Raw genomic sequence first — 55,915 nt, 5'->3', positions numbered from 1 at the left:
GACCCTCGAGGTTCAGGGACACAGGAATACCCTCCCACCCTACCCTGCCCAGATACTGGCACAGGTTCTTTCTGGTCTGAGCTGCTGCACTGAGCAGACCTTGGTTGCTAGCTCTGCACCCAGTCCCACAACACCTAGAGAATGCTTGACTCTCAGGTGCTCTAACATGCACAGGGCCATAGAACCTCAGAAGCTTGATCACAACAGGATTTCAGGACCCCAGAGGCAGCTTGACTTCCAGGAGCTATGACAAACCCAGGATCACAGAATCAAAGGATCAGAGGCAGCTGGACTCTGAGGAGTTCTGACACAACCAGGATCACTGGAGAGACAGGCTTTAGTAAGAGACAGCAAGGGCATGTAGCACAAGAGATAACCAGATGGCTAGAGGTGCAAGAACATAAGCAACAGAAACCAAGTCTATATGGCATCACCAGAACCCAGTTCTCCCACCATAGCAAGTCCTGAATGCCCTACCACACAAGAAAAGCAAGATTCAGATTAAAATCACTTCTCATGATGATGATAGAGGACTTTAAGATGGACATAAATAGCCCCCTTAAATATAGGGAGCAAGCCAGTAAGTGGCACTCTTGTTCCTTCAGGCTCCTGCTCTCCTTAAGTTTGGGCCTTGACTGCCTTTGATAATGATCTGTGACATGGAAGTGTAAATGAAATAAACCCATTCCTCCTAAGTTGCAGCAATACCAACCCTAATGAAAACAAATTAGTACCAGGATCGTGAGATATTGTGGTGACAGATTTCACCATGTTTTGGGGAGGAGTATAGAAGAACTTTGGACAGTTGTATGAAGAACCTATGGTGTCTGGTTAGCTGGAGCTGAGGAATCAGGTATGGTCAGTAGGAAACCAGAACCACTAAAGTGAAAGCATTGCTTTGCTGGAACAATTGATGCTGAGTAGCTGGAGCTGCAAATTTAGCTGTGATTGAAATGTAAGAGGTCAACATCAAGGGGGTAAACACTTCTAGGAAGTAGTTTCTCAGCATCAGTACATGCAATTTGTATTCAGAGGTGGCCAAGGTTGTATCTCAAGCTGCCAGCCAAACATGGTACTGTAAGAGTCATCCATGTGGTTTTGAAGACATAAAGGGTTTGTGTAGAGCATCTAAGGCTGAACACTGAGAAGCCAGCAGAGGCCATTGGTGAAAGTGCATCAAGAGTACCAATGGATTGAAGGGGCCTTGGAGAAAATGTGAGAGTTTGCCACATGAAAAAAGCCTATGAGGATACTGGTGTGAGCACAAACCAGTTGTAGTAGAAGACCCCAAAATTTTGGAAATGTACCATAGAATGACTACCAAGTACAGCAGTAGCTGTAGAGTAGAGACCCCCAAATTGTAGGAGACAAGCTATGTGTGCTGTAGAAGGCAGAACTGGATAAGTGACCCAAGCCACTTGGAGGAAACAAAAAAATTCCTGTGGACCTGGGTAAATTCTTGTGAAACTTCCAGGGAGTAAAGCCTGCCTAGCAGAAATAGGCCCTTTGGAGTGTTCCTTTAAGGCAGAAACATAATAATTCAAACCAGCATTTTCACTCAAATATACTTTTACACCTTATCTTCAATAATGGACTCAGTTGGTGGCTTCAAATGTACCTCCTCCAACATTGGTACTTTGGATTTGTCAGGAACAATAGAATCAAACAGCCTTGGTGAAGACTCTAGATGAAAACAATGTTGAAAGGTGGGAAGAACATCTTCAGAGAAAAATAAAGTATCATGTAGGGGTGGAAGGACCACACTGAATAAGAGCAGATAGAGTAAGAACTCTTCTGATGTTCCATGTTTTGTATGAAATACTCTCAGGATCTTCCCCATTTAGCATTATGTAGTCTATATTGTTCTCAGATATGTTCCTTCTATAACTCATTACTTAAGTGATTTTATTATGATCATGTTGAACTTTGTCAAATGTCTTTTACATCTATTAAATGATCATATAATTTCTGTCCTTGAGTTTGCTTACTCTGAATATTATATTTTTAAATTGCATGTATTCAGCTATCCTTAGAAGAAAACCAACCTGGTTGTAATAGTTGTAAGTGTTCAGGAATTCAGTTTATAGAGGGTCCTTTTAGTTTTTAATACATGTGTTTATTAGGTATGTAAAAAGCCAAAAGTAAAAGAACAAATAGCAAGTTACTGGCAGATTCAGTTCCAGTACAAGGGCCATTTTCTGATCTGATTCGAACATGATACTTTATGTTCATATATATGGAGAAGAACATTATATATTGTGCTCTGAAACTTCTTCTATGAAGTTTCTTACTACATTCATGAAGGTTTTGCCCTATTAACAGTTATTTCCTAAGTTCTACCCTTCCAAAAACATCACATTAATAGCTATGTTTCAGCATCTCACATTTTCTTTCATTTTTGAGAGATTATAAAATTATTACATAATTTCTCCCTCCCTTTCTTTTTTCTTTTTCTTTTTCTTTTTTTTTTTTGTGAGACTGAGGCCACAGTGGCAGTTTCATTTTTTTCTATGACGTACAGTTGTGAGCAGCCATTGAGTGCTAGGAATCAAACCTGTGTCCTCTGGAAGAGGAACCAGTGCTCTTAACCGCTGAACCATCTCTCCAGCTCTCCCTTCCCTTTCTTATATCCAAATGCTCACATATAATCTTCCTTGCTTTCTGTTAAATTCATGATCTCTTTTTAATTGATGGTAAATGTTTATAAGCATATACATATCCATATAAACTTCTAACTATAACCTGCTTAGTCAGATTAATAATACTCATATATATTTTTTTAAAGGCTGCTCATTAATTATTGGATAATCAGGGAACATGGCCTATGGTTTTTAATTCTTTATTGTTTCATTTTCTGGTTTTAAAATTAAAGATGATGGTGATGATGGTGATGATGATGATGATAAATACAAGAGAACACCGGTAAACAGGTAGAAGCCCTTAAAGAGGAAACACAAAAATCCCTTAAAAGAATTACAGGTGCTGCTGAAACCTAAATCAGAAAAACATAGTAGGCAACAGGAAACTGCCATTTCAGAGACCTTTGAGTACAAAGACTGAAGTGGGGACAGGGAAAAGGCTGTAAGAGCTGGAGGAAGGAGAATTGTGGAAATCCATACTGTCATATACCATTGCAGTTGGAATTATGAGTACATGACAGCCTGACTACCCACCACAAACCTCAAATATACATGAAGTATAAAGGTTGATGAACAGGAAGAAAATGTAACAAGGGATACAACAGAGAATCAAGAGAGGGTCTTCCCCAGGGGCCCCATGTTGGCACTGTGGCAAGGTTTCATGTAACCATGAGACAAATGCCCATGTCCTTCTAGTTTGTTTAGAATCATGTGGCTGTCTAGGTCCCATATGCACTGGATGGAGTGTGATACTAAGCATGTCACTCAATGTGTTTCGTTTCAGTGCACATGTGGAAATTTGTTGGGTTTGGCTTACAACACAATTAACAGGAAGCACTTAATCAAAATTATTATACTAATGGAAATGCTAGGATTTTCCTATCTTATAAATTATGCTATAATCTCCTCCTACTGAGGCCAGACTAGGCATTCCTCTGCTATAGATGTGCTGGTGGGGCATTGGACCAGCCCATGCATGCTGCCTGGTTGGTATGCTATCTCTGGGAGCACCCTAGGGTCCAGGGTAGTTAGGGCTACTGGTCTTCCTACGGGTTCACCCTCTCCTCAGCTTCTTCAATCCTTCTCCTAGTTCAACCATATGGTTCCCAGACTTCAGACCAATGATTGGATGTAAGTATCTGTGTCTGTCTCAGTCAGCTGCTGGTAGGTCCTCTAATAGAACAGCCATGCTAGACTTCTGTCTGTAAATCACATCATAGCATCAGTGATAGTGTCAGGCCTTGGTCCCCCAATCCCTGCCCCACACCATGTGATGGATTCCAAGTAGGGCTGGTCATTGGATTGCCTTTCCATCAGTCTCCTCTCCATTTTTGTTCTTGTAGTTCATTTAGACAGGGAAAATTCTGGGTCAGAAGTTGGCTGTGGTTTAGTAAACCTATTCCTCCCACTTGAGGACCTGTCTATCTATTGGAGATCAACTCTCTGAGTTCCCTCTCCCTATTGTTGGACATTTTGGCTAAGGTCACCCCCATTGAGTCCTGAGAGTCTCTCACCTCCCGGGTTCCTGGTACTTTCTAGAGGGTCTCCCCCGACCCCTCCCCCTACCCAATGAAGCTGCATATTTCCATTCATTCTGCTGGAGCTCTGGGATTCTCTCCTGTCTCCTTCCCCCATACCTGATCCTTATCCCTTCCCCATCCCCTCTCCCAACCAGGCACCTCCCTCTCTCTGCCTCCCATTATTATTTTCTTCCCCCATCTAAGTGGGATTGAAGCATCCTCACTTGGGTCTTTCTTCTTGTTAAACTTCTTACAGTTTGTAGGTTGTATCCTAAGTATTCTGAACTTTTGGGCTAATATCCACTTATCAGTGAGTACATACCATGAATCTCCTTTTGTGTCTGGGTTACCTCACTCCAGATGATATTTTCTAGTTTCATCCATTTACCTGCATCCTTGTTTCTAATAGCTGACTGGTATTCCATTGTATAAATGAACTAAATTTTCTGTATCCACTCTTCACTTGAGAGACATCTGGGTTGTTTCCAACTTCTGGCTATTATGAATAAGGCTGGTATACCTCCAGATTGTTTGTAGTTTCTTTTTTAAATGAAGGCTATTTATTTGGAGGGTATCTTTGCCTGCAGGTAGGCCTGTGCACATCAAGCACACAGAGTCTACAACAAGCAAAAGAGGGCTCAAACCTGAGTTCTGGAAATCAAGTCCTCATGCAGGTACAAGGAATGGAATCTGGTAACTGGAAGAACAAGTGCCCTTAACTGCTGAGCCAAATATCCTAATTAACTACAATAGAGGCAAAAATTAAAGAACAGTGAGACAGACTTCATGGAGCACCAAGAACCTTTCTTAAAGTGCCAGATTGGGTGCCAGGTCAGGAAAGACATTCACATAGAAATGAAGTGAGAAAAGCAGATTGAAAAGGTTGGCAGCCTGATGCACTGACTAGGAAAGACAATTCATAATTCTGTGCCTTGGGGCTTACAAGCATTTTGAAAAACAGTCAATCTGAAGTAGTATGTAGAAAGACATTAGTAAGGTTATGAAGAAATTAATGAAATAGATACAAAGACATATAGTCATTCAACACAACACACTTGTCGCACTGCAGAGAATAAAGTACTGACAAAGCATTGTTCACCTACTTTAAACTAAAGGAGTGGCTTTCTATGTATTAGAAGTAGAGCTAAAAGGGGGACACTGCAATGTTTGACAATGACATCAGCCTTACAATATGCAGTGCTGTGGAGAGGATGTTACACATGAATAAATCAGAATTGAAAAAAAAAAAAAGATGAGTTCCTAATAAAAGTGGATCACAATCCACAATCACAATCACCCAGATAAGGCATACTCACTGGTTTCACAGTGGCAAGATGATTTGTGGGTAAGAGAAGGCTTTCTGGTTCAATCTGAGGCCAGCCCCTCTGGGGGAAAAACAAAAACAAACAGGTTATACATGGAACCTGGAAAAAAAGCCAATGATAAGGAAGGCATCCGCTACTGACATTTCCTATATGTTCAAATGGGTCAATTCATACTCATAGGAGCATGTTGCTGCCTCTATTCTGGATCAAAGAAACTTTTTTCAGTTGGCAAAAGTAACCAACCTCCTACATTATAAAACTAAAATGTTCATCAAGCAAGTGATGAGACTGAAGAAGGAAGTTTCCTCTAACAGTGTCTGAGGACTGGACTGAGGATGAAATTCTCCTTTTTTTTTTTTTTTAGAAAAACCTCATTCTAATGACAAAGGGAGAATATTGCATAAAACACAAAGAACGGGAACACTAGAAAGTCATCATACAAAGCTAGCTTTGCCTTAATGCCCAAAGCAGGGGAGCACAAACTATTACATGCAAAGAAGAATCACTGACCAGGATCTACAGAGACACAGAGATTGTTTTTCTTCCATGGAGATAGAAGGAAAGCTGAGTTAGCATCAGAATACAAGACTATTTCACTGCCTACAAATTAATTAATGTAAGACATCAAATATGTCAAAGTAGTGAGAGAGAAAAACTCATGAAAGCCCTGTTGTAAAATATCACATTTGCTGGGTATAGAAGCCCTTAAAAATGTTAGGACAGAAGTAACGTACCTCAAAATAATAAAGACAAACAGAAGCACAGTTAACACAAACATTTCCAAAAAAAAAAACAAAAAACAAAACAAACAAACAAAAAAACCACACAACTGGAACTCTTTTTCTCTAGTCAGGACTAACTCAACAGAGTGTATCAGTGAGCACACATGTCAAGAAGGGCAGAGAAAAGTTTAAAGGGGTTAGTATAGGAGAGTCAGAAAGCAGGTTCTATTTCTTGAGACAATAAAAACGCTCAGATCATACTAGTTACACTTTCTACAAATTTCTTAGACTCCCTGGGGGTAACATTCATAGTCTCAAAACTGCTATGAAGCCTGGGGCAAGAACCAGAGTTATCAGTGTCCGTAAACCAGTTTGGATCCTGATTCCTACAATCACAATCAGCCAGGCAAGGCATACTCACTGGTTTCATAGTGGCAAGATGATTTGTGGGTAACAGAAGGCTTTCTGGTTAAATTTGAGGCCAGCTCTACTGAAAAAAAACAAACAGGTTACACATGGAACCTGGTCAAAAGCCAATGATAAGGAAGGTAATCTGCTACTGACATTTCCTATATTTTCAAATGGGTCAATTCACAATCATCATGAGAATGTTGCTGCTTCTATTCTGGGTCAAAGAAACTTTGTTTCAATTGGCAAAAGTTAACTTAGAGACTCAAAATTAATCAAATACTGAGAACAACTCACTGCTTACTGTTGATGAGAGAACTGAGCCAGCAAGAGCCAGGCTGACTCCATGACAGGCTGGTAACTGGCTGTTTCGGACTCTAGGCCTCTGTTCCTGTTTCCCAGAACTGGAAAAGTCCAAAATAAGTCAATTCAAGGCAAAACCACCATTCACAGTCAGCCAATCAAGAAGCTACCCCACCACCTAACCTGAGCCTACTTCACTGGCAGCCAATCAGGAGCCCCAACACCTAGTTTGAACCCAGTATAGTTAAGCAGCAAAACTCCCCCAAATGCCACAGAGCATTAACCAATCCAAAAGGCATCCATATCAAAGGAAAAGAACCAACCAATCAAGGGAAAGAAAGTTAAAAGTCACCTATTCCTACCCTAACAGGCTTTTAAATTGACTCTGCAAAGTTTACACCTCTGTCTTCCATCCCAATGTACAATGAATCCCTGCATGCAGGTTCTCTGTAGAATAAATGCTCTTTGCTGTTGCATACTATTTGAGTCTGAGGTATCATTCTTTATGAATTACAAACCCTTATATTTGGAAGATCATCTGGGACATGCTGAAAACCCTTGACTCAAATAGTTGAGCTTTGTTTCTTCCTTTACCAATCAGAAACTCCAGGTGCCTAGTTGTCTCTCATCTTGTCTCTCTGTTTCTGTTTTGAGTTTAATCTGGAGGCTGAGATAGGAAAAACAGTATTTTGTCACCCTGCTAGGGGCTACAGAGACTGCTCCCAAATCCCCCATCTGGGAAGTCTTGCTAGTTCTCATCTGATTTCTGAATTAGCTGTGGATATGTGGGCCTTCCATGCACAGGATGGGAGACCATCTCAGAGTACTGTAGTCCTGAACCATTTTAAGGACTTCCACAAAATTGTGGAAGTTTCAGGTCTAGTTGTTTGTCCTGGCAAGCTAACCATCTTCTACAAGAATGAATGACCTACTTATAAATTAGGATGGTCTGATGTGGGAACATTTCATATCTCCACAATCTACAAGGTGAAGTCTATGAGATTAAGGACCATCCAGACCAAGTGTCATATAAATCACATGGCAGTACCAGGTCAAGAAGCACCCTGTTTGGTTGAAACCCTTTTTGTCAACAGCTGCTTCCAACTCTCCTTCCTCTGCGGGAGGGTCAGCTTTATGAGTCACACACACACACACACACACAAAATTCATGTTCCTTCTCTCTGCCCCCAAGGAGGATTTCAGTCCTCCTCCTTATATCTCTGCTCCTGCCACTGTTCCCCCTGTTCAACCAGTGCAGACAGAGGAAGGAGCAGCCCCTGACTCCCCTAACTCTCCTGACTCCACAAGGAGTCTAACTCATACACAGGCTTACACTGCCCAGAGGGCTGACTCTATGACCTTACTTCTTCAGCTTGTGGGACCCCCAGATGTACAGGGGAAACATTTCATGACATGTGTACCATTTGCTAGTAATAACCTTTACAATGTTGAAAAACTCCCCATTTCCAGAAAGACCTTCAGTTCTTATAGGTATTTTAGATTCATGCTAACTCACCAGCCCACCTGAGATTACTCTCAGCAATTGATCCATGTCCTCTTCATGATCAAGTAAAAATGAGAGAATCATGGAAGCTGCCCAGATATTGGTTTTGGGAGTAAATAGACTGCCCACCCAAGTCCAAGCTGATACTGATCCAGCCTTCCCTATGGCTTGATATAACTGGGATTATTACACTGATGGTGGTATGTTGTGTCCGGCCAGCAGATCACAGCCTGGGTTCTAGCCTGGAAAGGCATTTTGGAAACCTGGAAGAGAAGAGGGGCTAGGTGTCGAGAGAAAGAAATGGAGCTAAGACAGGCATTCTGATCAAAGCTCAATTTTACTTGTTCCGACACTCAGTTATGAAGGAAGGGGGAGGGGACCCGATTCCCGCCAAATAATCTTGGGGTCCAGTAGCAGGGTGAGCACGTGTGTGGCTCCAAACAGCAAAGCTGCATGGTCCAGCAGTGGGCGTGGCAGAACAAATGAGCAGGAAGCTCCACCCCTGAGCAAGCAGGTTTCAGGCTGGGGGAGGGGAGACTACAGTGGTAAGGAGAGGCTCTGGGTCTACAGTCAGATTTTGATGAGGGTGGGGCTCTCCAAGAAACCACTGCATGACCCAGAAATTTATCTAAGCTAAGCGAGGCAATGCAAGGAAAGAATAGGGTCCCAGAGAAAGTCTAGAAAGACTTTTGGAAGCCTATATGAGACCAAAAGGGGACAGGAAGACAAACTAGAATGAACTACCCACACACACCCTGAAATGGACATGACTTTTAGAAATTTAAGAAAACCCTTTCTGGCCCTTGTGGACATTCACAAACCATATCACCTGTATGTGGATGAGAGAAAGAAGACAGCAAAAGAAGTGCTCACTCAAACTTTGGACCTATGAAAGAGACCAGTGGCTTATTTATCTAAGAAGCTGGACCCAGTGGCTCAAAGACGGCCAGTCTGCCTCTGGATAAAAGCTACCACAGTCCTGCTGGTCAAGGATGGTAACACGACAACCACAGCACAGGAACTTGTCACCACCTGCCATGCTATTGAAGGGGTCTTCGGGAATCTACTTCTGAGTCCCCCTTGCATAAGCTATAAACCATAATCTTCCCTAAACTCAGCTACCCTGCTACCTGGCCCATCCTCAGATGTGCAGCATGATTAGTATAAAGTTTTGGGTGCATGTGCAGAACAACAGGGCAGATTTGACAGACATATCCTGGCCAGCGACAGAACAGTATCTACTCCACAGATGGGGGCAGCTTCATTGAGAATGCATCCAGTTATGCCGGGATAGTGGGCCTGGACTTTGTTTTTGGATGACTGGTTTGCTGTTACAAACACCAGCATGAAAGACTGATTGGATGACTGGTTTGCTGTTACAAACACTAGCATGAAAGGCTGAGCTGACAGCTTTAACTTAACCTTTGAAGTTGGCAGAAGGGACTATAGCGAACATTTATACTGTAAGCAGATATGCCTTTGTCGTGACTCATGTACATGGGTTCATATATCAAGAGAGAGGGTTATTGACTGCTGAAGAAAAGACCATCAAAAATGAGGAAAAAAATACTTGCTTTGCTGGAGGCATTATGGCACCCTATCAAAGTGGTCATAATCTATTGCCCTGGGAATTAAAAAAGAATATTAGGAAAGGCTCAGGGGAATGGAATAGCAGATAAAGCAGCAAGAAAGGCTGCTCAAGCATTCATCACCAACATCCTGGCATCCTTACCATCCCCAGTGCTCCCACTATCCCCAAATATACTGCAGAGAACAAACAGGCTCAGGCCAGATTTCAAGGGACTAATAGGAGAAATGTATAGCTATACACTAGAGATGGTTGTACCATGTTACATTAGAAGTTCATTAAACAACCCATCCATCAGATTCATGAAGCTTGACACCTGGGTCACTGGAAAATTAAGGAACCTGCTCTGAGAGGCAAACTACCACATATTTAACATGGGAAAACTATTAGACTAGGCAATCACAAATTGCTGTACCTGCCAGGCCATGAACCCCTCTGGCATCAATCAAGAAACTTCAGGAACCAGGATCTCAAGCCAATGGCAAAGAGCCCATTGGGAAATAGACTACATAGAGGTAAAACCAGGGGCATGTCAATATAAATATCTGCTAGTTTTTATAGACACCTTTTCAAGACGAGTAGTAAGTAGCCTACTCTACAAAGAAGGAAAATTCCAGTGTAGTAGCAAACAATCTTCTGGAAGACATACCCAGGTATGGTTTGCCTCCCCAGCTATATATAAATACTCTCTCTCTCTCTCTCTCTCTCTCTCTCTCTCTCTGTCTCTCTCTCTCTCTCTCTGTCTCTCTCTGTCTCTCCCTTTGTCCTCAGAGTTCAGGGCAGTTAAAGAGGATGAATTTGACCCTGAAAGAGGCTTTGACAAAATTAACCCTTGAAACTAGTGGTGGCTGGGTATCTCTCCTACTATATGCCTTATATTAGGCCAGGAATACTCTGTATAACTTAGGTCTTATCCCCTTTGAGAATTTATATGGGTAACCCCCTTCCATACTGCCCAACCTTCAGTCTGACATTCTAGGTGAATATGACCAACATAAGTCTTAAAATCCATGAAGGCTCTCCATAGAATTGGGGTTGTGAAAGGACAGGCTCCATCTACTGGGAGGCCCTATTAAAATTGATTTTATCAAGCTAGTTAGAAGTGGAACACCCTCATGTCTTCCTTATCCATATTCATCTTGTAACTCCCTGACACCAAGCTTCACAGAAAGAGAGAAACAGGCCACAGGATGGAATACAGACTGTTTGGGGATTGAGAGGATTGAAAAAAGTAGGAAGCTCTTACTGAGGAATTTTGTTCCTTGTCCAACTACTTGTTGTTAGACAGGTTCCAAGGGTACCTATTGGACACAATAAAAACCAGGCAAGGCCAGATTACTGGCCCTTGCCCACATCTATTTTCATTCCTACCCTTACACCAAGAGGCAACTTCACTAACATCCTGGTCCAACAAAACCCCACTTCACCACTTGGATCAGAACCCCTACAACTGTTAAAAGCTTCTTCCCAGATATTTAACTCCTTTCCTCCAGATTTTACAGAGGACTGTTGGTTACGCTTAAACACCCAGTCCCTACTAAGAAGGAATAGCAGTCCCTGGAAACTATTCATAGACCACAAATAGTACTCAGTGTAAAAAACAGTAATCAGAAAGAGGTAAGCTGACCTTACAGTCAGTAAAAGGGCAAGGTCTTTGTATTGGAAATAAGACACCCTCAGAACGTTCACACATCTGCAACTCCTTTCTAACTCCTGCCAATATAGAATATTTGTACCTACTTCCTTCAGAGGATGTTTGCTGGGGTTATACATCAGGATGTGATCATTCCTTGAATTCATACTATAATTCCAAGTATATCATCTGATTTTTAATATCCTGGTACAGCTAGTTCCCCGAATAACTTACTATACAGGAGAAGCCATTCCTAATCAATTAGACTTCCCCAGCTGAACAGGTGAAAGGGTTGCTGTAACTGCTGTTATGTTATCCACACCAAAATATCCCTGCTTGGTATAGGAGTAGCTGGAACAGCTGGTACAAAGGCTTCGGCACAAATACTGCCAGGTAAGAATTACAGAATCTTACACATTGCAATAGATAATGCTATAAGAGGGAATAGAAGGATTTATTAATGTTCTACAAGACTCCCTTTCCTCTTAGCCGAAGTAATTTTACATAATAGAAGAGGTTTAGATTTGTTATTTCTTCAGCAAGGTGGTTTATGTATAGCTCGAGGAGAAGAATGCTGTGTTTAGGCTGATCATTCAGTAGTCAGAGAAAATATGGTTCAGCTTAGAAAAATATTAAATGACAAGAAATTACAAAGAGACCAGTCTCAAGGATATTAGGAGTCCCTTTTTAACTGGTCCTCTTGGTTGACCACCCTTGTCTTAGCTTTGACTGGCCCACTTATCTGATACAGGCCCTGGTTTATGGAACCTGTATTATCAATGCTTTCATCAAGTTTGTCAAAGAACAGATTTCCACCATTCAAGCAATGATTCTTAAACAGCAATTCGAGATCCTAGAAGCATATAAGGGATTCAAGATGGCCTACTATTCAAAATGGGACCTTTTGTCTTTTTCATTTTCATTTCATTACATCAGGTATATTATGGTAATAACACCAAGAAGAGAAATTAAGGAAATTGTTAATTTAAATTTTTAGCAGTAACATTAAAAGGTTAAAAATCATGGGATTTTAAAGTCCATTTGCTTCCTAAGCTCTGGCAAGGTTCCTGCAGCCCAAAGAGAGATAAAAGTTCTCTCAGTCAAGCACTCTGCCATTTCAAACTTCTGTTTTCCTGACACTGGCTTCAGACTAAACTAAACCACATGTCATTTTCTGTTATGTAAGTCTCTATATGAAGTATGGTTTTGGGGGGGGGTCAAAGAATTTTATGCTATTACTAAATGAGTCTGTTATTACTTCTACTCAAAACTGTTTTTTTTTTATTGAAGTAGATTTTCTTATTAGATACTTTATTTACATTTCAAAGTTATCCCTTTTCCTGGTTTCCCCTCTGAAAACCCCCATCCATTTCCCCCTCCCCCTGCTCACTAACCCACCCATTCCTGGAATCAAAACTGATTTTTAAGGTTCAAACTTAACATGGATTGATAGTTCCACTAAAAACTGATGCAGTTAATTATAAGTTGAAGCTTTTAGTCTCCTGCTTTACATTTGCAAATTACAGTTTAGAATAGATGATGAAAATAAAGATTGTTTAAGTCAGAAAGACCAAGTAGATACTGGCCCTCAAACCAAACAGAGACTGTTGAATATGGCATTTAACATGTTTAAACTTATTATAACAGGAACTCCCAAATCTTAGCAATCACCCTACCTCCGAAAGTTCTCCAAGAAGAAAAGGGCACAAGAAAGGTCACCAAGAGGAGTGTGATACCATAACCACTGGGTATAACTGCCTCAGTGCCTAACCCACCGCCAGGGTCTAGTTTTAAGTAGAACCTGAAGTGAAAAGTTTTTGTTTGTTTGGAAAGTCAGTTATTTTAAATGATGTTTTGCTGGGGCACACAGGTGAAAGAATGTCTTGCTAAATCAGTCACAGATAAAAGGATGTCTTGCTATAGTGGATACATGAAAGGATGAATGATGATGGAGTATAAATATGACCCCACAGACAGTTTATTACAATTTATACTTCAAGTTCTCTGATCACACTGAAAGCTTCTTGTAGCTTAAGAGATGGACAATAGGCAACTACCTCCTTAAATCAAGGTAGTCCAGTACTGTGTTAGTTTAATGGTTAATTTATTAGATAAAACCACTAGGTCTCTTGTTTACAAAGCAGACAGGTTTGCTTTGGGAGCAGGCCCCAAATTAAAATATAAATAGGATTCAGATATAGCATTTTCTGTCCCTTTATTTACAATTCCTTTGCAATAACTGTTCTAACAACTGCTTGTATCTCCGAGAAATGTTTCTCTCCTGTATGAATTCTTTGATGACATCTAAGACAGGATTTCTAGGTAAAACATTTGTCCCATTCACCTCATCTGTCATGTTTCTCTCCTGTATGATTTTTCTGATGATTTCTAAGAAAGCATTTACTGGAAAAGCATTTGTCACAGTCACTACATTTGGAAGGTTTCTCTCCTGTCTGAATTCTTTCATGAATCATAAGATATTATTTCTGGCTAACAGATTTGTCACATTCACTACATTTGTAAGGTTTCTCTCCTGTATGGATTGTTTGATGACTTCTAAGTTTGCCTTTCTCAGTAAAGCATTTGGCACATTCATTTGTAAGGTTTCTCACCTGTATGAATTCTCTGATGTCTTATAAGAGCACCTTTGTAGGTAAAGCCTTTGTCACATTCACTACATTTATAAGGATTCTCTGCTGTATGAATTCTCTGATGAACTGTAAGATGGTATTTCCGGGTAAAGAATTTTTCACATTCACTACATTTGTAAGGTTTCTCTCCTGTATGACTTCTCTGATGAACTGTAAGATGGTATTTCCGGGTAAAGAATTTCTCACATTCACTACATTTGTAAGGTTTCTCTCCTGTATGAATTCTCTGATGAACTGTAAGATGGTATTTCCGGGTGAAACTTTTCTCACATTCACTACATTTGTAAGGTTTCTCTCCTATATGGATTATTTGATGACTTGTAAGTTTGCCTTTCTCAGAAAAGCATTTGGCACATTCATTACATTTGTAAGGTTTCTCACCTGTATGAATTCTCTGATGTCTTCTAAGAGCACCTTTGTAGGTAAAGCCTTTGTCACATTCACTACATTGGTAAGGTTTTTCTCCTGTATGAAATCTTGAATGACTTCTAAGATTGTATTTCTTGGTAAAAGACATGCCACATTCACTACATTTGAAAGGTTTCCTTACAGTATGAATTCTTTGATGAACTGTAAGATGGTATTTCCGGGTAAAGAATTTCTCACATTCACTACATTTGTAAGGTTTTTCTCCTGTATGAATTCTCTGATGAACCATAAGATGGTATTTCCGGGTAAAGCATTTCTCACATTCACTACATTTGTAAGGATTCTCTCCTGTATATGGTCTACAATAATATACAGGTTGAAAGAATGTACAGGATGATATAAGTCCTTGATTACATTCATAGGGTCTCTCTCCTCCAAGAATTTTCTGATGTTTTCTGAGACCTGAGTAGTAGATAAAGGATTTGTCACAATTACTGCCTTTGTAAGTGTTTGCTTCAGGGTAGATCCTGTAATGTCTTTCGAAACCTGATGTATGATAAAAGCACTTACCACATTCTGTACATTTGTAAGGATATTGTCTGTAATGAATTTTGTAATGTAGTTTGAGCTGTGACAAATGTAGAAAGGATGTAGTACATTTTGTACATTTACAGGATGTCTCTCTATTATGAGCTATCTGATGTCTACTGAGGCTTGAGTAGATCTTGAAACAATTCCCACATTTCCTAAAATTCTGTAGTTTCTTTCCAGTACTGTTAGTTTGTCTCAGCATGAGATTATGTTTAGAGTCATAGAGTTTTTCACACTGTGTAGTGTTCAGTTCTTTCTCTCCTATGTGGATTCTTTGATTCTGTCTAATGCTTGAACACACATTCAAACAGATTACACAGTCTTTAAATTTGCAAGATTCATCTCCAGTCTTCCCAATTTTTTGTCGGTTTAGGTTTGATGTTTTAACAGATGCATCTTTATGTTCAGTTTTAAAATGTGTACCATGAGATGGTTCATGAATCATTTTGACAAGCTCGTTACATTTATATGACTTTTCATAGATATCCACATGCTCGTGGACAATATGATTCATGCCTTGATCCAAGACTTTCTTACATTTATGGTGATTCTCTAAAAAAAAAAAAAAGAAAAGAAAGTCAGAGTGATTTAATGCATGTATTCTCTAGAAAAAAATTAATTAGGGAATGGGGATTAATGCATGTGTAAGAGATTCAATAACCTTTGTTTCTCAAATTTTATGAAGAAAGGTAAATTAGCCATTCTCAAGGAATGAGGTCTTTTCTGTCTCACAATCACTAAATGGATGCTCAGAAAAACCTCAATTTTGGTCTATATCAAATGAATGGAAATTAAGAGCCTTCTAAATCTAACTTAAACTCTGTCTCTTGCAAAAGGTAGGAAAAAGAGGTGATTAAGCAGTAAAGAACTTTAAGATCGGAACTATTTGAAGGATTATATAAACAAGGTCAGCTAGGAATTCATTATTTAACTCAAATTGACATGGAGCTCACCATATACTCTAGCTTCTACATCCAAAGTGCTAGGAAAAAATTATTCTGTAACAGTACTAACAATAGAGAGCATATGTCAAAGTGTAAATAAATAACTAAAAAAACTCTCATATAACCAGATCCTTCTCTATTTGAAACCTTCTACATTTTAAAATTCTGAAATGAGTGAACAGTTTAATGCAATGGTAAAGATTTAAAATTCAACTTATTATATTTACAAAAATATATTTCACTTCTATGAATATGCACTATCCTTTGAATTTTGATGTATTGATTGAAAAGGGTTAGAAAGAGACTACACAGAATACAATACTGGTTATTAGTCCTGAAAATACAAAGAAATGTAAAGGAAACACCCTGAAAATGTTACGTTGGTTACCAGAATTCTCTTTAGTCTGGGAGTCTATAGACATTTCTGAGAATTTCCTTCTACAAAGATATGTAAATTGAAAGGACTAATTTGGAGTTCTACAAGAAGAGTAATCTCACCCACAAAGGATAGATTATTGTAATTCTCCATCATGACATCTATATACAATGACTTCTGAGAACAGCTGAGGTATTCCCATTCCTCCACTGAGAACTCCACAGCCACATCCTTGAATGTTAACACTCCCTGTAATAGAAAATTACCAATTTACCATGTGATGTTGGACAAAAATGTTTTCCCAGTTAAGAAAGACCTAAAGAATAATTTGTGATATGGATGAGTCATGGCAAATATTCAAGTACAAAAGTTTTCTAGAAGGGCCATAGAGGTGTGTTAGAAGTTATGCATTTTCTATAGATAATATACAGAAGGACTTACTATGGTGTACATATTCATGTTTCTGCTCTTTAGGACTTTGCTGATGTTCTCTAAAACTGAGAAATAGACAAAGGATTTACCACCATCATTATATTTGAAAATTTTGTTTGCAGTTTGAATATTTTAATGTCTTTTAAAGTCCTCTAATATGTCATTGTTTGCCAGCACCATCATGGCAGTACACAATGGAATTTGAATCCCAATTCTGTGAGATCTAAAGCTCTCTTCTTATCTCAACATGCAGGAAGAATACAAAGCACATATGCATAGAGTCAGTAAAATGTACCAACATATATAAAACAAAACTGAAATTTACTTTTAATAAAAGATGCTGTTTATTTTCTATGTCTGTGAAACAGGATAACATAATAGTCTCTTCATCAGTAAACTTTTAAAACATATATTGCTCACATTTGAGGTCTAGGTGCAGGAATAGACCTTGATGAATTAAACAAAATCCAAGTATCATACCACAAATGGTCAAGTTATGACGAGTAAAACTATGCTTCAAAATTCTACAATGTCAACCTTGCTCAAATATGGACACTTGATCAATCTTTTGTGCAGTTTTCTCTGACTGCAGTTTTCTCTTTTCTTCTAACATTCTCAGTTGACATTCTGAGGCCTAGGAACAATCCTGCAAATGTTCTAGAAAATAAGAGGGAAAACATGAAATGCAGAATTCTAGCTCTACTCTTTCATAAATTCTAGTCTTCCATATATTACTCATTGATGTAGGTGTCCATGTATATGTAGATCCACATTCATAAACTTGTTTCTGAAAACCTGATCATTCCTGAAATGCTATTTATATGGCACATAAGACCTTTCTTCTTCACTAATATAAAAGGACACATTTCTATTCGATATTGAAATTAGACAAAATGTATCCTTTGGGTGTCATTTACAATAGATTCCCTTCTAGAATTGCATGTTAAGTCTAAGGAAATGTATGCCTTCATATTATAATAAAGAGGGAAAATATAATGGGACAAGGCTGTGCTATGGTAATTTTGATTATCAGAAATGAAACTGAAGATAAATCATAGAACATAAACCCTTGAGCTAACATTACCAGATGCAGATAATTAAAGTTTTTAATGGGTTCAATAAGAAATACAATTTTCAAAGAAATGTGGACATGGGACTGACCTCGGACACATTTACCAGGGAAGCAGTCATTCTTCTTGTTGCTCTTCTCTGAGTTTCTGTCTCAAGAATAAAGACTAGAATTTGTGACAAAATTTCACATAAAGGTGTCAAAAATTCAAAGCCAATATTAATAAAACTCTTTGTGGACAATGCCAAACTATATAAGAAGATGTCCCCCGCCCCCAAACCAAAATGATATCAGGGATCTTGTCAACATTCCTACAGATAAAAGAACATGTAATGATATATTTAGTGTGGCAAGGAAAATAACTACAATCTGAGGTATTTTTCTACCTTCAGCAGGTATGAGGCACAAATATAGAATACATGATTACCTCCTGCAAAATATTAACTACTCAGGGATATTAGTGTGAACTTATCTTCCAGGGACTGGAGTCACTGACAAATGGCTAATGGGTATCAAATTGAATGCCTAGCATAAAATGGAGTTTCATTAGTCATTACACTAGAATACAATATCTGACCCTTTACAGTAATTCATTCTACCTGATAGATAAGGATATCTATTTTCCATGTGTGTCCTGTTGAATTGGAGTACAGAATATACTGTATCTATCAAATGTGATTTTACTTAAAATGATAAATTTTCACCAGATCTAGTTACATCCACTTTTATCATCATCTAAGAACATTTTACATTATTCCTGAGGCAAGATGAATTTTATAGTTTACTGCTCTGTTCAACATAGACCTGGTTTCTAAGTTTCATACAAATGTTTGTGTGAGAATACTGATGACTTGAAATCGACACAAATGCATTCATAGGTAAAATATTACAATTTAGTTCACATATGTTGTTAATGGAATATCCCCATGATAAATGTTCTAAGCCAGGGGATCTACACATTTCTAATTGTGTGACCTTTTAATGCAGTTCCTGGTACTCTTAAGTGGATGGATCTATACATGGCAGACCCACCTGGAAAATGATACAGCAGTATCTTGAGAAGTATGGAGACCACTTGTTGATTCTAAAAACTGATTTGGAGGCACTAATGTAGCATTAAAACACTCAAAGAGCTTTGTAGGCTGCTGGGCAAGAAAAACAAGATGATGACCCCTTGTGTTGCAATACCATCCTCTCAGATAATGTATGCCCACTAGTGTAATATTGCCAAGACTATTTTGTACATAACAGAAGCCCTTCTGGTTTGAACTGAGGTCAGCCCACAAAGAAATACATAGACTGCAATGGACAGTAGCCAAATATCAATGACTATAGTATTAAAGGCCCGTGGATGGAATCTGTGCCTATTCCTAATGCAGAAATGTTGCAAATGTTCTATGTCTCTGTCTCACTCTCTCTCTCTCTCTCTTCCTCTCTCTCTCTCTCTCTAAATCTATCTATCTATCTATATCTATATCTATATCTATATCTATATCTATATCTATATCTATATCTGTGTGTGTGTGTGTGTGTGTGTTTGTGTTTGTGTTGGCCTCAAACTCAGAAATCTGCCTGCCTCTGCCTCCCTAGTGCTGGGATTAAAAGTGTGTGCCACCACTGCCCAGTGACAAATACACTCTTATTTGAACTCCTGCTGGGAGTGCAAACTTGCAAACAGAAAAAAAATCCCTTTGGTCCTTTGCAGAAACCACAAATGTACTAATCACACCAGCCTTTACAACTAAGGTATACAAGATTATTCCAATAATTATAGATATATCAATGTAAGACAGAAAATATCTAGAGACTGACACAAGAAACATACTCATATGCATCCATCCATAAAAGGCCTTTGGAAAAATTTAACATTTGCTCACTATCAATATTTCCAAAATCTCAGAATAGGAGGAACATACCTAATAAGAAGCTAGAATGCCAAATCTTAACATTTACAAAATAAGGACAACTGGAATGATACCAATCTTCTCAGTAAAGAGACATAGGTGTCCACTATATCCACAATAACTGAGGACAGTGGACCAATTCTTACCCAGGTTAAGAAGGAAAGAGAAAAGTCTCAGTTCAAAAGGGTAAGTAGATATTAGAGAACAACCTATTCCAAATTATAAGAAATATAATTCCCAACTTCAAAAATTATAAAAATTCCATGAGAAAGGTCAGATCTGATAATCCTTGAAATAAGCCATAAATCCCAAGCTCTTAATCACTTGATGTTTTATATAACACCAAAATGAGAGTGAATACACAGTAGACTACTAAGACTTACCATAGTCTTTTTGAATATCAAACATGCCTTGTTCATTCCATCTCTAGAGAAAAAAGATGCTGTGCAAGATAGAGAGGGAGAAGAGGGATCAATGCCTCTTAGCCAAATGTGGACCCCCCAGTACCACACAGTCAGGCTGCCTGGTATGGTATATCTGTAAACTGATGTAGCATTAGACCACGACAGGTACCAGGGAAGTACTGTAATAGGTTGGTCAGCACTCTTGTGGTTCCCCTCTTTGCCTTAACTGTAATTGATATACTGAATATGATAAATGACATCTGGCATATTTTGTTCATGAGAAAAAACTTTCTACATATGAGATTTTCCAGTAAACTGGATTACACATATTTAAGATAGAGTCTATATGACTTTGGATTTCTAGAATGTAAGGAAGGTTTAAAAGCAGGGGTGAAAGTATATAAAACACTCTGCTTTACTGAACAAACTGTACACATACATTGTCTGATCCTTTGTTTCAGCCTTGCACAAAAAAGTTTTTCTTGGATCAGAACTTGGTGGGTGCTTCCCTGGGTTCCAAAAACACTGAAGTAGTGTGAAAACAGTTTTCAATATAATGAAATGCTTTCTGATTAAATTTTTGGTCAACTCCAGAGAACAAGGTATGTAAAATTCACTGCAACCCTGGCCAAAGGTTAACAGATCATAGTAGGCCACTGACTCTTAACAGTTACATGGACAAACACTCACACTTCCTTTATCTAGTTATCTTCAAGGTATAACCTGGTACTGCTTTCAGCCTGTGTCAGAGAACATTCCAATGCAATGGGCAACATTTATTTCAAGAACCATTTCAAACAAAAAATATAAGTCCTTAATTAAGATAATTAGAACTGAATAAGGAACACTGTAATGAATGTTAAGTGGCATTAATGATATCTTATGAAATGCTGTGGGAAGTCATACACACATGCGTGTGCGTGCATACACACACACACACACACACACACACACACACACACACAGAGAGAGAGAGAGAGAGAGAGAGAGAGAGAATTGAAGAGAAAAGCAAGCTCTTAAAAACGAGTGAACAATTCAACCTTCTAAGTTACAAACCTAGAAAAGGCTTTAAGCAGAGCTGAGACTGAAGCAGGAAGCATTTGCTCTAGTAATGTCTGAGGAACAGGCAGATTTAGCACAGAACTTTCCTTTCTCTTAAACAAATCTTATACTAATAGCACAAGAAGAAGGGTGTATCAAACACCAAGAAAAGTCATCATACAAACCTAGCTTTACCGCAATACCCAAAACCGTTTGGCCCAAACAAATATACGCAAAGAAAACAAATCACAGACAAGTTGCCAGGATGGTCACAGACGAAGAGATTGTCTCTAAATCACATGGGAAGAGAATTTACGCTTACTTAATGCCAAGAATGTAAAACTCTTTCAGCACCAATGAATGACTCAATCTAAAACACCAAATGTAAGACACACTTCTGTAAGTCAGAAGAAACATGACCTTGTCAACAGATCCTTGAAAGGCTTGTGGCTGAGTATCACATTTGCTTGATGTACAAACTTTGAAGAATGGAGAGCAAGAGGCATATACCTCAGCACAATGAACGTAATGAGGCACAAACTGAACCTAAGAATACAAAAGGACAGCTGGAAGTGTTTCCCTCTAATCAGAACAGACTCAATACATTTCATCAGAAAGTCTACAGTTCAAGTACAGAGGAGATTTTTCAATGAGGCAATATGGGAAAATGTCAGAAAAGCAAGTGTGCTGCTTAATTAAGAATTAGAATTCTGCAAATTAAAGGTGTAAATATCCATGAGATGGCTCACATTTGACAGCCCTCTTAATAAGTTATACAACTGACTAAACAACTAAAGTTTACTCCCAGAGGTCTTTAGAACATACAACCATTCAAACTCTGCTTGCTACTTCAGCTCCACTGGCATTGGAGACCCACATCTCGCACCTGAACAGGAACTGGTGGAATGTGGGAAACTTGGAGCATCTCCCACCAAAGCAGCAGCATTTTCCTCTGACCCAAGGACCAATCATCTCCTTTTTTTTTTTTTTTTTTTTTTTAATTTGCTTTACCTTCGGTTTGTGCCTTTAAAGGGTCATCTACAGTTTGGGAAAAAAACTGACACCTCTCGATCCAAGTGACTCCCTGACATTGTCTAACTGTCCTCTACCTTCTTTCTGAACCAGTAGCCTGACTTGAGTGGAGGCAATAAACTTTTAGTCTCTCATAAAAATCGTGGTTACAAAACAATCATTCAAAACTCCCTAGAACTGTTGCCAGTCTTTTAAATCTGCCAGCAGGCTCATGCTTGATAGGTCTTCTCAATAACTATATATTATAATAATAATCCCAGTACTTGGGAGGCAGAGGCAAGTCAATTTCTGAGTTCGAGGCCAGCCTGGTCTACAGAGTGAGTTCCAAGTCTACACAGAGAAACCCTGTCTCAAAATAAAATAAAATAAAATAAAATAAAATAAAATAAAATAAAATAAGGGGGGCGGTATGGGGGACTTTTGGGATAGCATTGGAAATGTAATTGAGGAAAATATGTAATAATAAAAAAAAAAAAGAAAACAGAATCTCAGCATAACAATCTTGGGCTTCTCATTAGTATACAAAATATCAAGCTGCTAGCCATGTTCGCTTCAAATATGATGATAATCCTGAAAATGTAAAGAAACCATTTAATAAATATATCTTGAATTAATGCTAAAAAAATAAAATAAAAAATAAAATAAAATAAACTCTGTAGTTTCCTCATATAATTATTATATACAAAAGTATGTCTGTGGATTCCTCTTAACCAAGACCAAAGGCAATTTTGTTGAATAAGCAATTAGTAAAAGAAGGGAATTAGAAGACATGAATGAATTAACGTTCCAGGAGATTTGCATACAATAGCAAACAGCAGATAATGCAACTGCTCTACCAGATTTTTTTTTTTTTTTTTTACCAGTTATTTTATGACTGAATGTTCCGGAAGTGTAGGATAAATGGGGGGTGGGACGACAAAAAATAACAAAACAAAACCCACAAAACACGATAAACCCCAGTTTTTAGGATTCCAACTTCCCGACAATGGTAGGATATCCACAACAGAATTGTGAGAGCGCGTCCTTAAGAGCAGCTGGGGAAAACACCCGCCCTGTACCGATCCCGCCCGTTTCCCAGCCCCTCAACTCCTCTGACCTGGGAGGTTCCAGGGTCCCCGGGCTTATATTCCTGCAGCTGTGCTGCTGATGGCTGTCTCTCCCAGGGCCACAACCAGGGAACTGCATCTGAGGTGACTTTTCCGATCCAGAGAGAACTAGTACCTCTAGTTTAGGGTTTAGGGACCACTCACTGAGCAAGGGGAATGGTGGATTTTCCTGTCACTCTGGCCTGGACCTTTGGAGCCCCTCCTAGACCCGCCCACCACAGCCCGGGTCCGGCCACGTGGTTCCCCTTTCCAGGCGTTTTCTCTTTCTTAATTATTTTTGTACTATCCACTCACCCTTTTGTTTGTTTGTTTGTTTTTTGTTTTTGTTTTTTTCTGCTGCCACTCTCTTGATCTGGTCCCTTATCTTATCCTCAACCGGCTCCAGGGAATTGGGTCCTTCCCACTCAGTCTCAGGCTGCCTGCCATACACCACCACCTGCCGGGCTGCCCTGGACCTGCTCTGCACAGCCTCCCCTCCCCCCCACCTCCTTCCCAAGCTTTCTGCCAGCCAGGCCAGAACTGAATGTGGTAGGATGTTCTACCCTGATGTGTGATAGTGAGCTCTTAAACCCTCAAATAATCGATAGGCAGCCTCACTTCTTATATTTGGAATACAAGCCTCCTGGGCTAAAAACACAACCAACAGCCTGAGTTCCGACTTCTTTTGTTCCATTTCAAATACATAATGCTAAAAATAAGTAAAAAAGGTTAGCTCCCTCCCAAAACCTGTCTCAAAACATACATAAAACACAAGAAGGACTAATGTTAATGTAGATTTAAAAAAAAAATGGGGGAGGGGGAATGGAACTGAGAATGATGAGAGGGGAGCTGTGCAAGCTCTCTGGGGAGCTCCAGGGACAAAGGTCACTCTGTAGAAAGAGCAAGCAGTACAAGAGGGCAGGTGGAAAGCATGGATAAAGTTAAACTCCAGGAACCTTGTTGTGTCTACAATAGCAAAGAAAGTAGATAATGCAAATGCTTTCCAAGAATATTTCCCTGTAGTCTAAAAACTATAATATGATTGGAAAGATCAGCACAAGACCCAGTTTGTGTAAGTGAAAATATAGTGAAAGCACAACAGAATTTTGATAGCCAAGAAAAATAAAATGCTGTCATGAGTTTACAATAGGTAAAATTCCAGGCATGAGGAATTCATGTTCAGGATCAGGATGGTAAAGAAAATGGGCATAGAAATGCATGAGTTTTTAAGGAAATGGGTATTAGTGCCTGGCACATCACTTCATCACTCTTGTCTGTAATATATAAGCTGAAATTTGGCTAAGGAATGCATTGAATGTGTAGATTCCTTTTGGTGGGATAGCCAGTTTTACTATGTTAATCTTCCTGATCCATGAGCACGGGAGATCATTTTACATTCTAATATCTTCAATTTTTTTCTTCAAAGACTTGCTACTATTCAAGTCTTTGACTTGCTTCTGCAGTGTTGGGCAAAATATTTAATCCCAATCGTGATTCCTACCTGGCCTCTAATTCGTCAGTTCCCAGATAAAAGGCATATACAATTTTTATAATATAATATAATATAATAAGCATGTATCAACACTAGAGCTGGGAAAATATCTGTCCTATATGCTGTGATAATGCCTATTTCCCAGCTATTAATCCCATTTTATTTTGCCATGTTTCCTCTTGTATGCTTTTAACTCCAATTAGCCAGCCAATATACCCACTATTCTAAGACTTCTAATACCCATGATGTCTTCCTCAGCCTCCACCTTCTTTTTTTTACCATGCTTCTTCTCTGATTCCCCTCCCCTCCCCACCCACCAAGCCTATCTCTCTTCTGCCCAGCTATTGGCTTAGGCACCTTTATTCTCCAGTCAGGGATAACTTGGCAGCAAGGTTTCAGAGCTTCACTTGGGTAACTGCAGACTCTCTGATCCATAGAGGCAATGAGGTCTTGGGCCGACTATTTAGCATTATAATATAAACAAAACACTAAACCTCAACAGCATGAAGTTAATACCAACATACTTTATATTTTTAAGCTATTGTGATATGATTTTTCTGATTTATTCCCTTAGTCTGTTTTTCAAGTATAGTAAGTCTATTGGATTTTGTGCATTAATTTTGTACTCAGCTATTTTGGGGAAAGGGCTTATGGGTTATATAATTTCCCTGATAGAAAATTTTATGTCACATGTATATTATCATTTCATTTAGAAATAAGGGTATTTTGACTTCTTCCTTTCAAATGTGATTTGTAACTTCTTAATATCTTAATATCTTAATATCATCTTACTGCTCTAGAAAACACTTCAATTATTTTATTAAATAGATATGGAGTGAGTGGATGTCCTCAGTTTGTTCCTAATTTTAGTGGAATTGCTTTGAGTTTCTTTCCATTTAACTTGATCGTCGATCTAGGCTTGATGTAAGCTGCCTATATTGTGTTTAGGTATTTCCCTCATATCATTTATCTGTACAGGACTTTTACAGAGAAGGAATGCTCAATTTTGTCAAAGGCCATTTCTGCAGGTAATGAGATGACCATGTCTTTTTTTTTTTCCAGATTGTAGTATGGTGAGTTATATTTATTAATTTTTTATACTTTTAAATTTTTTATTAGATGTTTATTTACTTACATTGCAAATTTTATCCCTTTCCACATTTCCACTCTGAAAACCTCCCTAGCCCATTCCCCCCACTGCTCACTGACCCACCTAATCCCACTTCCCTGTCCTGGCATTCCCCTACATTGGGGCCTCAGGCTTTCACAAGAAGGGCCTCTCCTCTTGCTGATGGTCCTAAAAGGCCATCCTCTGCTACATATGCAGCTGGAGCCATGGGTCCCTCCATGTGTATCCTTTGGTTGGTGGTTTAGTCTCTGGGAGCTCTGGAGGAAAAGGTTGGTTCATATTGTTCCTCCTACAGAACTGCAGAACCCTTCAGTTCCTTGTGTCCTTTCTCTAGCTTCTCCACTGGGGACCCTGTGCTCAGTCCAATGGATGGCTGTGAACACCCACTTCTGTATTTGTCAGGCACTGGCAGAGCCTCTCAGGAGAGAGCTATATTAGGCTCCTGTCAGTAAGCTCTTGTTGACATCCACAATAGTGTCTGGGTTTGGTAACGATATATGGGATGGATCCCCAGGTGGGACAGTCACTGGATGGCCTTTCTTTCAGTCTTTGCTCCAAACTTTGTCTCTGTATTTCTGTCAACGAGTATTCTGTTCCCACTTCTAAGAAGGACTGAAGTATCCAAACTGTGGTCTTCTTTCTTCATGAACTTCATGTGGTCTGTTAATTGTATCTTGGGTATTCCGAACTTCTGGGCTAATATCCACTCATCAGTGAGTACATACCATGTGTGTTCTTTTATTATTGGTTTACCTCAGTCAGAATGATATTTTCTAGTTCCATCCATTTGCCTAATAACTCCATGAATCATTGTTTTTAATAGCTGAGTAGTACTCCGTTGTGTAAATGTACCACCTTTTCTGTATCCATTCCTCTGTTGAAGAACATCTGGGTTCTTTCTAACTTCTGGATATTATAAGTAAGGCTGCTATGAACAGAGTGGAGCATGTGTCCTTATTACATGTTGAAGCATCTTCTATGTATATGCCCAGGAGTGGTATAGCTGGGTCCTCAGGTAATACTATGTCCAATTTTCCGAGGAACGGCCAAACTGATTTCCAGAGTGGTTGTACCTGCTTGCAACCCCACATACTTGACAGCATCTGCTGTCACCTGAGTTTTTGATCTTAGCCATTCTTAATGGTGTGAGGTGGAATCTCAGGGTCGTTTTGATTTGCATTTATCTGATGACAAGGGTTGTTGAACATTTCCTTAGGAGCTTCTCAGCCATTTGATATTCCTTGGTTGAGAATTCTTTGTTTAACTCTGCACCCAATTTTTAATAGGATTATTTGATTCTATGAAGTGTAACTTCTTGAGGGGTTTTTTTTTTTTGTATATATTGGATATTAGCCCTCTATCGCATGTAAGGTTAGTAAAGATCTTTTCCCAATCTATTGGTTGCCATTTTGTCCTATTGACAGTGTCCTTTGCCTTACAGAAGCTTTGCAATTTTATGAAGTCCCATTTGTCAATTCTTGATCTTAGAGCATAAGCTATTTGTGCGCTGTTCAGTAAAATTTCCCCTGTGCCTATGTGCTGGAGATGCTTCCTTACTTTCTTTTCTATTAGTTTCAGAGTATCTGGTTTTATGTGGAGGCCCTTGATCCACTTGAACTTGAGCTTTATATAGGGAGATAAGAATGGATCAATTTGCATTCTTCTACAATTTTGGAAAAGGTACCATGAGGTGCTACAAAGAAGGTATATTCTTTTGTTTTAGGATAAAATATTCTATAAAAATCTGTGAAATCCATTTGGTTCATGACTTTTGTTAGTTTCACTGTGTCTCTGTTTAGTTTCTGTTTCCATGATCTGTCTATTGCTGAAAATGGTGTGTTGAAGTCTCACACTATTATTGTGTGAGGTGCAATTGTGTGCTTTGAACTTTAGTAAAGTTTCTTTTATGAATGTGGGTCACCTTTTATTTGGAGCATAGATGTTGAGAATTGGGAGTTCATCTTGGTAGATTTTACCTTTGATGAGTATGAAGTGTCCCTTCTTATCTTTTTTGATAATTTTAGGTTGAAAGTTGGCTTTATTAATATTAGAATGGCTACTCCAGCTTGTTTCTTGGAACACTTTGCTTGGAAAATTGTTTTCCAGCCTTTTACTCTGAGGTAGTGTCTATCTTTGCCACTGAGGTGGGTTTCCTGTATGCAGCAAAATGTTGGGTCCTGTAACCAATCTGTCTATGTCTTTTTATTGGGGAATTGAGTTCATTGATATTAAGAGATGTTAAGGAAAACTAATTGTTGCTTCCTGTTAATTTTGTTGTTAGAGTTAGAATTCTGTTCATATGACTATCTTCTTTTAGGTTTGTTGGCAGATTACTTTCTTGATTTTTCTAGGGTATAGTTTCTCTCCTTGTGTTGGAGTTTTCCATTTATTATGCTTTAAAGTACTAGATTTCTGGAAGGATATTGTGTAAATTTGTTTTTGTCATGGAATACTTTGGTTTCTCTATCTATGGTAATTGAGAGTTTTGTTGGGTATAGTAGCCCAGGCTGGCATTTGTGTTTTCTTAGGGAATGTTTGACATCTGCACAGGATCTTCAGGCTTTCATACTCTCAGGCGAGAAATCTGGTGTAATTCTGATAAGTCTGGCTTTATATGTTACTTGACCTTTTTCCCTTACTGCTTTTAATATTCTTTCTTTGTTTTTTGCATTTGGTGTTTTGATTACTATGTGAAGGAAGGAATTTCTTTTCTGGTCCAAACTATTTGGAGTTTTTAAGGCTTCTTGTATGTTTATGGACATCTTTTTATGTTAGGGAAATTTTCTTCTATATTTTTGTTGAAGATATTTATTGGCCCTTTCATTTGGGAATATTTGCTCTCTTCTATACCTATTATTCTTAGGTTTGGTTTTCTCATTGTGTCCTAGATTGCTTGGATGTTTGGGGTTAGGATCTTTTTGCATTTTGCATTTTCCTTGATTGTTGTGTCAATGTTTTCTATGGTATCTTCTGCACCTGAGAGTCTCTCTTCTATCTCTTGTTTTCTATTGGTGATGCTTGCAACTATGACTCCTGACTTATTTCCTAGTTTTCTATCTCCAGAGTTGTCTCCCTTTGTGATTTATTGTTCTTACTTCAATTTTTATATCTTGGATGGTTTCGTTCAATATGTTCACATGTTTTGTTGTGTTTTCCTGTAATTCTTTAAGGGAATTTTTGTGTTTCTTCTTTAAGGACTTCTACCTGTTTACCTGTGTTCTCCTATAATTCTTTAAGGTATTTTTGTGTTTTCCCTTTAAGGGCTTCTAACTGTTTACCTGTGTTTTCCTGTATTTCTGTAAGGGAGTTATTTATGTCCTTCTTAAAATCCTCTATCGGCATCATGAGATATAATTTTACATTCAAACCTTGCTTTTCCAGTGTGTTGGTATATCCAGGACTTGCTGTGGTGGGAGTACTGGGTTCTGCTGATGCCAAGTGGTCTTGGTTTCTGTTGGTAAAGTTCTTGTGTTTGCCTTTTGCCTTCTGGTAATCTTTGGTGTTAGATATGCTTGCTGTATCTGGCTGGAGCTTGTTCCTCCTGAGGGTCTGTAAGCCTGTGTCAGTATTCCTGGGAGGCCATCTCTCTCCTGGCAAGACCAGTGCACAGAGGGCTGCAGAACAGCCCCATCTCCTGGATGCAGATGGAGGCAGGAAGGACCCTGTCTCAGTTTCTCTGCAGCTTCTGCAGCCTGTGTGCTCCTGACTGGTCCCTAATTTTTATATTTTCAATGATCACTTCGTCTCTGAGAATAAGTCTACTTGTTCATATTTGGTAATCTTTTTCACTTGTTCTGGGATTCTCTTTGCAAAAAGTATTTTATGAGTATTTTTTCATGTATATTCACAAGGGAATTTGATCTGTGATTTTCTTTTTTAATTTGCATCTTTTTATGATTTGGTTGCTAGATTAACTGTAGCCTCATAAAATAAATTGGGTGATATTCCTTCTATTTCAGTTTTGTGGAATAATTTAAGGAGTATTAATTTTAACTCTTCTTTGAAAGTTGTTTAGTTCTGCTCTGAAACCATCTGACCAGGGCTTTTTGTGGCTGGGAGATGATTAATGACTGCTTTTATTTATTTCAGTAGTGGTTAAATAAGTCTACTTGTTTATCTGATGTTGATTTCACTTTGGAATATCTTGTGATTCTCTAGATTTTTCTGACTCTTAATATGTCCTCATTTTCATTACTAATTTAGTTAATTTAGATATTCTCTCCACCTTTTAGTTAGTTTGGATAAGGGTTTGTCGATCTTGTTGATTTTTGGCAGAGAACTAACTCTTTGTTTCATTGATTCCTTATATTTCAGCCCTGAGTAAGATTATTTCTTACTGTTTAATCTTCTTGCATGTGGTTACACTTTTTGTGTGTGAGAGAGTTTTCATTTATGCTGCTCAGTTGCTAGTATGACATCTCTCCAGTTTTAGTTTATTTTTCACTTCTGTCTTTACCTATTTGAATTCAGCATACATGTGTTCACTATGTTTGTGAGCATGATTTGTAACTGCATTCTTTAATTCTATGCCAGATACATTACTTATTTTCACACCTTAAAAAGCCACAAGCTTTATAAACCACTGAGTTATCAACAGGACTTTTATGTTCTTCATATTGCAAGATCCTTTGGCATACAATAACAAAGATAATAACCAGATAACAACCTTGTTTCTGACTCAGGAAAACTGACTTAGGAAAATCATAATATCAGCATCTGGCAGTGAAAGCAGGACAGGGTAGGATGAATTCAGCACTAGGTTGGCAGCAATAGACTGACACACCACTGACTTAATGAAACAGCTAAATCCGTTCAAAATTCTGAGTTTCTGAAATGTCTTCCCTCACATCAATATTGCTAATAGTGTAATTCTACATATTTGACTTATAATAGTGGAGGTCTGTGAAAGGATACATAATTTACTAGTGTCATTTAATTTTTTAGTGTAGAAAATGATTTTATTCAACTTTCCAATAAAGCTCTCCAAAATGACTGTTAAAATTTTATAGTATTTCATATAGAACATGTTGCTGGAATTGTACTTTTATAATTAAGTTTTATTTGCATGTAGTATGTTATTTTATTTCATTAATTCTCCTTATTTATTCACTTTAGATTACAGTCCCCTCCCTTCATTCAGTCTCTTCCCTACTACCTTCCCCAGCCAGTTTGCTCATTACATTTCTTTTCAATGATGATTTTTTTTTCCCCTTCAGATTGAGATTCAGGCATAGTTCCTTGAGCACTCCTTGTCTACTTAACTTCCTTGGGTCTAGGGATTGTAGCATGTATTTTATGGCTAATGGCCACTAATAAGTATCTACCATGTGTGTCTTTCTGGGTCTGGACAACCTGATTCAGTTTGGTATTTTCTAGTTCCATCCATTTGTCTCCAATTTTCATGATGTCCTTGGTTTTTAAAGCTGAGAAGTATTTCAACGTGTAAATGAACTACATTTTCCTTATCCATTCTTCTGTTGAAGGATATCTGGGTCATTTCCAGTTTCTGGCTATTATGAATAAAGATGCTAAGGATATAGTTCAGCAACTGTCCTTACAGTATGGCAGAGAATATTTTGAGTATTTATCCAGGAGTGATATTGCTGGATTTTGATGTCTTGATGAATCTGCCTTGACTTTACTTCTATCAGCTGTTCTCAACCTGTGTGTTATGAAACTGTGGGGGTCAATTGACCCTTTCAGTGTCTTGGGAATTAACATACCTCTTCTCTATCAATCTCTAGTTGGGTCTTCCCACATGTAGATAAACCTACTTATGAGTATCTGGAACTGTATTAAATCACAGCATTAGCAATATGAAGATATGCTTGGCATCTATCTGGCTAAAACTTTTAGCTTAAAGACATTCCATTTAAAGACATGTGTTGTTGAAATTGTAATATTCTATGTACAAATGCATTCATGTGGATTTTAAGTGATCAATGTTCTCACACAAAAGTGTGCATATGACCTAGAAAAGAGGCCCATATTGTGAAAGTGAGAGTAAGTGGGAAAAATATATTTTACCTCAAGAAAAATGTAAAGCCTTCTTAGATGATGATGAAAATAGCTGTACTTGAGTTGATGATGATTTACCAGTTTGAGAATAAAAGGATTCTTGGAAGTTAGAAGAAATCTCTGTTCTCCAAGAAAGGATGACACACATGTTAAATACATGTACTATATCTGCCAGTTAAGAGTGAAATGAAAGCTGATCAGAGGATCAGATGTTGTATTTTAGTGTGATGGCTAAAGACAATCCACTTTATGCTTGGCATCTATCTTTGTCCCCACTACACACTTGTCTATTGTTGGGAGCTATTAAGACAACACAATTGTCCTGATCTCTGAATTGGGCCTCTCCCCCTGAGAAGAAAAGAGGGTCAAAAGCGGGCCACCGAAGCACCGCTCTGAGAACAACCACAGAATGTTCCAGCCCTAAGTCAGCGCCAGATGTCCTGACCACACCCTGATACCACCAAGTTCCTGCTTCCCGGTGTAGCTGCCAAAAGAAAAATTTCTATTGCCCCACCCCTCCCACTGATAAGTACCTGTACTTCCCCTTTTGCTTGTGCAATTCTATTGCCCCACCCCTCCCACTGATAAGTACCTGTACTTCCCCTTTTGCTTGTGCAATTCTACTGCCCCACCCCTCCTGCTGAAAGGCACTTCCCCTTTTGCTTGTGCATTTAAGCCTTGGGCCTTGCTCAATACATTGGAACCTTGATGTTACTCAGACTGCTTCCGTGTGTCCTTCATTACACAAGGTTCTCATCTCTATCCCCCCATTTGGTTCTTAGGAGAAGGTCCCCTCAAGACCCTCGAATATCTGGACCTGCTGGACGGGTCAGTCTATGACTCTTTTTTTTTCAGAGACTAGACATTTTTTTTTCCATTTTATTAGATACTTTTTCATTTACATTTCAAATGTTATCCCCTTTACAAGTTTCCCCTCCAAAATCCTCTCTTCCTTCCCCCTCCACCTGCTCACCACCCCCCCCCCCCCCCCCCCCCGTCCTGGCATTCCCCTAAACTGATTTTCATAGATGTTCAGAATTGACAGTTCATCTTAGTAGATTGTTCCTTTGAAGGGTATGAAGTGTCCCTTCTTATCTTTTTTGATAAATTTTGGTTGAAAATCAATTGGGATCATTCGCTTGGAATTTTTTTCTAGGCTTTTACTGTGGTAGTGTCTTGTCTTTGCCACTGAAGTATGTTTCCTATATTCAACAAAATGCTAGGTCCTGTTTAAGTATCCAATCTGTTAGTCTATGTCTTTTTATTAGGAAATCGAGTCCATTGATGTTAAGAGATAATAAGGAAAAACGATTGTTACTTCCTATTATTTTTGTTGTTAAACGTGGAATTATGTTTGTGTGGCTATCTTCTTTTGGGTTTGTTGAAAGAGAATTACTTTCTTGCCTTTTCTACGGTGTAGATTTCCTCCTTGTATTGGCGTTTTCCATCTACTATCCTTTGTAGGGCTGGATCTGTGGGAAGATATTGTGTAATTTTGGTTAAGGAATATCTTGGTTTGTCCATCTATGTTGAGAATTCTGGTGGGTACAGTATCCTGGGCTGCCAATTGTGTTCTGTTAGGGTCTGTATGACCTCTGCCCAGGATCTTCTGGCTTTTTTAGTCTCTGGTGAGTATTCTAATAGATCTGCATTCATAATTACATGATCTTTTCCCCTTACTGCTTTTAATACTGTTTTTTGCATTTGCAGTTTTCATTATTGTGTGATGGGAGAAATTTCTTTTCTGGTGCAAATTATTTGGAGCTCTGTAGGCTTCTTGTACATTTATAGACATCTCTTTCTTTAAGTTAGGGCAGTTTTCTTCTATATTTTTGTTGAAGATATTAACTGGCCCTTTAATTTGAGAATATTTGGTCTCTTTATTTATTATCCTTAGGTTTGTGCTTCTCATTGTCTCCTGGAATTCTTGGATGTTTTGGGTTAGGAACTTTTTGCATTTTGCATTTTCTTTGACTGTTGTGTCAATGTTTTTCATGGTATATTCTGCTCTTGAGATTCTCTCTTGTATCTCTTGTATTCTGTTGGTGATGCTTGCATCTATGACTCCTGGTCTCTTTCCTAGGTTTTCTATCTCCTGGTATGCATCACTTTGTGATTTATCGTTTCTATTCCCGTTTTTAGTTTCTGGATGGGCTCGTTCAATTCCTTCATCTGCTTGGTTGTGTTTTCCTGTAATTCTTTAAGGGATTTTTTTGTCTTTCTTGTATGAGGTCTTCTACCTGGTTACCTGTGTTCTCCTGTCCTTCTTAAAGTCCCCTATCATCATCATGAGAAGTGATTTTAAATCTAAAACTTGCTTTTCTGATGTGGTAGGGTATCTAGGATTTGCTATGGTAGAAGTTGGTTCTGATGATCCAAGTACCCTCGGTCTCTTTTGCTTATGTTCTTGCACTTACCTCTATTGCTTCCTGCCCTTGCTGTCTCTCACTGGAGCCTGTCTCTCCAGTGATCCTCGCTGTGTCAGAACTTCTCAGAGTCCAGGTGTCTCTGTGATCCTGTGATCCTGACATCCATGCGGGTATCAGAGCTCCTGGAAGTCAAGCTGCCTCTGGGGTCCTGAAATCCTGTGATCCTATGATCCTGGGCGAGTTAGAACACCTATAATCCTGTGCATGTTAGAGAACCTGAGAGTCGAGCTTCCTTTCTTTGTGGTGATGGTCTGCTAAGGGGACCAGCTCCGACCAGAATAAACCTGTGCCCCTGGCTGGACAGGGGTTCCTGTGCCCTGGATCCCACAGGTCCCAATGCCTGGGGCCAGCCCCAGCATGGGGTGTTTTTTCTTTCTTATTGGTTCTTCTTGAGGCAGTGGAGGGGGAAGAGCATAGGCGGAGGGTAAGACTTTGTCTTATGAGAAATTTAAGATTGCTCTATAGTAAACTTTACTTATCTAAGTCTAAGCTACTTGTAGCTGACCTGTCTTCTGTGATTCTCTGAGGCCAGAAACTGCAGTCTCTGGCACTTAGCACCTCATCCTAAAACAGCAGGAGATTAAGAAAAGGATTAATTGCTAGAGCCTTTTCCCTATTGTCCAGATGCCTCTTGCTTGTCAGGCTAGGGGAAAGTTTGGAGCAATAACCTTCTATTGAACCAGGAGAAGAGAACAACACTAGAAGAAGAAAAACACTTTTAAACAAGCGCATATGCATAATCTCACATAAATTCATATTTAGCTTCATTCATTCTCATTTATTCATTTTCATTCAAACCCAGCTGGGCCCAGCTTGCATGCATTTTCACAATTACATACTTACACACACACATGTATACATTCTCACAATTACATACTTATACACACATCCATACTTACATATGCATATGGAGCAAAAGACCAAGCACCAGTGCAGAAAGGAATCACTCATTCTGGATGAAAACTGAGTTCAGGTCTTTATTACACAGAGAAAGAAAAGGCTTCTACCCTTTTAATGCTAAATGAATTAAACCCGTCTTTGTAAGAAAAAAGCTTTGTTTCATTTAATAAGACTAAACCTGCCTTGTCCTTACCATGGGACATGTTCTGTCCATTGGTAAGAAGCCTGCCTGCCTGCTCCTTCTGCTCTCTGTGACATCTTTTTTGTCCTCTTTCCCTCTGCATTTTGCATATTGCTCTCTTAGTATTTTATGTTACCTATAATTTCTAAGTTACTCCACTCTGCATTCTTCTTCTAATCTAAAAAGTGTTCTGTCTAAAAACTTCTCCACAGCTCAATTCCTCTCTCAGCTCAGTTCTTCTCACCTCTGTTCCTCTCACACCAGTCCTTCAGTTTTGAATCTTCTCTTTGTCCTCAGCTCTTAAACATCACTCAGAATACATGATCACATGTTAAAAAGTTTATCAAAAGTTCACACAGAAAATCAAATAAATTGAAGTAGACGTTTACAGCAAAGAATGTTTATATGCATATCCATTAGGAGTAATTATCTAGCTAAACATCCATCACTTGTCTCAGCTCCACAGGTTCACTGAAGGTTTAAAACCATAATTAAGTTATAAGTGAAGTTTGGTAGATAAACCCAGTCATTATTTTATATTCTGTCCTAGAACCTATAATACATCATTAGTTCCATTTTTATGACCTTTGGTTAATTGTTTTGCAAATCTCTATGAATGTGCTCTGAGTAGGAGAAAGTCTGGTTACCGTCTAAAAGCAATTAATTGGTGACACTTGAGAGACTGGCAGAGTTCTTAATGCAGCTTTGATTATCAGAAAAGGATCTAATCGCAGTCTCCCATTATAAAAGAGTTAATAATCACAGATATAATTTTAGGAATCCTTATAGGATCATCATTAAGATTTTAGTCATATATTTGTCTATATAGCATCACTACAAGATAGTACATCATCGTGGATCTGCAGAGATCTGCTCCAAAGGGATGTGCTACTACTTAGTGATAGTTATATATGTTTAATAGTAACAGGAAAAGCATATCAATAGCCTTGCTTAATGAGGGCTAACCTGTCACAGATTATATAGTAATCTGGGGCAGGCCACTTCAGGATGATCACCTGCTAGTTATTAGCTTTTACCATTATGGTTCTTGACATCTCAGTTATTCTCGGTGTTGGGGCAGATCTTGTGTCATCCTCACCTATGATCTTGGGCATATTAGAGGACCTGGGAGTCAAGAATCTTCTGGGGATTATGGGACTGGGTGCACAGCTACTGCCTAAGTTCTGCTCAGGGCACTGGCTCAGACTGAAGGGTCCATTTTAAATTTTCAAATGCATTCTTAGTTCTGAGATGCAGTCACAAATATTCCTCATACATTTCATTTTAATGTGCTCTCTGATATATTCTAAGAGATCAGCCAACAATAAACACTTTTCATATTCACTAGTTTTATGAGGTTTCTTTTCGGTATGAGTTCTGTAATGAGTTCTGAGATGGTCTTTGTTGCTTAAAGACTTCTTCACAATCACTCAATTTGTTGATCTTCTCTCCTGTATTTATTTCTGACAAGTTCTAAAATTGTCTTTCTTTTTAATAGATTGCATTGATCAGTTCATTTGTAAGGTTTTTCTCCTGTATGATTTCTCTGGGGAATACTAAGGTAGGATTCAGGGCAAAAGATTTGTCACATTAGCTACATTTGTAAGGTTGTTCTTCTGTATCAACACTCTGGTACCTTTTAGATGGTCATTCTCATGAATGGATTTGTCACATTCACAGAATTTGAAAATTTTCTTTCCTGAATCAATTCTCAGATGAATTTGAAGACACGTTTTAAAATAACATTTGTCATATTCTATTCATTAAATTTTAAGCTTTCACTTATGATTCTCTGCTGAGTTCTAATAGTCTTTCCTGATAAAGAACTTTCCATATTAATTTCATTTATAAGGTTTCTCTTCGTTATGTATTATCTGATGTTTTCTAAGATGGTCTTTAAAGGTAAAACGTTTGTCACATCCATTACATTTGTAAGGTTTCTCTGCTGTATGAGATGACTTTTCCAGGCATCTGACATTCACAGCATTTGCAATGTATCTTAGTTAGGGTCTTCCTGCTGTGAAACAGACACCTTAACAAAGGCAACTCTTATGAAGGACAAGATTTAATTAGGGCTGGATTACAAGTTTAAATGTTCAGTCCCTTGTTACCAAAGAAGGAGCATGGCAACACCTCGGTTGCACTTATTGTTCTGAAGGCAAACAGGAGAAGACTGGCTTCCAGGCAGCTATGTTGAGTGTATTAAATCTCACACCCATAGTGACACAACTAGTCCATAAGACCACAAGTACTTCAACATGGTGAAACATCCTAATATAAGCATATACAAACAATCAAATAGTGTTTCTCTCCTGTGTGAAGAGTTTGATGATATCTGAGACTGTCTTTCTAGTTAGAGAATTTGTCCCATTCACCTCATCTGTAATGATTCTCTCCTGTTTGATTTTTCTGATGTTTTCTAAGAGAGCTTTTACTGGAAGCTTTTTACTTTTCACATTCACTATATTTATAAGGCTTCTTTGTTGTATGAGTTCTTTCATGAATCATAAGATCATAATTACGGGTAATATATTTGTCACATTTACTGCATTTGTACAATATTTTCCCTGCATCAATTTCTTGATGACTTCTAAAACTGCCTTTATCAATAAAGCATTTATCATATTCACTAATTTTGTAAGGTTTCTTTTCTGTATGAATTCTTTCATGGCTTCTAATACTGCCCTTCTCAATAAACTACTTGTGACATTCTCTGCATTTGTACAGTTTATTTCATGTATGAATTCTCTGATGATGTATAAGGGTGCATTTGTACCTGAAGCATTTCTCACATTCTCTACATTTGTAAGGTTTCTCTCCTGTATGAATTCTCTGATGAACTGTAAGACGGCATTTCAGGGTAAAGGACTTGCCACATTCACTACATTTGTAAGGTTTCTCTCCCGTATGAATTCTCTGATGAGTTCTGAGACTTGCTTTCACAGTAAAGCATTTTTTGCATTCAATACATTTGTAAGGCTTTTCTCCTGTATGCATTCTCTGATGATTTCTAAGTTGATATTTCTTGGCAAAGCACTTGTCACATTCACTACATTTATAAGGTTTCTTACCTGTATGAATTATCTGATGACTTCTAAGACTGCCTTTCTCAGTAAAGCATTTTCCACATTCACTACATGTGTAAGGTTTTTATCTGTGTGAATTCTTTGATGAGTCCTAAGATTGCTTTTCTGGTTAAACCATTTGTCACATTCACTACATTTGTAAGGTTTCTCTCCTGTATGAATTTTCTGATGAATACTCAGACTGTCTTTGTGGGTAAAGCATTTTTCACATTCACTACATCTATAAGGTTTGTCTCCTGTATGAATTCTCTGATGAATATGAAGACTTCGTTTGTCGGCAAAGCATTTGTCACATGTACTACATTTATAAGGTTTCTCTCCTGCATGAATTCTCTGATGACTTCTAAGACTGCTTAACACAGTAAAGCATTTGTCACATTCAATACATTTGTAAGGTTTGTCTCCTGTATGTATTCTCAGATGAATAATAAGACTAGATTTTTGGATAAAGGATTTGTGACATTCAGTACACTGGTAAGGTCTCTCTCCTGTGTGATTTCTCTGATGAATTGTAAGTTGGTATTTCTGGGAAAAGTATTTCTCACATTCACTACATTTGTAAGGTTTCTCTCCTGTATGACTTCTCTGATGTTTTCTAATTTGTGAATAGCTAAAGGATTTGCCACAATCACTGCATTTATAAGTATTCCCACAAGGGTGAATTCTGTAGTATCTTTCGAAGCCTGATATATGATAAAAGCAGTTGCCACATTTGCAAGGACATTGTCCGTAATGAATTTTGTAATGTAGTTTGAGCTGTGACAAATGCAGAAAGGATTCACTATAGTGTCTACATTTATAGGTTTTCCCTCTAGTATGTGCTCTCTGATGTCTACTGACACCTGAGTACATGTTGAAGCATTTCCTACATTTCCTGCAATTGTGTGGTTTTTTTCCATTAGTGCCACTTTGTTTCAGCATGAGTTTATGTTTTGAGTCAAACAGATTTTTATGCTCTGTATCATTTGTGTCTTTCCCTCCTATATGGATTCTTCCATTTTGACTAATGATGGAAAACACATTCAGAAAGTTTACACAGTCTTTAAATTTGCAAGGTTCATCTCCAGTCTTCCCCATTTTTTTTCTGTTTAGGTTTGATTGTTGGGTTCTGGAAGGTGTACCTTGGGAAGACTGATGAATCATGTTGACAGGCTCATTACATTTGTAAGACTTTTCTTGGATAGTTACACGCTTGTGGACAATATGCTTTGTGCCTTGATTCAACACCTTCTCACAGTGAAGAAAATTCTCTGAAAAAAAAAGTGCAATTAGGGAAGAAAGAGATTAATGTATGAGTAAGGGATTCAACAATGAATTTTTTTTTTAAGTTCACAAAGAAAAAATAAATTAGCTATTCTAAAGGAAGAATGTCTTTTGTGCTTCACAATCATTAAATGGATGCTAAGAAGAACATAAAAATCTATATCAAAAAACTGAAAAATGACAGCCTTCTAATTCTCATTTAAACACTGTCCCTTGCTGAAGGTAGGAAAATCAGGTGATCAAGCAAAAGTAATTTTGAGATAGAAATTATATGAGTGATCATATTAACAAGGTCAGCTAGGAATTTATTATGTGATTCACATTGATATCACTGACATGGAACTCACTATATATATATATATATATATATATATATACACACATACACACTTACTTCTACTTCCAAAGTGCTCAGGAAAAGGTCATAGTGTAACAGTAACAGCAGTAAACATAGAGAGCACATACCAAATGTAAATAAATACATAAAAACAAAAGTCTCACAAAACAGATGCTGCTCTATTTAAAATAATTTGCATTTTAAAATTCAGAAATGGATGAATACTGAAATGTAATGGCAAAATTTTTAAATTCCAATTATTGTATATAAAACAATATCCCTCCTTTCTCTAAATGTGCAATATTCTTTGAACTTTAAAGTTTAGATTGAAAACTAGGTAAAGGGGTTAGAGAGACTATAAAGGATACAATACTGGTTATTATTCTTTATTCTGTAAGTCTCTAGACATTTCAGAGTTCTATCTACAAAAGATATGTAAATTAAAAGGAATAATTTAGAATTCTACAAGAAGAGTATACTCACCCAAAAAGAATAGATTACTGTAATTCTCCATCATCACATCTCTATACAGTGCCCTCTGAGAATAGCTGAGACATTCCCATTCGTCCACTGAGAACTCCACAGCCACATCCTTGAACGTTAAGAGACCCTATAATTGAAAATTAGAAATTTATCATGTGATGTCGGACAAACATGTTTCCTATTTAACAAAGATGCAAAGAATAAGATGATATAATTTGTGATAGGGAAGAGTCTTAGCAAATATTAAAGGACAAAAGTTTTATAGAAGGGCCATAGAGGTGCGTCAGAACTTAAGAATATTCTATAGGTAACATACAGAATGACATACTCTAGTGTACATACTCACATCTCTGCTCTTTAGGACTTGCTGATATTTTCTAAGACTAAGCAACAGACAAAGAACAGATTTACCTCCATCAATGCATTTGAAAATTTTGTTTGCAGATTGGATTCTATAATGTCTTTTAAAGTCCTCTAATATGTAATTTGTTTGTCAGAACCATCATGGCAGTATAAAACAGAATATGAAACCTGGTTCTATGAGATCTAATGCTCTCTTCTTATCTCAACATACAAGAAGAATAAAAAGCACATATGCAGAGTCAAGAAAATGTACCAAAATACATACAACAAAATTGAAATTTAATTTTATCAAGAGATGCTTCCTAATCTAGTCATAGACTTTAGTGTATTTTCTCTATGTGAAACAGGATAGCAATAGACTCACAATCAGCAAAGTTTTAAAGAATATATTGGTACACATTTGAGGTCTAGGTGCAGTAATATTCCTTGATGAATTAACAAAATCCAAAAGTCACATCAGACATGGTCAAGTAGTGATGAGCAACACTGTGTTTCAAAATTCTACAATGGGGTCTAAGTACAACGCTAAAAATGTTCTAGAAAATAGAAGTAAAAAAAGCAATGCAAAATTCTAATGGATAAAGGATTATCATAAAGGATAAAGGATATCATAAATTGTATTCTTCCATATATTGCTCAGTCAAGTCAGTATCCATGTATATGCAGATGCACATTCACAAGTGTTTTTCTAAATACATGATCACTCCTGAAAAGTATTTTTTTTTTTGCCAGATGAGATCTTCCTTCTTTTTTTTTAAATTATCTTTTTTTTTAATTTTTAATATTTTTATTACATATTTTCCTCAATTACATTTCCAATGCTATCCCAAAAGTCCCCCATAGCGCCCCCCACTTCCCTACCCACCCATTCCCATTCTTTTGGCCCTGGCATTCCCCTATATTGGGGCATATAAAGTTTGCAAGTCCAATGGGCCTCTCTTTCCATTGATGGCCGACTAGGCCATCTTTCGATACATATGCAGCTAGAGACAAGAGCTCCGGGGTTCTGGTTAGTACATCATGTTGTTCCAACAATAGGGTTGCAGATCCCTTTAGCTCCTTGGGTACTTTCTCTAGCTTCTCCATTGGGAGCCCTGTGATACATCCAATAGCTGACTGTGAACATCCACTCCTGTGTTTGCTAGGCCCCGGCATAGTCTCACAAGAGACAGCTATATTTGGGTCCTTTCAGCAAAATCTTGCTAGTGTATGCAATGGTGTCAGCGTTTAGAAGCTGATTATGGGATGGATCCCTGGATACGGCAGTCTCTAAATGGTCCATCCTTTCATCACAGCTACGAACTTTGTCTCTGTAACTCCTTCCCTGGGTGTTTTGTTCCCAATTCTAAGAAGGGGCACAGTGTCCACACTTTGGTCTTCATTCTTCTTGAGTTTCATGCGTTTATCAAATTGTATCTTATATCTTGGGTATCCTAAGTTTTGGGCTAATATCCACTTATCAGTGAATACATATTGTGTGAGTTCTTTTGTGATTGTGTTACTTCACTCAAGATGATGCCCTCCAGGTCCATCCATTTGGCTAGGAATTTCATAAATTCATTCTTTTTAATAGCTGAGTAGTACTCCATTGTGTAAATGTACCATAATTTCTGTATCCATTCCTCTGTTGAGGGACATCTGGGTTCTTTCCAGCTTCTGGCTATTATAAATAGGGCTGCTATGAACATAGTGGAGCATGTGTCCTTTTTACCGGTTGGGACATCTTCTGGATATATGCCCAGGAGAGGTATTGCTGGATCCTCCGGTAGTACTATGTCCAATTTTCTGAGGAACCGCCAGACTGATTTCCAGAGTGGTTGTACAAGCTTGCAATCCCACTAACAATGGAGGAGTCTGCTTGTGGACGTTGTACATCGTGGTGCGCACTAGGCTCCGCACCACGATGTACAACGTCCACAAGCAGTTATTTGACTTTCTGGAGTCCACCTTCTTGAGTTCTTTATATATATTGGATATTAGTCCCTTATCTGATTTAGGATAGGTGAAGATCCTTTCCCAATCTGTTGGTGTTTTTTTTGTCTTATTGATGGTGTCTTTAGCCTTGCAGAAGCTTTCCAGTTTCATGAGGTCCCACTTGTCAATTCTCGATCTTACAGCACAAGCCATTACTGTTCTATTCAGGAATTTTTCCCCTGTGCCCATATCTTCAAGGCTTTTCCCCACTTTCTCCTCTATAAGTTTCAGTGTCTCTGGTTTTATGTGAAGTTCCTTGATCCACTTAGACTTGACCTTAGTACAAGGAGATAGGAATGGTCCTTCTTTACTAATATAAAAAGATACATGTCTGTTTGATGTCAAAGTTGGACAACACTATATTCGTTGAGTGACACATACAACAGATTCCCCTTCTAGATTGCATGTCCTAAGTGTAAGGAAATTTATGTCCTCTTGCTCTAATATTGAGGGAAAATATACTACAATATGACTGTGCTACGGTAATTTTGCTTATCAGAAATGAAAATGGGGATCAATCAGAGAACAGAAATACTTTAGATAACATTACCAGATGTAGAAAATGAAGGTTTTGAGTAGCTTCAATAAGATATACAATTTTTAAAGAAATGTGGATATGAAACTAACCTGGGGCACATATAGCAGAGAAGCAGTCATTCTTCTTGTTGCTCTGCTCTGAGTTTCTGTCTTAGGAACAAAGACTGGAATTCCTGACAAAATATCACAGATTCAAAATTAATAAAACTCCCCATGGACAATGCCAAAACATTGTTGTGCAAACTAAAATGATCAGGAATCTCAAGAAACATTGTCACAGATAGGATAGCATGGAATGATATATTGGTGGAATATGTAAGAACAGTTTGAATTATGAATAAATGACACCCAGTCTACCCACAAAAAAACTGCCTCAAGCCATACATGAAATACAACAGGGATGATTGGGATAAACTTTTGCATAAGGAGGGAAAGGACAGAAAGTAACGAGGGTAACCATGCAAGCTCTCTTGGGAGTTCAAGGTAGAAAGTCCACACTTCAAATTATAAGTGGTAGAATAGTGAGGTACAAAGCATGGATGAAAGTAAATTCCCAGGAGCTTTGTAATGGCCATAATAGCAAAGAAAACAAAAAAGCAAATACTGTATTAGAATGTTATATTGTAAAGATTCTAACAACCAAGATGAGTGAAAAAAAATCAGGATAATTACTAGTTATTGCAATTGAAAATTCACTCACAACATTAGGATATAGAAAACAGAAGTTTGAGAGTCAAGAAAAATGTCATGAATTTACAGTATATAAAATTCCATACAGAGAATAGCAATGCATAAATTTTCAAGGGAAATAATCACGACATTTTAAAGGGCATATGTCTTCATGACCCTTACTTCTGACATACAAGCTGAGTAATGTCATATTTAGCAGGAAACCCATCAATACTTCCTACTCCAGTGATGCTGTGTTTTAATTTCAGAAATATTAAATATTGTAACAAAATGTGTTCCATGACTTAATTCTGATCCTGTCTATAACTGGAAAGTTATATTTCTCATTCATGGATGTTGAATAAGAAGTCATACTGGGATGTAAAGAATAACCTCTTTTTACATGCATCCACTGTGAAGTGCAGGGCTTCTATATTAAAATCCAGAAGTCACAGTTCCTCAAATACTCTGCTACTTCTGAATAGATATCTTTTTGCACTATTGAGACTTCCACGCAAAGGTCACAATCAATCATTTTATCAAGACCTGCTTCAAATACCTATGTATTGCGTTCAGACACTGGGACTCCTGATTAGTAGGAGACCACAGCAGTCTCTTCTACTACTTTCTGGGATAATTTGCCAGACAGATTCTGCTGTTCTCACATCTAAGTGCTCTAACAACATACATCTATATTCCAACTGTCTTCTATTCTTTAATAGCAGCAGAGGTTTAGAAAATACAATAGTTATAGATACTACCCCACATTTTAAAGTCGGCAGAGAACAGAGTGATACATTTTAAAGCCCCAAAAGAAAGTAATTTTCAACTGTAACAGTACATTCAGAAAAGGTGACTGGTAAAATTGATTTTTAGGAAGTGTATTGGAATGCAGTCAAAAAATAAGACATGTTTTCATACAAGGATCTACCTACACTCTAAACAGATGAAAAAATGCACAAAAGAATCAGACATGAATTATCCATGAGGACAAAGGTAGTAATAAATTTCATGTGAGGAATAATGAATATGAGAGAACTGGAAAGGAATCATCAAGTCAAACAGAAGGAAGCATTATCCCAAATAAGGAAAGTAAAACAATATGAACCATAATTCAGCAGCCACAATGACTAAAAACCTTCTCGATTAAAAACCCTAAGAAATATAACCTCAGTAAGAACAGCATTTCACCCACCTATATTCAAAAAGACTTTGCCACATGTAAGTCTCAATAGTGCCGAAAGATGTCTATTCAGAAGTAGCAGAGTATTTGAGGAACTGTGATTTCTGAATTTTAATGTAGAATTCCCTAGTAGGAGTTTTAACAGATTAAACACATGTCTGCAAAATAGTGTATTTCTCAATCTTGGTTTCTACTTCAGAAAGAAGAAAAATGTACATTATTGAAATGACACTGTACCAAGACAAAAGGCCACATTCTTCTAAACTGTACTTAATATAGCTTTAACTTAGCAACAGGGGGATGGTATAACAAATAATGATTAGGAGGACAAGCTGTTCTTCCAGAGGACAGGGCTTCTATACCAACAAACAAATGGCAGCTCAAAATGATAACTCTGCTTCCAAGATACTCCATGCCCACTTCTAACCTCTGTATACATAGTACATGGGTGGTACACACACATTCATGAAGAACAAATATTCGTACACATGTAATAATACTACTAATAATAAATGAAGTAGGTACAAAAAATTTGGAAAAAGTGGTGAAGCACAGAGATATCCAATTCTACTTTTCAAAGATGGTGTGATTTCATACATATCCAGAAAACACCAGCAGAATCAGTTGTGATTGAGAAAAATGCCTTCTTAATATTGATGTAGAGAGGTTTCAAAAACTTGAATCATCAGATTTCTATATAAGTTAGGATAATATCCCAGTGACTATAGCTTATAAGACTTCAAGAGCCCTCCAAAATGTTTATAAATATGTCCATATTGCTTGGTCTTGAGGGACTCAGAAAGTAGAATCCAAAAGATATTCAATCTCACACTAGCTGGCTAGAGTACGTAACAAAAAGAAAGCAAATTAGTGGTTGGAAAGATGATGCAGTGGGGAAGAGCAGTTACAGAAATTCTAGAGTACTTGGGTTTGAATACTAACACCAATATCCTGGCTCACAACCATTTTTCATTTTACTGTCAGATAATCTAATGCTCCATGTGATCTCACAGGAAGCAGACACGTGTTTTCAATAGAAATACATTAGGCCAAAACAGCCATACACATAAAAGAAAATAAAATAACAAAACAAAAAGAAATATAGCGAAGTATGGGGATGGATTATTCTGAAATCATCATTCTGCATGCAAGCCAGGAATGACTGTTATTTGTTCTTATACTTGTCTAAGACCAGACAAGTTGTTTTTGACCAGAATACAAAAATAATCAGAAAACAAAAACAAAGATCTGGAAAGGCAAAGTACATCCTTATGTTAACCCCTGATGGGAATGGAAAGTTGTGCAAATCGAAAAATTGTCTATTTGGAGATTCGCAGAAATTACAAATGATCTGATCCTAGCCATCTTTAGTACTAAGAGATACAAGACTGTTTTAATATTTATAGATATATCAATGTAAGACAGATAATATCTAGAGACTGACACAAGGGATATGCTCATATGTACAGAACTATACAAGGCCTACAGAAAAACTTAAGGTTTGCTCATTATCACATTTTCCCAAATCTCAGAATAGGAGGAACATATACCTAAGGAGAAGGTATAATGTTAAATCTTAACATTTTACAAAATAAGCAAAACTGAGAGGAATCCAATCTCCTCAGGAAGGAGATATGGGTGTTCACTATGTTCACAATAACTTCATATATTGGACCGATACTTACTGAGGTTTAGCATCAAAGCAAAAAGGCTTAATGCAAAAGGACAAGGAGATGCACGAGAACAACTGTGCCAAATTATAAGATATATAATTCCCAACTTCAAAAATTATAAAAGGTTCCATGAGAAAGGTCAGATCTGATAATCCTTAACACAAGCCATAAATCCCGAGCTCAAAATAACTTGGTGTTTTATATATCAACAAAATGAGGGTGAAAACACAGCAGACCACTAAAACAAGTCATAGTATTTTTAAGTATCACATATGCATTGTTCATAGCATCCCTAGAGCAAAATTATGTTATTCCAGCTACAGAGGGAGAATAATCACCAGTGACCTTAGCCAAATGTGGACCCAGAGTACCAAATTACCATGTTGCCTGGTATGATCTATCTGTAAACTGATGTAGCATTGACCATGACAGGTACCAGGAAAGAACAGTAATAGGCTGTTTAATGTCCTAATTTGTCTTCTCTAAAACTAATGGTTTATAAGAAAAAACTTTCTCAGCCATTCAATATTCCTCAGTTGAGAATTTTTGTTCAGCTCTGTACCCCATTTTTAATGGGGTTATTTGAATTTCTGGAGTCCAGCTTCTTGAGCTCTTTGTATATATTGGATATTAGTCCCCTATCAGATTTAGGATTGGTAAAAAATACTTTCCCAATCCGTTGGTGGCCTTTTAGTCTTATTGACAGTGTCTTTTGCCTTACAGAAGCTTTGCAATTTTATGAGGTCCCATTTGTCAATTTTTGATCTTACAGCACAAGCCATTGCTGTTCTGTTTAGGAATTTTTCCCCTATGCCCATATCTTTGAGGTTTTTCCCCACTTTCTCCTTTATAAATTTCAGTGTCTCTGATTTTATGTGGAGGTCTTCGATTTACATAGACTTGAGCTTTGTACAAGGAGATAAGAATAGATCAATTCACATTCTTCTATGTGATAACTGCCAGTTGTGAAAATGCTGTCTTTTTCCCACTGGATGGTTTTAGCTCCCTTGTCAAAGATCAAGAGACCATAGGTGTGTGGATTCATTTCTGGATTTCCAATTCTATTACATTCTACCTGTCTGTCGCTGTACCAGAACCATGCAATTTTTATCACAATTGCTCTGTAGTACAGCTTAATGTCATACATGGTGATTCCACCAGAGGTTCTTTTATTGTTTTTTTTTTGATTTTTAATATTTTTATTACATATTTTCCTCAATTACATTTCCAATGCTATCCCAAAAGTCCCCCATAGCGCCCCCCACTTCTTTTATTGTTGATAATAGTTTTTGCTATACTAGGTTTTTTATTATTCCAGATGAATTTGCAAATTGCCCTTTTTAATTCAGTGAGGAATTGAGTTGGAATTTTGATGGGATTGTATTGAATCTCTAGATTGCTTTTGGCAGGATAGCCATTTTGACTATATTAATCCTGCCAATCGATGAGCATGGGAGATCTTTCCATCTTCTGAGATCTTTAATTTCTTTCTTCAGAGACTTGAAGTTCTTCTTATCATAAAGATCTTCCACTTCCGTAGTTAGAGTCACACCAAGGTATTTTATATTATTTGTGACTATTGTGAAGGGTGTTGTTTCCATAATTTCTTTCTCAGCCTGTTTATCCTTTGTGTAGAGAAAGGCCATTGATTTGTTTGAGTTAATTTTATATCCAGCTACTGCACTGAAGCTGTTTAGAATTCTTAACTGAGGAATACTAAATGGCTGAGAAGCATCTGAAAAAATGTTCAACATCCTTAATCATCAGAGAAATGCAAATCAAAACAACCTTGAGATTCCACTTCACACCAGTCAGAATGGCTAAGATCAAAAATTCAGGTGACAGCAGATGCTGGAGAGGATGTGGAGAAAGAGGAACACTCCTCCATTGCTGGTGGGATTGCAAGCTTGTACAACCACTCTGGAAATCAGTCTGGTGGTTCCTCAGAAAATTGGACATAGTACTACCGGAGGATCCAGCAATACCTCTCCTGGGCATATACCCAGAAGATGTTCCAACTGGTAATAAGAACATATGCTCCACTATGTTCATAGCAGCCTTATTTATAATAGCCAGAAGCTGGAAAGATCATAGATGTCCCTCAACCGAGGAATGGATACAGAAAATGTGTTACATTTACATAATGGAGTACTACTCAGCTATTAAAAACAATGAATTTATGAAATTCTTGGGCCAATGGATGGATCTGGAGGATATCATCCTTAGTGAGGTAACCCAATCACAAAAGAGTTCATTAGATATGCTGGGCTAATATCCACTTATCAGTGGATATTAGCCCAGAAATTTAGAATACCCAAGATACATTTTGCAAAACACAAGAAAATCAAGAAAAAGGAAGACCTACGTGTGGATACTTTATTCCTCCTTAGAATAGGGAACAAAACACCCATGAAAGTAGTTACAGAGACAAAGTTTGGAGCTAAGACTAAAGGATGGACTATCCAGAGACTACCCCACCCGGGGATCCATCCCATAATCAGCCACCAAACCCAGTCACTATTGCATATGCCAGCAAGATTTTGCTGAAGGCACTCTGATATAGCTGTCTCATATGAGGCTATGCCAGTGCCTGGCAAATACAGAAGTGGATGCTCACAGCCATCTCGTGTCTCTAGCTGCATATGTAGCAGAAGATGGCCTAGTTGGCCATCATTGGGAAGAGAGGCCCCTTGGTATTGCAAACTTTATTTGCCCCAGTACAGGGGAATGCCAGGGCTAAGAAGTGGGAGTGGGTGGGTAGGGAAGCAGGGCGGGGGGAGGGTAGAGGGAACTTTTGGGATAGCATTTGAAATGTAAATAAAAAAATATCTAATAAAGAAAAAAGAAAAAAGAAAAAAACGTTTTGCATACGAGAGTTTTCAGCAAAGTGTATAACACAAACTTAAGATAGTTCATCAGAATCTATACCACTTTGGATACCTAGAAAGTGGAGAAGGTTTGGAAGTGGTGACAGAAGTATATTAAACACTCTGTTTAACTGAACAGATTTTATATATACATTGGCTGATCCTGTGTTTCAGCCTTGCACAAAAAAGTTCTTTCTTGGATCACAGCTACATATTTACTTCCCTGGTTTCCAAAAACATTGCAGTAGTGTAAAATCAGTTTTTTATATAATGAAATGCTTTCTGTTTAAATTTTTGGCAAACTCCTGAGGACAAATATGTACAATTCATTGGAATCCTGGCCTACAGGTTAAACAGATTAGAGTAGGCCACTGACTCACAACCCTTTGCTACATGTACAAATACTCACAGTTGGTTTACCTAGTTCTGTTCAGAACATAACCTCGTGCTGCTTTCAGCCTGTCTCATAGAACATGTCCATGCAATGGCCAACAGTTATTTCAGGGACTCATGACACATGGGGAATGAGTGAGTGCTCACTGTATAACCATGAAGAAGAAATCTATATGGGCTGGTTTAAACCCCAGGAAATGCCGGGAGTTGGTGGTGCATGCCTTTAATCCCAGTACTTGGGAGGCAGAGGCAGGTAGATTTCTGAGTTTGAGGCCAGCCTGGTCTACAGAGTGAGTTCTAGGACAGCCAGGGCTACACAGAGGAAACCCTGCCTCAAAAAAAGAAACAAAAACAAAACCAAAAAACAAACAAACAAACAAAAACAAAAACAAAACAAAAAACCCAGGAAACAACACAAGTGGGCACAAATATTGGGTTAGCAGAACAATAGGGAGGTTATCTATGGAACACATAATACACTACAGAATTTTCTTGTAAATACTCAGGAGAAAACTAATTCTACAAGGAAGAACATGGAATACACAGAGCATCCCCAGCTACATAGGGCAGAGCCTGGATTATCCCAACTGTGACTCGAGATATATACAGAACCAAATGATCCAGAACATGGAACTGTCAGCATGATAGATATACAGGCAATATAGCAGGAGACACCGAAAAACAACCATAATAATGAACATGTGAATTTCACTAAACTACCACAAGTATGTTACCTAACAGGTAATCTCGTCAACCAAAGGTCACAGTAAAAGTATATATTCAGATAAAGAAAATATAAATGTGACTTATTTCCGAGTATCTAATGATTCACAATCTGTGATTCCTAGAAGAGTTAGCTGATAAAAAGAATGAGCAGTTTAAAACATACAAAAGTGTAAAAATCAAAATTATGAAAAAAACCCCACAGAGCAGATATACCATGTTGCTTTTCATGGTATGATATAGTACACGGAATGTGTAAAACATAAACAAAATGGGAAGGATGCAATTAAATAATGAGTTCAATGTAGAAAGAAACATATGATTTGAAAAGATTGTGCTAAATTAAAAGACAGTTCCTATGGATAAATAAGCATAAATTTAAAATGCTCCATACTGTACAGCATGAAAAAATGCCCACCTAATATGCAGTGAAATACTCTCTCTGCTATGTAGTGTCCACACTCAAGGTTCTCTAGAACAATAAATCCTGCAGACAAAAGATAGAAAATACAGCCAGTATGTCAGTTTAATCCAAGTTATTTTCGCCACCATGCTGGCCAGTGCACAACTATTTCAACAGAGAAGTAACAATCTATATGAGATTTAACTATATTACATATGTGGTTCAGTTTGAAATGAGTAATTACAGTACATTATCATAAAAAAGGAATTAATCATTGACCAACATGCATGTGAATAGAAAAATGAATAGGATATTGAAGAATACATATGTGACATCTAAACACTGACAGCCTTCATGTTTTCATTCAAATAAAGGAAAGCCATTGAAAATAGACTTTTTCTGAGGTAGGAATTCTAAACAAGCCATTTTAGCAGGAATGGGGAATTTCTGCAAAGTATAAGAAAATGCTGAGTCTATATGAAAATTTGAGAAACTACTGAATTAAAAAATTTTTTTCAGAAGAGCAAACCAAGGTTTTGAAATCCATTAAAATTATAGCAATGGAAAAAAAATAAAATTGGCTTGAAGAAAGGCCACAAGTTTTATCAATAATAAGTCATTAAAATAGATTTAAAACACTTCTGAGATACTATGAAATTCTTATTGAAGTTCTGAGGACATTATTTTAGGAAATGAAAAGAATAAAATCTATAGAAACTACGAGTACTCTCAAAGGTAGGAAGTCCAGAAAATAAACCTAGAGATACAAATTTTCCTGATTTTACAAAAGGCTAAACTTAATGAAATTCATTTGTTTTGATATGAAGACAAAATACAGTTGAAAAGAATGGGAGTGTCATTATTATCACGAACAGTAATAAATAATACATTTTAGAAGACTCTAGAACAGTTTTTCCCAACCTGTGAGGTTTGATCCTTGGAGCGAGTTGTGGGCTGAGTGACCCTTTCACAGGGATTTTCTAAGACCATTGGAAAACACACATTTCCAGTGGTGTTGAGAACTGAAACATCGCTCCTCTGTTCATTTCCAGTATGGTCTGCTCATATGCAGACATATACACATATACATACCCGGAACTGAAATAAAGGTTGCAGGACTAAAGTGGTACAGCCTTAGAAAGATTGAGAATGATGGCCTCTTTTATTGCTCTGTTTGGTTGGCTCATCCATCCTAGATATGATGTTTTTTTCTTTTATCATATATGTTATTTTGCTATGCTTTGTAACTAGCTATCAGAAGCCTGTTCATTTACAATGAGATACAGAAAGGGCACAAATCTCAATGGGGGAGGAGGTGGGTCACAACTGGGAGAAGCAGAAGGATGGAAAAATATATTCAGATTTTATTGTATGAGATGAGAATGTAGATTAAGTAAAGGTGAAAATTAAAAAATAGTGGTGACTTTGCAGATATGAATAGATGATGGAAATGGAAATAAGAATTTTATCCTGTATTGTACAGGTATACCTAGTCTAATTACAACTGCATAGGAAAGAACATAGCAGTTTATGTTGGGTCATATGAAAATAATAAGAAAGTTTTCAGACATTAGTCAGCACAGTGTGGTTAAATGAAGAAAACAAAAGGAATGCATGAACCTGGTTTATATTTTAGTACATAAATGCACTCACACAAGAAGACCAGTCATTACAGTGTCTTATATTCTGTCTAGTAAAAGATCTCTGTCTACCAAGGTAAATTCAAAGAATAAAGTAATTGTTCAGTCTGTGAGGCTGGATGTTCCAATAGCTGTAGTATATATTGCAATCCCAAAGAACCTGGCTTTAATGACAGTGAATGAATAAACTTTCTAGCCACAGCAAGACAAATAGGAAGAAGTGGATATATTCCCACACCAAAAGAACTGAATTAATATTCTGTACATAGTTGAATCAAGAAAAATTCCTCACATAAGTGTGCAGTCATTTAGGTTAGAGTTAATTCCAATAGTACTCATCTTGACAACCAAAAATAGCAATTACAACCTACAATAGAGACTTGTTTTCTAGTTTACAAAGTATTAAATTTTAATGTGCCTCTATTGTGGCATCTCTATATCAATGATGATGAAGCAAAGTTATGAGTCAGGGAATTTAGGTAGTTGGCAAATGATCACTAACCACCAGGGGACTCCAAACATCTGTACAGACTCCTGATGTCAGGATTAGTTGTTACCTGAATCAAAGCTCCTCTTCCTGCAGATGCTTCACAGAAAAATAGAAAGGCCAGAGCCAGAGAATAGGGAAGAATGCAGTGAAAATACATTTGGGTTGAATAAGCATTTGTGTTCATCTGCACAACTAATTCCTGATGGGATTGGAACCAATGACATTTTATCAAGGTTGAGTGAGAAAAGGGTCCTCTAAGTTTTGGACCTTCCCTAAATGTCTACTGACAGTTCACAGCAGAATGTGAAAGGTGTCACTTTTTCAGATATAGAGCCAATAAGGAGTTTCCCAGAATTCAGTAAGTAACCTCCAACCCATGCTCAGATAGGTAACTATAGTTTAATGTCCCATTCAAAGAAAAGATATGAAAGAAGAGGACTGGATACACTTTAATGTCTGCAATTGCATTCTGCATTATGTCTATATACCCTTTTAATTGAGTTAATATCAGGTCCAGTATCATAGAGTCACATGTCTGCCCTTTTTAGCAGGTTTCCTAATGCTGCCCCATAGTATTAACACACCATATACTCACCCTTCCAATAAGAGATTGGAAATTCTACAGTTCAACTACAAAAAGAAAACACGGATCAAGGAAAAAAATAAAGATGCACCTTTACTTGTTTACCTACGTAGGGAGAAGGGCATAGCATTACCAGACCCCACTACTCAGTTACATATTCAGGTGTTTCTCTCAGTCATTCTTTTCTGGTTGTGTCAACCTGTCCTGTATCCTTATTTGGAAGAGATTTTCCAGCCACGGGGGGGGCCTCTATTTCTCTTGCTTTCCTTCATTCACCTGACCCCAAGCTTGCCAATAGACCCTTTCCTCCTCTGGCCACTCAGCATACTGGTTACAACATAACATTTCCTTGACATCCTACCAAGGTGGAACCTCCAAGTGGGATGTTATAAAAGTCTGCAGAACAAAAAACACTTTATGTTTACATACTATTTGAGTTTGTGGTAATTTTTCAGTGAATCATGGACCATTACACCAGCCCTAAAACTCCTCTGACCTTGGAAGTTGTAGGGCTGCTAGGTTGTGGTTCCAGCCACTGTGCTGCTGACTGCTGACTCTCTCAAGATACCAGACTGGAAAGTTCTTCTCGGGAGACATTTCAGAGTTCTAGAAAGAACAATGCCAGGGTAACCAACACCTTGTTAGGGACCACATGGCTGCCCCAGTACAAAAGGGGGTGGATATTTCTGTCTCTCAGGTCTAGATCATTAGAACCGCTCTCCTAGACCCTCCCACTACACCCAGCCCATTTCTGATCATGTGGTTACTCTAAACACTTTCAAGCCAGGAACTTTTCCTTCCTTAATTTCTCTGTAGAGTCTACCCAGCTTTTTTCTTTTCTCTGTCACTCTCCAGATCCTGTGAGTATCCTCACCCTGTGAAAAACAGGATCAGCTCAAGCTCATTTCCCATCCCCCCAACTCCTCAGGACTAAGAGATTCCAGGGTCACCAGGCTGCAGTTCTTCCATCTATGTTGGTGAATCACTTTCCCAGGACTGCAACCAGGTAACAGTCCCTGATTTTCTGAACTGTCTCTAGCTCCTTCATTGGGTACCCTGTGCTCCATCTAATGGATGACTGTGAGCATCCATTTCTGTATTAGTCAGGCACTGGCAGAGCCTCTCAGGAGACAGCTATATCAGGTCAGCAAACTTTTATTGGCATCTGCAATAGTGTCTGGGTTTGGTGGTTGTTTATGGGATATATCCCCGGGTGGGGCAGTTTCTGGGTGGTCATGCCTTCAGTCTCTCCTCCAAACTTTGTTTCTGTTACTCCTTCCATGGGTATTTTGTTCCCCCTTCTAAGAAGGATCAAAGTGTCCAGACTTTGCTCTTCCTTCTTATTGAGTTTCATGTGTTTTGAAAATTTTATCTTGGATATTCTAAGTTTCTGGGCTAAAATCCACTTATCAGTGAGAGCATATCATATGAGTTCTTTTGTGATTGGGTTACTTCACTCAGGATGATACCCTTACACTCCAGATCCATCCATTTGCCTAGGAATTTCATAAATTCATTGTTTTTAATAGCTGAGTAGTACTCCATTGTGTAAATATACC

At 37.9% G+C, this 55,915-nt stretch overlaps 2 protein-coding genes across 2 annotated transcripts; both read right to left on the bottom strand.

The window, feature by feature from the left end:
• Positions 1–13,987: 13,987 nt before the first annotated feature.
• On the bottom strand, positions 13,988–18,196 carry LOC110312718 (zinc finger protein 501-like). The gene is given in 5 exon segments (XM_029471558.1): positions 13,988–14,237; positions 14,239–15,016; positions 15,440–15,805; positions 16,696–16,822; positions 18,167–18,196. Coding segments are annotated over 5 exon segments (1,551 nt in total).
• Positions 18,197–38,134: 19,938 nt separating this feature from the next.
• Positions 38,135–43,852, bottom strand: LOC110312715 (zinc finger protein 883-like). Its single transcript, XM_029471545.1, is given in 4 exon segments — positions 38,135–38,841; positions 38,844–40,025; positions 40,859–40,985; positions 43,823–43,852. Coding segments are annotated over 4 exon segments (2,046 nt in total).
• Positions 43,853–55,915: the final 12,063 nt, after the last annotated feature.

This window comes from Mus caroli, chromosome 17 (genome assembly GCF_900094665.2).
Source record: "Mus caroli chromosome 17, CAROLI_EIJ_v1.1, whole genome shotgun sequence".
Taxonomy (NCBI): domain Eukaryota; kingdom Metazoa; phylum Chordata; class Mammalia; order Rodentia; family Muridae; genus Mus; species Mus caroli.
This window is presented reverse-complemented; position numbering and strand designations above follow the sequence as displayed.